The sequence below is a fragment of the Passer montanus genome, unplaced genomic scaffold, assembly GCF_014805655.1.
Source record: "Passer montanus isolate IOZ18808 unplaced genomic scaffold, ASM1480565v1 scaffold8, whole genome shotgun sequence".
Classification (NCBI taxonomy): domain Eukaryota; kingdom Metazoa; phylum Chordata; class Aves; order Passeriformes; family Passeridae; genus Passer; species Passer montanus.
The window spans coordinates 5,335,298-5,407,386 of record NW_024373256.1 but is presented as its reverse complement, the minus strand read 5'-3'; the positions used below and the strand labels follow the sequence as shown (position 1 = coordinate 5,407,386).

At 40.1% G+C, this 72,089-nt stretch overlaps 4 protein-coding genes across 11 annotated transcripts in view; 3 read left to right on the top strand and 1 right to left on the bottom strand.

Moving 5' to 3' along the window:
• Positions 1-22,969, top strand: part of GPR146 (G protein-coupled receptor 146) — a 48,829-nt gene extending 25,860 nt beyond the window's left edge. The window contains exons 1-2 of one of the 3 annotated variants that reach the window (XM_039731932.1): positions 5,636-5,859; positions 18,324-22,969. In XM_039731932.1, coding sequence (XP_039587866.1) covers positions 18,368-19,372 — 1,005 coding nt within the window. In that variant the 5' untranslated portion in view covers positions 5,636-5,859; positions 18,324-18,367 and the 3' untranslated portion in view covers positions 19,373-22,969. Of the gene's footprint in view, positions 1-5,635; positions 5,860-15,356; positions 15,567-18,323 lie in introns of those variants that run through there. The other 2 variants (XM_039731931.1, XM_039731930.1) reach the window with 2 other exon arrangements.
• An 8,607-nt stretch (positions 22,970-31,576) lies between these two features.
• Positions 31,577-41,817, top strand: LOC120513325. Of its 2 annotated transcripts, XM_039732651.1 has the most exons (3): positions 31,577-31,919; positions 32,029-32,158; positions 37,972-41,817. In XM_039732651.1, the coding sequence occupies exon 3, from the start codon at positions 38,023-38,025 to the stop codon at positions 39,037-39,039; it is 1,017 nt and encodes a 338-aa protein (XP_039588585.1). In that variant the 5' UTR covers positions 31,577-31,919; positions 32,029-32,158; positions 37,972-38,022; the 3' UTR covers positions 39,040-41,817. The 2 variants fall into 2 exon arrangements, with proteins under 2 accessions (XP_039588585.1, XP_039588583.1); XM_039732649.1 differs by lacking the exon at positions 32,029-32,158 and having other exon boundaries at positions 37,972-41,816.
• Positions 41,818-45,771: 3,954 nt separating this feature from the next.
• GPER1 (G protein-coupled estrogen receptor 1) lies at positions 45,772-51,664 on the top strand. Its single transcript, XM_039732500.1, has 3 exons — positions 45,772-45,908; positions 46,463-46,598; positions 47,936-51,664. The coding sequence occupies exon 3, from the start codon at positions 48,367-48,369 to the stop codon at positions 49,438-49,440; it is 1,074 nt and encodes a 357-aa protein (XP_039588434.1). The 5' UTR covers positions 45,772-45,908; positions 46,463-46,598; positions 47,936-48,366; the 3' UTR covers positions 49,441-51,664.
• A 16,342-nt stretch (positions 51,665-68,006) lies between these two features.
• ZFAND2A (zinc finger AN1-type containing 2A) lies at positions 68,007-71,107 on the bottom strand. 5 transcript variants are annotated; one of them, XR_005630216.1, is made up of 7 exons: positions 70,852-71,091; positions 70,268-70,362; positions 69,432-69,557; positions 69,170-69,321; positions 68,751-68,785; positions 68,566-68,655; positions 68,007-68,152 (listed from the first exon to the last, which is right to left on the bottom strand). XR_005630216.1 is itself a non-coding variant. In XM_039732386.1 (7 exons), the coding sequence occupies exons 1-7, from the start codon at positions 70,904-70,906 to the stop codon at positions 68,143-68,145; spliced, it is 555 nt and encodes a 184-aa protein (XP_039588320.1). In that variant the 5' UTR covers positions 70,907-71,107; the 3' UTR covers positions 68,007-68,142. The 5 variants fall into 5 exon arrangements, 4 of the variants coding, with proteins under 4 accessions (XP_039588320.1, XP_039588321.1, XP_039588319.1 ...); XM_039732386.1 differs by having other exon boundaries at positions 68,759-68,785; positions 70,852-71,107; XM_039732387.1 differs by lacking the exon at positions 68,751-68,785 and having other exon boundaries at positions 70,852-71,060.
• Between the last annotated feature and the right edge of the window lie 982 nt (positions 71,108-72,089).

Genomic DNA, 72,089 nt, shown 5'->3' with positions numbered 1-72,089 from the left:
TTATTTCTACTTGGTGTCAGACTCTTAAGACGAAAGGACTCTTTGTAGTAGGATTTCAGACACTCTGGGGAAAATTATGAACTTTAAGACTGATCTGATCTGGTTCGTGCAACACAGGAACAATCTAAGGAAACCATTTAGCTGCTGCTTAAAGGAAAATTAATTCTAAAATCCAGAAACAGAGTCAAACTTTGCAGAGTTACTGTGCTGTATTTAACTGATGATTTAACCCTTTGTTTTGACATACTCTTTTTTAATCACTTTTTCTCCATCAAAAGAAGACTCAGCATAAAATATGGAATTAATGCAACGTAGATTTCCTGGCTAGGAAATCTTTGGTAACAGATAAATGAACCACTAACATGCCAAATGGCTCTAGTGCAACCAAAATTGCATCTACTGCTGCTTATAACTGTAGTGGCCAAACACCACATTACTGTTTTCCAAATATTTTCCTGGTGTGAAATGTTTGTAAACCAATCTCTTGCACTGGTGCCAAACTCCAGGAACATTCTCCAGGATGGTTTTAGTCCTTAAATTAAAAAAAAAAAAAATCCCACATTATTAAGAATTACTAGGGAGAAAAGATCTCAGTGAATCCATCTTACCATAATGGCTCACTCCCATTTCCACACACTGTGTATGTTGTTTATTTTCATTCTTTGAGCATGGGATTTTATAGCCATAATTATCTCATTTTCTCATAGTACAAACAGTCCAATTTTCATTCATTAAGGTCAACATTTTCATTGTATTCTTCCTCTGTTTTTTTCTTCCCTTTAAAATTTGCTATGAACAATAAATAGAATAGATTTATGCCTCAAAATACCTCTTGGGGTAGAGATTTATTCATAAATTGTTTTTTCACATGAGTATAGATCAAAAGTGGCAATAGTAAAATGAACAGCTAGAAGAAATTATGTTTTTTAACTCCTCAATCTTCATCCTCATCTTCAAAGATTTTTTGTGCAACAATTTTCTCCAAAATCTGGAAGGCTTCAAGAAGTAATGTGCAGTCAAGCAGATTTTAGAAGCTGGTAGCACTTCATGGTCAGCTGACTGTGAAATCCTACTCACTGCCACAGTCTAGAGCTTGCAAACTTTGTGCTTTACAACTTTTTTAAAGGGTTGAAGGGTGGCGAGACCAGAGCCAAGCATTTATTAAGGAAGACAGTAATACCCTGGACTTTTCCCTTTCCTTGTGCTTTCTCTTGTGCTGCAAAGTGAGCTGTAGTGCCTTCAGCCTGTCCTGTAAGCGTCACAAAACACACCAGAGGGTTAAAGCCCTTCCTCCCTCCCCACCACCTGAGGTCTGCAAAGGAAAGAGCTGCTGCAAGCCTGGTAACAGGAAAAGGTCAGGAGCTGTGTATTATATCCTGTATGTTTGGATTAGCCCACAATAGCTAAATAAACTGATCTGATGTCTAATGACATTTTCAAACAGTAGCTAATAAAATTAGCCAAAGTATGCAGAGACAAAAGATGTGCACAGACACACCAAAGAACATCTCTGATACATCCACACAAGCAGTGGCCTAATGGAATTTCAGCAGTTTGGCCGCACCAATCAGGGTCAAATATAAAGGAATTCAAGTTAAAAACCTGCTGAGAAAAGACAGATACTCCTGCCTTGCCCATTATTACCACTCCTACTGATACGCAGTTATCAGGTTTTTGGCACAGAACCATGTTTTTGAAACAGAATCATGGTCTTTTCGAAATAAAACAAAAGGTATGCTACTGACATGAACCACAAGCTTGGAATACTTTGGGAGAGCTTCTATGAATTAGCAGGGTTAGCAGGTCTGAGGGATTTTCACTAAGAATCACACGAGGATGCTGGGTCCCATCAGCAGAGGAAGGAGCTGTGCTGGAGGAGGTTCCCACTGCTGTCATGATGGAGCTGGCACAAGCAGGGTGACCCTGAGCTGCCTCAGTGCACTGCAGTGCCCCTCAGAATGAGCTCCTCTCTTGTCCCACCTGGACACCAAGCAGGTGCCACTCGCTTTCTGGTGGCCCTCAGCAGAAAAGAGGCTGTGCCAGGGCTGTGACACATCCAGCTTCCACAGGCAGTTTCACCAGAGCTCATCTGGAACAGCCCTCAGGGAGAGCTGGGTGAATTCCTCAAACCAGAGACACTGGTTCTGAGGAATGAATGTATGATTAATGGGGTTGCAGCACTGGTACAGCTGTGGTCGCCTTTTTAAAGCTTTCCATCAAAGTTCTTGCAACCTGAAATACTGTAGCAGATGAAAAATGAAAGAGACTCAAAGCTGTGCCCATATAAAAGGCAGCGCTAAAGCAACTAATCTAAAATGTGCAAATAAGTCTTGCTTACCTCAGCTGATTTGCACATGCACTTTCATTTTTTTATGTAATTACCAAAGCATTTTCAGACTTGTTATGACCAAATATGAACTTGCTGAATATTCACACTAAGATGAAACACAAATAAACAGTCTTGAATGAATCCCATTAATACTACACCTTGCTTTACACTTAAAACAGTAACTGAAAATGAGAAGGAATGTCAGTGGGGATTGGTTTCATTCTGTGCAATGAACCAGATCTTTGCTCAGAGTCACTCTAAAATGAACCACCAATGCTTGCTTCCTTTGAAGGCACCAGCTTAAGATAAAAGTATACTGAGGAATATTTGTGATAATCCTTTAGATGAATAACCACTCTTTATAGACACTCCGCACATGGGTATGAAGGGTTGAAACACACACACTAATTCACTAATATTATAGTGATGCTCCAATGAAACCACTTCAGCTCATAAAAATAATGCTCTGGCAACCACAGTCCTGAACAACTACTTTCACTTTAACCTTGTGATTTGTTTAATCCACCTGAATCACTGGCTCTGCCTAAGTTACTGCACAGAGCACTCCTGGAAGATGAGCTTCTAAAAGTCATTTTCATGTAGAACAAAATTGAACAGAACTTTGGCTTTGGTCTTATTTAACTTCTCTAAGTAAAAAATACTACTATAATTGTCTATCAGTTAGACGTAGCAGCATGTTATAGACATCAGCACCTTAAACATAAAATGACTTAAACATCTGAATCACTACAGATTATCCTGTAAACAAAAACCTGCACTGTTTATATCCCATTTTCATATTAACAAAGTTACCTGTAATTATGAATTTCAGGGCTGTGCATTAACTTTATAGAACCATCAGCCATGAGATACATAACTGGGGTAAGATGGACAGGGAACTGCCATATTTAATTCAGTGCATGAATCAACCCAAAAGCATTCAACAGTACACTGCATCTGAAAATAAATCTTGTGAGGAGACCTCCAAGGCTTCTGTGATCCCTGCTGCTTAGTGGTGACAAAAAAACCCCTGCATTATGTTCTCTCTGTGTGTTTAATGCTCACACCAGACACCTGTCCAGCTGAACCTCTATCATGAGCACAGCAAAAATATCTGGCTTGTGCTTAAAAGTGTTTTAGGTCTGGGCTAATTTACCTGGCAGGTCACAGAAGAGGCTCCACCTTCACTGAGGTTTGTGCTTGCTGACTTCACAATGAGGCAGAGTCAAAAAATAAGTCACTAAAGTAAGCCTCAACATTTCCCTCTGTCTCCTGGCAGATGCGTGGCCAGGACCAAGCCTCAGCACAAAGCCCCATCCATAGATCTGCCCACGGATCCTTCATTCATTTTAGGGTTAATCTCCTTTATGACTGATAAGTAGAACCGTATCTTAAACTTTACTGCTCTGGGGAGGCCATAAAACATAAGAAATATCTGGAGAAGTTCTATAAGTATGGGTATTGTTGATATGTGCTCTATGGTCAAAGCACAGAAATTTCCTCTGTCCCACAAGTTCCCCAAGTAGCTCTAGGTGATCAACTACCACTTGTTACTACAAGCTGTAGTTAACACAGCATCACTGTGTCAGGGATTCCGTATCTCCACACTCAAACAAACCTTGCAGAAAGTGTGCTGGACAAACCCAGCCAGGAAAATGGAAAAAGTATTAGGTTATGGGCACTGCAGCCTGAAAGAAGTGATGGACTGGCAGGGCCTATGAGAGCAAGCAGTTGCCTCTATAAAAGCAGGAGAGCAGCAGACTCGAAGGAGCCACGTTATTACCTCCTGCTCTCCCTGGAGACCAAAGGAGTGCTATTCCATCTCCCAGTCTCTGCATTTTTTCCCTGCAAGAAGCTGATACACTAAAGTTTATGAGGTCTGAATTTCAAAAGGAAAACACACTTCCCCTTCAATTCCATGCCCAACTGTCACTGGTATTATCAAATATAAATCAACAGCACAGCTTGGGTTTTCTTCTCTGTGTTTCAAAATACAAACCATACATAACGGCTTAACCAAATGAGTGATAAGTATGAAATATTACAAACCATAAAAAAAGGAAAAGTAATAATCCTGGGCTGCCCCATACTGTCTCCTCAAAGAAATATTACTTCAGAGATTAAAGAAGTCCTTGTTTATTTAACAATTTGACCAATCTCCAGCAATAGAAAATCTAATGGAAAATACTTAGAAGGGACCTACAAGCAGAGCTGCTGTGTGATAGACATTGTAAATAGAGACTTGGGGGGGTTAACTTTAATATAAACAATAGAAACTTAGCCAAAGGGAATAAAAAATTACTGAACTAAACAAATACTTAAGTCATAAATACCAACACTCAGAAAGTTCTCAGGTGTTAACCTTAGAGCCTATCTCAGAGTCCTGTTGTGAAGTTTTAGCTTCTAAGAAACTGCAAAATTAAAAACAAGCAACTAATGGTATAAAATAACAAAACACATTTATATTACATACACTAAAGAAGATTCACATGCTAACATGACAAACAAGTTCTTCATTCATTTTATGGGCCAACTCCTTTATGGTGTTAAGTAAAATCATGTATTAAACTTCACTTCTTTGGGGAGGAAGGAAAACACATAAATTATTTCTCCATCGCAGTTTAAAAAGGCAAATTATTTAAGGACTATTTGTATTCAAGCTAAATAGACGGAATCATGATGTTACAGGTTTTTTATTCAAATGCAAAGAATTTACATTTACCTTCCACCTCATTAAAGTCAGATGATAGAGCAGCACAATTTTCCTTACATGATTTTTTTCCCCCCAATTAAAACGTTTCTTCTGAATGCTTAAAAGAATTCTGAGGTTTACAGTTTTTTTAAAGCTCACATTGACTTTTTTTCAAGCCTAATGTTGGTTACTGTCTAAATCTCCAGAGGCCAAGTGGATGTTGCAGGGTTTTGGTAACAGCATTGTGTTTCTGAGGTGGGGGGATGTGACTCCGGGCATACCCAGCTGTGATGAGCAGCTCTGAAGAAAATCACATCTCACTAACAGAATATTTTTGTCAGCTCGGCTCATTCTGGCCATGGCTCTGTTAATGTACACAGAGTAGCAGCTCTGATGGTCAGATTCTTTTCTTGTACCAAAGCTGGGTTTGATGCAGCCGCTGTTTGTCTCCCGTTATGTAACAACACCAAAGGCTGAACCGCAGCGTGTCCTTTCCCTTTGTCCTTTCCAAAAAAAGACCTCTCCAAACCCTTTCACAACCAGGGGCAGGGTACACAGCACCGTGCCTAGGGCAGGATCAGGCCCTGGTTCTGCCAGAGCTCCAACGAGAGCGTGTGGTGCAGCTTAGGGGATTATGAGCACGTATGTGCAGGGCAGTCTCATGTGCCCACAGTGTCCAGTGCCACGCCAAGCACTGCGGCCACAGCGGCTCCAGGGGTTCCTGTGCCCCAGAAATGAGACACTGCGCTCTCTGCTGAGCTCACCCACACAAGGGCCTGGCTCGAGGGGCAAAATGTTCCTGCCAGCCATCAAGGGACAGCGAGGCAGTGCCTCCCAGGTGAGATTTTAAGCGGTTCTCCTTTTAGATTGGTTTCGGTTTTTAAGAGCCTAGAAAAAATTTACATAAATGCATCTAAGCCTTGCATCAGTAGAAATTAATAGTGCCGTCATTAGAAAACAATGTTTGGGTTTTAGATAACAGTTCTTTAGGGAAAACATCATTGTTTGAATTTGTCGCACTCCCACTTTTATCTGGTTGGCCAAAACAAAGTTATAGTTGCTTTTCTAGTGCATATCAATTTTCATGCACATTAGGCTAGATTTCTCACTGTTTCTTTAGGCAATAACTATGTGCTTAAATTTTTTTTCTTATTGCTCTGAATATATAAGATCCCTAAGTTTCTGTATATTAAATCTAGAAGTATTATAGAAGAGAAGTATAGCAGAGGAATTGATCAAAAGTTAATCCAATTAGTCTTTAGGAGAGAAAAAAGTTCTCAGTGCAAGTGAGATCCTTATGAGTCTTTTATTCATAGGATAGTAATAAAAATGCAGCAAACCATACTGTGAAATATTACTGCAAAGCAGATACACACAGCGGTAACTAATTAACTAATTAATCACAATTAAGTTGCATTTTCATTTATATTATAAGAGAAGGTGAGCCAAAGGCAAACTTCAAAGCACCAAAAATTTCCTAACTGCTTTCCACAGAAGCTTTGAATAAGCAGAATGACTGCTGTCCTTTTAGCCTCCATAAGCATTTTTAACTACACTAAGCACTGTGATTTTTGCAAATCTGTTTTCTACTGTATGTAGCAAAACACCTACCTTCCCTTAGGGTTCTGTCAGCTGAGCTTAACTTTGTTCTGATAGAAATGCTAAAGCAGCATAAAAGGCAGCACCCTGTTTGTCATGCCAGCATCACAGCTGGCAAGGGTTTGATTGGCTCCATCATTTAAGTCTAAGCAGAATTCCACGGATTTCTACACAAGCCAGACTGATTCTGAAATGATGCAACAAAGTTAATCAAATGTCTGGTCAAAGTGATTCAAGTAAACACAATGTTTGTGATTAGCACATCAGACTGATTAGGCTGAACTCCTGCATGCAGGATCTGATCATCAGATAAGAGAGTATCAGAATATTCTGCATATTTTCCACAACAGCCACAACAAGTAGAGCTCATTTAGGTGAAGACAGACCAGCAGGCTCCAGTGCCCCCACTACAAACTGTGCTTTACTGTTCTCAGCACCCAGTGCCTGTGTGGCCTCTGTCAAAACAACCATTTATCAATCATTAGTAAGAAACTGGCTCTCTGACAAACTAATTACTCCTCAGGCTTCCACCCATTAGCACAGGAGGAAGCAGATTATACATTTATTTTTGTGGTGCGCTGACCTCAGCTGGGCACCAGGTACCCAGCAAAGCCACTCTCTCACTCCCCTCCACGGCTGGACAGGGAGAGGAAACAGAACTCAAGGCTTGTGGGTTGAGAGAAGGAGAGAGAGAGAGCACTCACCCATTACCATCCTGAACAAAACAGACTCAGCTTACTTGGAGTAGGGTAATGAGAAACAAAACTGAACACCCTCCCAAAAGCTTGCCATGCAAACCCAATATATCAGGGCTCCTGCAGTAACAAAGGTGCTACAGAAGTCGTTTTTGCTTCCTGAAGCAGACAAGACTTATTAAAAACAGCATGTTACCTATGAAGGACAACAAGAAATCTCTACAAAAAGTGTGTTCAAATTTTTAGAGAGTTAATTGCTGTAAGTCATGTGAATGGATACACTGCAGTTAGTAAGCACTAGTATTTATTTCCATGCCATTAATGTGGCTGTAGTTCCAGGAATTTGTACAAATCTTAACCATGGCTTTCCAAAATAATGTGGAATGGCTGCAGTGTGAGCAGCAGGTAGTAGACTCCAGGTGTGATTTCACAGATGTTTTTGTAATGGGAGGCTTTAGGTTTAAAGAGTCCAGGTATACAGACAGAGGTCTCAGATTCCTTTACACATTTCTTCCCACAAAATTACTTTTTTTTTTTTGCCCTTGGAAACAGCCTCATGTTGCCCTGGAAAAACAATACCCATTAAGAGTACCTGAGGAAGCATCCCCACCCACAGGTCTGTGGAAGGATGATCAAGGACTCAAATGAAATCATCAAATACTTAAACCTGTCAAACTCTTTGTCAGCATCCCAGAACAGAATGTGCTTAAGGGTTATTTTTAAGTTTGATATATACATACAGCTGCAGTGGGGAGTCTTAGAAGAAATTGAGTTCATTGGTAGAACATTTTGATGACTAAGGGACAAAAATCCCATGTCCCTGATAAAGTGGGAGGGGCACATAGCAAGCAATAGATGGACAAATCAGAACACATTCATGTCACAAAGATGCCTCAAGCCCCTGGTGAATGAAAATTCTTATTCTAAATCTTACCATGTAATAATAACCAATTTTAGATCAGCATTACTATTATACTAGACCACCTAGAATGTAAATTTATAGTACTTTATTCAGACAATAGAAATGGAATAAGATGTAATCAGTAATTATGCAAGTTCATCCAGAAGGCAGCTAGAAAATGCTATTTTCCTTCACCAAGCAGTGAAAATTAAAAACCACAGGAGTGTCAGGAACAAGATGTCTCAGACTTGCCAGAAATTAACAGAAAGATATGTTTATCTCCAGCGGATGTGACAAATTTTGAAGTCATTTCAGCCTTAGTACAACTCTGCTGAGGGCTGATTTTTCCCTTTAAACTCAAACTAGTTTTATAATTCTTCTTTATGCTATCTGATAAAGAACTATGTCAGTATTTCTGCTTTTACTGGAAACCTGGTCCCTGCGGTTAGGTCTGTTCCACAAGAGTTTCCTCCCCAGCCAACGTGATGGTCTGGTTGATTAAGTCACCGAGTCAGCTTTCACCAGTGCTTCTAATAGGAAACAGCATTATGTTATAGTTTCCAGGAAAAGTACCATCTGTGCCTCCTGCCAGTCTCTGCAACTGGCACCAAAAGATCTCTGGGGAATGTTTCTGTGCTGCCAAATTTCAGCAGAGTTGCCTGCCACAAGCCCTGAGCATGGGTGAAGCTGACAAACAGCAGGGGAAGATAAGAGCTGCTGTTTCCACCCTGCCAGCTCACCGGGCCAACTCATTTACACAGTAATTCCAGCACAGTCCATGCACCTTTGACACTCTCTTCCTGGAATAAATTCAGTCAGCAAAGCACAGAATTGGCATAATTTGAATTAATTTTGATTGGCGAGAATCTGCCTTCTTTACTGGAGTGATGCTGATTTACATGAACCAGAAGTACAAACATTCCTTACCTGGAACCTGGGCAATTCCAAAATGCTGGAAATGCAGAGATCCAGGCACCTGCTGTCTTGTAAGGTGCAAATGACTTGTTTGCACTTATTAAAGATATTACCTAAACAAAGAATTTTATCATAAAACTGTCTTTTAGATTATCTCAAATATTAAAAAGGACTCAGCAGAAGTTTCTACAATATGATGATCTTTACACAAAAAACAGGAACAAGTAAGTGTCATGAATTTTTTCCCCCAAACCAGTCTTAACTGACCTGTTGCTCTACAGTTTAAGTGGCTGTAGGTACTGGGGCAAAATTCCTTACATTTAAACATTGATGAAAATGTTTAGGAAAAAGGAAAAAGTTAGGAAAAATTTATTCAAGAAATCACCCACTGAGTCTATTAAGTTCCTGAAGTCAGAATAAATGAATGAAATATTTTCATTAAAAACAGTGGGATAAAGTATCTGCTAAATCCCAGCTGCTCTGAACATCAACATCACAACAGTAAAGGTGCTTTCTGAAGGTGTCTGCAACCCTTGTGAAATCTACTGAGCTGCAGTACTTCATACAAAAAGCATCTGCAACTTACATTCAGTTTTAAACTGAAGGAAATTATTTGCTTGTGTGCTCTCCCAGAAACTGAAATTTTCTGTATTTTTTAATTAATTCTTCTGCTTTCTGTGGCTCACCAGTTACAAGCACACTGAAAATTCTTACAAAGGTTAAATTTTTTTAGAAGTTTGTTTTCAGCAAAGCAGTTAAAATAATTAATACATATACATAACAACTTTCAGTCATCTTGACACTGAATGCTATTTAAGGTTGCTGCTACATAGTTTTAAAGTGGGATAGCTACATCAAAATCAGCTTCCAAGTGCTCTGAAAACCTGGAGCAGAACTGCAGCAGTGCTAATTGGCTGTTCAGCACTCTGAATGGCGCCATCCACTCTGCTGATGCTTAAAAGCTGTCACTTCTTGTATTCCAACTGGTCAACTTTATAAAATCCAGAACTGGAAGTACCTTACGTAAGCTGATTTTCTAATACTACATTCATTCTAATTATTCCTGTTATTTAATACACCATAAGTTCCTGGAAGTTAATATGAATACTAGGAAAATTACTCAGGTTTTGTTTTGCATATAACTTATTCTTTTTAAAAAGCATTATTTAGTGGGTATTAGAGCATCTCCAAATTGTGTCTCATGTCAGGATCCCTGGCAGCAAAGGCCTGTAGGTAGATGAAACAGGTAATCACTGTGTATATTCATTGTGCCTGGTGGAATCCTCACCTTTAGAACTGCCCAAAAGTAAGGTATTTCACTTTTTGCAGTGATGAAATCTTTAAGTATTAAAAGCTGCACTGTTCACTCTATAGTGAATTCTTTCTCGCTGTACAGAAACATTAAAAAAAGAAACAATATGTCATGTTTTCCATATAGAAACTGTCACAGAATTCAGTGATAAAGCTAAGTCAGGAAGGGGTGGAGCAGCACCATCAGTGCCACTCATCCATGCTGGGACAGGGAGAACTTAACAAAACAAGGCTGAGTTTGTGGAGTTAACCCATGCAGAGCCCCTGGTGCAGCTGTTCCCCAGCAGCTGCCAGGAGGGCACAGCCACTGGCACCCAGCTCCCACAGAGGCTGCACTGCAAAGAAATGAACAGCACAGAAAGGCAGGATTTCTCTGGAGTGGCAGATGTGCCTGGCAGATCTCATCTGTGTCTGAACAAGGGACTCCTTCCACACTAATCTCTAGGGGCTGCAGTGCTGGGCTGTCTCCTCTCCACAGAACTTCTGCCCCATGGTAGTTGGTTATTACAACCTTCCAGAGCACCATGGCACTGCCACTCTTCAACAGACCTAAACCATTTAGCAGTTTTGATCCTGGTTTCCAGAGTAGCTGATCTTTTTGTCTTCCTTTATTGCAGTAAATTGTCTGTTCTCATAAGCTTTAAGCTGCTTAGAAATTGAGAGGGAGAAAGAGAAACTAAAGTAAATACAATTATTCATTTCTGATGGATACACACGTTGTTCTGAGCAGCCTTCTAGGAACTCTAAAAACAGAAGAAAGTTCTGCAGTTCTAACCTATTAGAGAATATGCACATCCTAAAAAAATGTTGCCATACCCTAAAATCCAGTTTTCCTTCTTCCAAGCAAAAAGCCCATCTGAACTCATTTCTTGATGCTTAGTGACCTGTGGCAGCAATTTGCAGACTTACTTTTGATATGGCCTTACATGAACTCAGATTCCCAAAGAGCTGAACAATCTAAGCAGAAATCAGTTGTGCAGCTGACATTGCTAATAATACATTAATAATTTTACATATTATTTATACATTTAATAATAACAATGATCAGCTGAACAATCTAAGCAGAAATCAAATGTGCAACTGACATCGCTAATAATAATTTTACATATTATTTATACATTTAATAATAACAATGATAAATAACAACAACAAAAGGTCGGAACAGGAGGGGAAAAGCATCTATTTAGCAGGTTGCCAAGAGGCCAGGGCAGTAAGCAGATTATCATGGCACAAGTGGGATCTGAATCACCAGGTAGCTGCTAAGCAAATGATTCACCACAACTATGGTGCTTACAGAATGAGAGGATAAACAAATGAGACAGGGGTTGCCAGCATCTGTGGAACTATAACAAAGGTCACCCACCCACAGGAAGGAACTCTGAAGACAACATATATTCAGAATTTCTGGAAAAGCAGAGTGAGCAACCTCAAAGGGAGACCAATGCAAAATGCAAATGTACTCGTGCCACATGAAACAGAAATGCACCCTTACAGTTCTTGAGAATGTAATCTTTATTGCTGATTCAAAATACCAAAGAACAGCCTGAGATATCCCACAGGAAAGTCACAAAGTAGAAGTGAAAGTGTGTCATGCTTGGAAGCCCTGTCATCATTTGGATGTGATACTCTGTGTGTGTGTGTGTCATATGAGCAAATAATGATGGGAGGTGCAACGTTAATTGTAAGGGAGTCATCAGGGAGAGATAAAGAGGAAAACACTGGCCAAGCAGATAGGAAACTCAAGGGGTATTTTAAGAAATCAGGAAATGTACATAAGAATTTATGCATGGACAGAAGGAATATAAAAGGAAAAACATTGGTCCAAGGGAAGGCAATTACCTATAGAGCTGGAAATGGGTTCACAGCACTCAAATTGTGCAGAATCAAGTGGGAGTAGGCAGGAGTTGGGCTATGTAAGTGAAAAATCCTGGGTTTATTTTAATTATTAATTATGGTTATGCTCCTACTAAAGCAAGTTATTTAGCAAATGGAAAGGGTTTAGAAAACCAAAACCTGAGCCTAATGAAAGGTGAATACACCACAACCAGAAGGTTGGATGACTGCTCTTCCAGGAGCTGACTTGCCATGAGTGGCAAACCCCTTGTTCCCTCTCTTTCATCTGACCTACTCTTGCTTTTTGATTTGTACTTTTAAAAATATCCAACATAGGCTTATTACATTCAATGCTACTTTGTATCAGTCATCCCTGATGTTTGATCGTGCCTTCTTTCACCTTACATTGCACCGAATTAACCACATTACAAATGGAACCAGTATCAATTATGAACTTCCCCTGCCAAACTGGTCAATGGTTGCACCACAAAGACATAAATGACAGGGTTGGAAGGGGCCTGTTTGTCAGCCCAGCCCCCAGCATCAAGCAGGATTTTCTTCTCCACTCATGTTAAAAGCATTTTATCTGAGCTGTATCATTACATTATGTACAGCAGCAACTCAGCAACTGCATGAGGGGAGTATATCCCAAAACCTACTTGCTTGCACTGCTGCATTTTCCCCCCCTCACATCTAACCTGAGCTATTTAGTTTTACTTTTCTGTATATCCAGCCTAGAAGTCATTTGCTAATCCCTATGGTATGTATATAAGCTAGTAAGCCTAAAGAAATGTCATGTTACCCAGACTGAGAGGGAACAGCAATGTGACACTTCACTCTGCAGCACTTGAGAATTCAGTGTGTTCCCCTTGATATATAACTAATTGTAGGTTTCTAATTTTCCAAAAATATTGATCATCCATTATTTAAAGTTTTAAGAATTAATCCGTGAGTAATATTCAGCAAGTCCCTTTCAAAAAGCACCTTTCAAACCCTGATGAGGAGTTGACAGTCTACCAAGTCATAGTTTATATAGACATACAGCACTTCTGGCCACAATTTTTAGTTTGATCAGTCTAGATGTGAAGCAAATCTGTGCTGCCCAGCAAAGCTCTGTGTAGGGCCCAGCCTTCCCCTAGGCAGCAGCAGGTTTCAGTCTGCAGGATTTGAGATCCTGTGGGAACTCAAGAGGACGTGACAGAGGTACAAGTGTTTGGCATGTTTAGAGACTTACCTTGTTGGCAACAGCTTTATTAGCTATGGATTTTACCAGCTATTAGTTTATAATGATACCACAGCTTGTGAAAACACACTGAGAGAACAGAAAAGTCAGGTAAGAGCTACGTCACAGACAGATGATAATAGAGCAAGTAGACAAACCATGTGCTGTATAAACAGAAAAATCTGCAGAGAAAAGAGACAGTGCTGCAGCTGGATGAAGGGCTGTTTTTTAAGTCAAATAAAATAATCTGAGCGTAGAATGGTCACGCTTCTAACTCTTACCCAACCTGCTCTGCAACTTAGTGCTGCATTATGAATGGAAATGCCTGAAAAAGCCTGACTGCAGCTATGGACTCTATAATACAACTGAGCAGAACTTCATTTTTTCTCATTATTTAGAGTTCATTTTATGGCTCTTTTCTAAATAATCTTTGCCATCAAGTGCTGTCAACTTCTTGTGCTGTGTTGCAAGAAGGTTTTTTTTTTTTAAGTACTTCATGGACATTGTTATCAAAATAAAACTGCCTTCAGCTTTAATGGAGTGTAAGGGCATTGGCTTTTGGCCAAGTATGAGCACTCTAAAAGTGCTTCTACATGAATACCTTTCCTACTTTGCTGTTTCCCTGGTGAATTTAGGATGATTAAAGTCCTTCTAAAGTTCTGAAGCACCAAAAACGTGATGCCAGAGTTTGTAACATGGAGTTATCCACAGCACACACACAATTCTGTCTGTGGACTATCTATCGAACAGGAATGGGGGAATTTTCTGCTTTTGGGAGCTGCAGTGGTTTTACAGTATTGGTAATGAACATTTAAATACAAGCTGTGGTCAGATAGAGTAACTCAAGACAAATGGGATGAGTGTTTTTAGACTTCACAGAACACTCAGAGTTGGAAGGGACCCACAAGGATCTAGTCCAAGTGTTAAGCCCATATGGAGATCAAACCCACAACGTTGGTGTTAGCATCGTGCTCTAAACAACTGAGCTAATCTCAGATTTAGTGTTTTTCCGGTATTTATTTCATCTACAGCTGCTTATTTTTCCAGTAAGGGATGCTACATTGGTGTTTATTTGCTATGGAATAAAGCTTCAGAATTTCTAAATATAAGACAAATTATTTTGAAAAAGGCAGCTCTCTGTTTTGGTTGGTGGTATCAGTTGGAAACATACTTCAAAGGTAGTCCCTTTTCATTAGTCTGAGGAGTTTCCATATAAACAAGAGAACAACCACAGGAAAAAATTCATTATGGGATAAATTATCAATCTGCAGTTCAAAAGCTCTTTCAAGAAGTGATCCATTTTAAAGTTGTGGAAAATATAAACATTCTCATCCATTAACTGCAAGTGACTTGCAAATATCCTTGAGATTAATCAACTTTTTTTAAAAAGGAAGCAGAATGGACTCATAACACCATCACAAAATGAGGATTATGTTGTAGCATCTTTTCACAACATCGAAACAATCTCCAAATTCAAAGCAAATGCTCGGAAACTTTTCTTCCTACCTTGTTTTAAAAGCTGGCTTATGTTTGCCAGCACCACAAGCACCTGTGCACTTTGTAGTACAGGAATTTTTAAATAGTGATTGTTCAGGATAAATGGCCTATGAAAATGAAACCTCAAAGCTACATATTCTCATCCTGAGTTCAAAATAAAACCCACGCTCTTGAGTGAAGGCTGCTGGCTGCACTTGCAGGGAATGGCACGGGCTCTGCAGCACCGATGACAAAACCATAACAAACCTGCACGCCCATGGATTTTAAGCAGTAAATCCGAAACCCAGGGAACTACAAAGCGAGCTGGATCCAACAGCTCCGAGCACAACCTCTCACTTCTTGAAACTGGCTGTAAACAGGGGAAGGGAGGGGCCAGGCGCCTGCCAAGCCAAGCAGAAACTTGTGAGTAACTTAGCGAGGCAAAACAAGTGCAGCGCAGGCAGCGGCTCCCCGCGCGGAGCCGGGGCTCGCCGGGCCAGCACCATGACCCCCGGGAGAGCCACGCCGGGGCCTGCCGGCCGGCTCGGAGCCTGGGCACGGCGGCTCGGGGCAGCGGCACTCGGGAATTAAAGGTGAGAGGCTGCGGAGCGCGGCGGGCGGGACGCGCCGTGCCGTGCCGTGCCGTGCCGTGCCCGGCCGGCGGGGGCTGCGGCCAGCGCCGGGCTGAGCACGGCGGATCCGGGCAGCGCTGGGGCCCACGGAGCCGGGCACTGTAAACAAGAGGCTGCTGCAGGCTGCACTTATGCAACAGAGGCGAGCTGGGGCTGCAGGGCTGCTGTGAGCGCGGGGAAGGGGCCGGGCGAGCCGCGCTGCCGGGCGGTCACTGCGAGAGAGCCGGACACGGCACCGCCGCCCTGGGGACGGCAAAAGGCACGGGAAAGGGAGGGAATGCTGAGCCTCCCACGGCCGGGAGGGAACGCTGAGCCTCCCAGGGCCGGGAGGGAATGCTGAGCCGGGCCTGCACAGCGAACAGGTTCAGTGAAGGCACTGAACTAAGTCAGCGTGCAGCACGGGGGATTTCGGCTTCAGCCGCAGAAATGCCTCCCTCACCTGGGAACTTGGAAGTCATCAAGATTTTTATTTTTTTTCCCGAGGAAATGTTTTAATTTTGGGGTTTGGTTTTGCTCATTTTAGAGGTAAATGTCACTTTCCTAAGATTGCTGTTTAACAGAATGAATCGCCTGGCATTTCTATCATTAAAACAGAATTGTCGTGTTTAACCGCACTTGGAGGATGTAAAGAAAGAATAAGGGTAATGACTAAAACCATTTGTGAAACCAGACATCCCCCTGCTCTGTAAAATACAAAGCCTGGTAGCAAAGACTGTTGATCTTCTGAGACAATATACAGGCAAGTTATTCAGTGGCTGATGTAATTCAGTCTGGAGTAATCAAAGCTACATGCTTAGGGATAAACCTACATAATGGAATTACGTGATTGTACCCATGCCTGTGCTTAGTCACCTCTGCACTCACCAGAATGCATATATTTGCAATATCTAGTTCCAGTCTGCTGCTTGGCTTGAATCGAGTCATAACAGTTCAATGAGATGTAGTTTTGGTTCCCTTCAACTGCGAAAAAAAACAGCTTTTCTTTTTCCTTCTTAAAATCCTAAACCAACAGATGCTTCCTGAAAACAAATGGGTTGTTCTCGGTGCACAAAAATAGAATGAGGATAGAAAGACAACATAAAGATATGATGTGGTCCACTCAACACAACAGTATAGCTGAAGAAGTGATGTGAGAAAATGAACCAAAAAAAGTCAAGTTTTCTCTTAAAGGTGAAAACAGCCTTTGAAAACAACAGAACTCCTGGTGCTGCCACATAAGCCACTTCTCTGAGGAAATCCAACATGGGACAGTGGAATAAAAATTTGCTTGCCCAGCTAAAATTCCTGTATTTTTAGCCTGATTTTTGGCTCAGCTTATGTTATTTAGAAGCAAAATGCACACAAAACAACTGCAGTGGGAAATAAGCCATGCAAGTTGACACAGTTTTGGGATGAATTTTGTACTATGGCTGAAGAGTCAAAGGATTAGCACCAGGGAGATGCAGTCACGTACCCGTATGCTCACAGACCCCACACAGTATAATTTAGCCATCTGGTTCATGGAGTACAGCAGGTTGTCTAGTAGCATTCATTTTCATTGCACAATGTTTATTGTGGATTGATTAAATCTTGCTCTCCCTCTGGAAAGACTCCAGGTATGTGTACTTATACTTTGCTATAGGTGCTGACAGAGGAGCACACAAAACCACAGGAGTATGTGACAGGCAGAGTACGTGACAAGGGAAATCACCTGCTGCACCAGCTCTGCACTGCCATCAGAAACAGCCACGACTTTAAGGCTCTGCCTGTTTCGAGTTGTACTTCAGAGATTATTTCTCGTTCCTGCATTTTGGAAAGCGACTTTACACAACTGCTTTGAAGTTCACTTGGTTTCAGTTGAAATGCTATCTCTACTGACGATAAAGCAAAGATGGCTGGGCCACAACTGCTGATAGTAGCATACTTTTTAAAGAATTCGAGCTATTTTGAGAGGAAATGATAGCCGATTCTTGCCTTTTGGAAAGTCAGGCTGCCCTGATATTAGGTTCCCTGGACTACAGAGGTCCATTGTTTTTTTTTGAAATGAAATGGTTGTAAGGTTGTAAGTCTGAACACAAACTGACCTATTTAAAAAAAACCAAAAAAAAAACCCAACAAAACCCACAACAAAACCAACACCCCCCCTGCACCTCACTTCCCAGTATCCTCTAGTCTTTGTCAGTTTTATCAGTGATCCAATACACATCCACCATACTGCCTTGGATTGTGCCTCCTAAGAAACATTTTTTAAGATAAAGCTTATTTAAGATGTTAGGAGATCTCTATTTCCCATCATACTGTGAAGATTTGTGCTTCAGTTTATATCCTTCCACTCTTCAGTAGTTACTGTTATGTATTTTCAGTATTTTCAGTTACCCTTATGTATCTTCAGTAGTTACCCTTATGTATTTTTAGCTATATACAAGGTACTGTTTGACAATATTCAAAAAATTGCATTAGTATTCATATATACATCAGTACTTAAATGATAGTTTACAATTTACTTCTGTTGAGTGTCCTTTATCAACTAATTTGCCACTAGTTTCATTTAAATCAAAACTGCATAACATGTATTAGTCTAATGAAATTTTGAATAACAGTTTACTTTCTTCTAGACCAACAACATCAGTTATGTGATGTGTGATAATCTTGAAGTTCAAAATGTTTTCTTCACAGTACTTTCCATTTAATTTCCAATGTAATATTTTAACAACACTTTCATTATTTCTCTCTCTACAGAAAAGCTGGTAACCAGCAAAGAAGACACAAAAGCTAAAATCACTATGTGGAGCTGTGAAGCCTTAATCAACAGCACTGAGAACAGTGAGGACCAGCATCTCTGCCATGACTTCGACCTTGTGCTTTCCATCTTTTCCCTTCTCTACCTCATCATATGTTTCCCAATTGGCCTTTGTTACAATGGCCTGCTGGTCCTAGTTAACCTCTACAACAAAGCTACTATGACTATGCCAGATGTTTACTTTGTCAACATTGCCATTGCCGGCCTCATCATCAACACTCTGGCGCCAATGTACCTGCTGGGTCTTGCCAATACAAAATGGGCCATCTGGAATTCCAGCAATGAAGTTTATATTACCTTCCTTATTTTATTCAACGTCTCATCCTTAGTTACCATGTACTCTACCACGCTGCTCAGTCTGGACTACTACATCGAACGTGCCCTGCCCAGGACTTACATGTCCAGTGTGTACAACACCAAACACGTCTGCGGGTTCATCTGGGGCGGGGCCATGCTCACAAGCTTTTCATCTCTCCTGTTCTACGTCTGCAACCACGTGTCCACCAAAATAATCGAGTGTTCCAAGATGCAGAACCAGGAAGCAGCAGATGCCATCATGGTGTTCATCGGGTACGTTGTTCCCGCCGTCGCCGTTCTCTACGCGCTGACGCTGATCCTGCGGATACGCAAGGAGGCCACGCCACTGGATCAGGACACTGGGCGCTTGGATCCATCCGTGCACAGGCTGCTGATTGCCACAGTCTGCACACAGTTCACCCTGTGGACACCCTATTACGTTATTCTCTTGGTAAACACGTTTACTAACCTACGAGGAAGAATTCCAGATGTAAATTCCATTCAAATATTACACTTCGCTACAATTTTGTCAAAATTCCTGGCTTTCTCCAGCAGCTTTGTCATGCCTCTGCTCTACAGATACATTAACAAAAACTTTCCCAACAAATTACGACGTTTGCTTAAAAAGATACACTGTGGGAACCAGGGGTGTTCTCATGAGCGCACAGTGGTCCAGCAGGTCATGACATAGGTGTGACACAGCCCCTGGTGCTCAGTGCTGGGACTGTGATGCTGCTGTGTTGGCACTCAGAGACATGTGAGAGTCCCAACCAAGAGGCTGGAAGGAGCTTCCATTGCAGTTGAATGCAACAGTCTTAATTTTCCAGTAGTTGTTTGCTAAAGTGGTGTGAGCTCTGGCCTGTGTGCTGCATTACCTGTGACATCGGATACCTTCAGTGCACTGAACTGCTGACAGAGGGTAAACTCTGTTTTCATGGCTCTGATCTTCCTGACTGAAGAAATCACTAAGCAGTTTATTGAAGTCTTGACTGAAGAAACAGCACCTTGTATCTTGTATAGGAAAAGGTATTACCTTGTTTTCTGTACAAAGAAGTGATAGTGCTATCCTTGATGAAGTAAATAGTGTTTTTCAATGAAGATTATATAGTTGATCTTTACTCAAGATCATATTATCCAATTATACATGTCCAAATAGTAAATGTTAATTATAAATTAAATTATTTAATTTCTTTCTCCATCATTGATTCCCCTCTAAAAGGAGCCCAATTTACTTTTTTCAGAAATTGTTTTCTCACACAAACTAACTTGTTTTAACATTTATGGCAAACTGATTTTTCTTTTAGCTACAACAAATAACAAAAATGTGTTTTAATTTTCCAGTGCTTTGTTTGTATCCTAAAACATTTCAGGAATTCAGAAATATTTATTAACTAATTCTGATGGAACTCAGAGATGTTTGTTCCACATACTAAAATGAAGGACACAGTGGTTTACAAAGTTAAAACAGAATTTAACTAGCAAAGATTGTCTAGCTAAGTGTTATGGTCCACATATGTTCATGTAACAAGAATAATTATCTTAAAAAATAAATATGTGTATGATTAACATTTTGTATTTTCAAGGGATATGTTTGCAACAAATAAATTAAACTCTCTTTAATCTAGGACATCACTGGAGGTTTGGAAACCATATAAAATTCCTCAATACAGGAATCCCAGACAGCATCAGCTCTTTGCTGACCTCTCAAAAAAGCCTTCCATTGGGATTCTTGGATACACAGTAAAGAATTTTACTGATTATATGAAATACATGAGAAACAGACATGCTGCAGGAAGCACATAAACAGCTACAACCACAAGCTACAAAGCACTGACTCAAAAACTACCTGTTCTTGTGCTACTGTTAATGACAGGAGGGGACAGGAAGGGGGTGCAAGTGGAGCTGATATTCTCCCACTGGTGTGGGGCCCCGAGACATTTTTGTCACATGATACATGCTACAGCACCATTTTATTGCTTAATCTGTCACAGCACAACTCAAATTCCACATGACATCATTACAAAAATGTGACTTTTCAAGCTTCTGGTATAGAAAAAAACATGGAGCAAGACCAGAACTGAACCTTTCCCATTGCTTAGAGCACAATCTAGTCTGATAACTGGTCCTAGTCTGTCAGCAGAGACACATACTGAAGTTCTATGTGAAAAGAACTTTCTGAGGAACAGACCTTTCAAATCTTTTTCCATCAAGCAATTTCTTCCCTTAGTCATCTTTGCTTATCTTCTTTACATGCAACCATCTCTAAGTTATCAACATCCTGGTGTAAGACTTTCCATTAATCTTTACTTTTTTAAGAGCTTTTCATATTTTATTGAATATTTTTAACCCTTAAAGCCTACAGAGTAAATAATCTATTTCTGTGGTGTTTTCAGTTTTAGCCTGTTGATGAAAACCATGTTAAGGACTGAAGCTGTTCCTTATTGCTGTGTCCAACTCACTCATTTAGTTCTCTCTGCTGACATACATGATACTGGCTGCTTTCTTGCTTTTGCCCACCTTGAGAGATTTTCTATGAATTTCTACACATCTTGAGCACTCAAGCTCACTTCCACACAGAAATGCTTAAGAACAAAATCTTTCCTTGCAACTGTCAAGCAAGCACACTCCTTCCCATCTGAGGAAAATTAGGTTTCTTAATGCACCACATGAAATCTCTCATGTAGAATCTGATAAAGAAATTCTGTGCCATTATGCAGGAGGAGTTCCAGCAGGGAGGAACTGGCTTATCTGGTGTGAATAGAGGCTTTCAGAACTGGGACACTGCCAGAACAGTGCAGCTGAGCAGGCAACTCTAAGTGCAATTTCAACTTCCATGTTGCTTCCTTACTTCCATTTCCTCCTTCTCTTAAGACATCTTCTTCTCTGTCTCTAAAAGAACTGCTGCCTTTATTTCTGTTCCTTTCTCTCAGTGCTAAATTCTCAGTTTCAGATCATGGCTGTTGTGTCATTTCTCTTTATAGTTTTTCACTTCTCTGCACAATTTATTTAACTTTCACTTCTCTCCCACCCCTGCTTGTCTTGCACACCTGGTACCATTCATACTCATGTTTACTTCATCACACTGACTCCTTTATGATGATCCAAACCTTACTCAGTGATTCAGCGTTACAAATTTATGTAGTAAAATGGAAGCTGCTATTTAAGAGATAGAGAAAGACAGATTTTTATGGAACTTACCTGTGGGGTATCCAATCTGATTTTTTCCTAATCATTTTTACTGCAACAGAGCTACAGATGTTTGTCTGTATCCTTGATAAACACTAAATGTGATGGCAATCATAGATACAAAAACTTGGATAATTTAATGAACAAGACTGCTATCCACTCAACCTCTTAGAAAAGTTAATTTGATTTATTAGTTGCCTCAAAGAAACTGTGCTGTGGATCTGCCTTGCTGCTGTTCTCCTAAGAGAATTCTGAACTTAATTGGAGCATCCCAAAAAGAGAGAGTATTTATATAAAGAACAGTAGAGGAGCAAATGCAGTAAAATACTTAAGGAAATACAAGGTATCATAAATTAGGAAGTACTTTTATGGACAAATGTTTAATACACAAAGTTCTCAAGAATGGGGCCTTTCTATTTCAAATACCTGAAGGTTTCTGGTGACTGTAAATAGGGGCTTATCTATTACACATTAAAATAGATATGAATAAAAATACTGTATATATGCAAGATAAAAATCAGCCTACTGATGTAAAAAGAATCTGCAAAGAGTTTATTAAATTATTTCTAAAAGTGTATCATTTAAATGTAAACCTCTGAACAGGAAGGTGTACTGTATTCTTCTGTATGTATATAATGTGTACTAGAAAGTAAGCACTAGTTAAGTGCCATTATTAACAGTGTTATTTTCTCACAAAATTAAACTTAATATTTGAATTGATTTATGGCTTACAGCCCTCTTGCTGAACCTCTAATTAAGTCAAATCAATGAACTAAAAAAATGTCATGCTCTGCTTCTATCTGAGTTATTAACACAGCTGGCTCAAGACAGGTCCTTGCTGACCAACTTACTAGAGGTCCTAGTTTCAAAAGTTTACATTTCAGAATCAAATTTTGTTGGTCTCTGAAGATTTAATTTCAGTTAATGAAAGAAGGTGATCAGCCACTAGAAAATTCCTGGTTCCATTACAATGAAGAGATGTGGACTCCAATATCATGTCAAAATACTACAGAAATGGACTGTCTGGAAAGCTTCATAAAGGAAGTATGGACTCATAATACATTCTCAATAAAAAATGTTCAAGTGTACATGGTCAATAAAATGTGTGATTTTTTTTTATTCGCTTTCTTGATAAAAACCTGTTGTAGACAATGTTAAACCTATGTGGCTTCACTGAATCAAAACATAACAAATTGCATGAGTTGCATGTGAAATTTCCAGGCCTTAATTTGACATTATTAAAATCTCATTTTTCATCAGCATGAAGTTGGCTGGGAATGAAAGGTGAAAGGCACATACCCCGCCTGACTTTTTTCAGAATAAAGAATCCTGCAATTAATGAGGCAGAGTAACAGTGCACCTGGAGATCAATGCAAACATTGGCCACATCCTGACAACTTCCTTTCCTTTGTGCTGCCACAATCAGCTTCCTGCAGAAATTCTCTTGGTTCTCAGAACAACATAATAAAACAACCCACACCTCTGGCATCCCAAAGAAAACACAGCTTTTAAGAATCTAAGATACCTTGTAACACATTCATTGCAGTAACCACTGCACGTAGCCAAAAGATTACTCCCCATGGATCAGTTCGTTTACCCTACATATATGACAATATTTTCTTGGCTGTGCTTTCAAAATTATTCACTTGTTCTCTTTTGGTGTTCTATGAAATGTAGGAAGACAGTAGTGATAGCAAACTCTATTTGAAATTACAGAAATGGTAAACTCTTTTCAAAAACTCTCAGTCCACTTCTAAGCCACTTGTTAGTTTTATGTCTCAGTCAGAAATAAATGAAAATGACAACTGTCAGAGTGGAAGTTGCAATATTCCACCATTTAATCAGTCTAGTGTCTGACAGGATCCCCTTACTTCCACACTGTGCTTTAAAGGGTGTTTTCTTGAAGAGGAGAGCCAGCATCTCTAAACAAGTACAGAGCAGTGATTTCTGATCCTTCATTCCACAGAGCTTTTGGACACAACCAACAAAAAGGCTGCTTCTCAGCTGGATTAGTAAAACCCCTCACATACAACACAGACTGAAGCATTTTCAGTGAGAACAGTTAGTTAATAAGCAGCAAGTTCACAAAGGTTTTTTAAGCATGAAAAACTACGTAAATGCAAATAAAAAGAGCTGATCAGGTACAACAAAGTCAAGACGTTTACACCACTACAAACCAGGCTGACGTGGCACCTGAATCTGCCATTACCCGTCAATACAGAGACATCACAGAAGTCAACTACATTTTGGAGCACCCAAAAAAATGCTCAACTACTATATAATAGGATAATATTTTCCCAAGGTTGTGAAGAAAATACAACACTGCTACCACAAACCTCAGAAGGAAGTAACACCTTTTTTTTCCTTGTTTAAAACTAAGATTCAATTAAATTGGTTTTGTGCTGTGGGTAAGTGCATCAGCAATGCCCCATTTATCACTACTTAATAAAAATGAAAGCAGCCCAGTGTCTGGGCTGGAGACACCTCATGAGCTTCACTGCAGCAGCATAGGACTGGTGAGACCCAAGAAAAGCAGAACCTGCCCAAGTGCCACTCTCAGTTCCACTGTTTGCTGAGGACTCAGAGAGGAATTGATTCTTGCCTAAGTTTCTGCAGCTGTGAAGTGCTCAACGCACTGATGAATCCTAAACATCTGCTCCTAAATTAATTTCTGTAGTCTCTTAATTAGCAAAAACTTGTGTATTTCTTGAGTATCTTGTGCAATACTTCTTCCAAGTGAAAGCAATCTAGTGGTACAAACCCAGCTGTGCAGACTGCCATGGCAACAAATCTGAAGAGTGAAGTGTTTCCTCTGTGAATTCCTTAAGTTTTCCATTATATATCAAAACACTTTGACATATGCTGACTACATTCTTTTTCCATCAGGAGAGCAGAGGATCTATTATCTCCTTTGTCATCCCACTTTCTTCCCACCAAGTCTTTCCCTTACCTTGAAATTCCATGTGATTTCCTTATATTCCTTCCTTCTAAAGAACTGGCACTTTTAATTACATCTGCAAGAATTGTCAAAAACATTCACAGTCTGAAGCAGGCAGATTTTCCATATTACTACAAGTATGGTAGTAAAATATGTTAAAACACAGAATTATCATCACAGCATTTATGAATTAAGTATAAAAACATACAAAACCCCCTTTCTATTAAAAGTTCTTTAAAGCAAGATTTATAACCAGAACTGAATCCCTTTTATCCAGTTTCAAAAGTACTTGCACGCTTTCCCCCCTTTTCTTAAATACATTATCCCAGAGGTGCTGCCACTGGCACTGATGGGCTCACCCTTGGCCAGTGGCAGGTCCACCTTGGGGTCTGCTGGAATTAGATCTGTTGGACATGGACAAGTTTCTGGCAGCTTCTCCCAGAGGCCACCCCGGTAGCTCCTCCCTAGCTCTGCTATCCAAACCCAGTACTATTACTGATTACAAACTGAATTGAAAAGCCTAATTTTAGCCGCCCCCTCCCTCCAATTTGCAAATTTAAGCTAAAATTGATCTTGAAATCAGTAGAATTTCTGTACTGTTTCTTATACCAAAATCTCTAAAAGGTCATTTTGAAATGAATTCTGGAATTGGTTTATCAAAGCTGTTTTAGAAACTCCATCTGGTGGTCACTGGCAGAATGTTCTTAGAGTAGTTCCCAAGAGCAGTAATATCAGTAAAATTAGTTAGATTTAAATTAATCTTTAGGGAGAAAAAAAAATCAGTCCCAGTTTCTGGTAGAACACAGATTTGTACAGCTGGTCCTGCCTGCAGGCAGTGAGGGTATTGCAACAAGTATTTAGAGGAAACAAAATTGTCCTCAACTTGGACAACCAACTGTTGCTGAGAAGAAAAGGCAGGTAAGAGATAATTCTGCTGCAAGAAACCAATCTCAACAATGGTTAATTTTGGTTTTGAACCTAATAGAAGGATATTTAACCAGGCTCCTAGGTCTGACTATTTGCAAAGAAGTAATATTTATTAAAAAGCACATGTTCCTTGTATTGTTTCATGAAACATCTGTTAGTAGTCATTGTGGTTGACAAGATGCTCAAAGACCAAAGGAAGTGCCATTCCCATTCAGCTCCAGAGCACTGTAATTCTTTCTAATTAAGTATGGTTTCACTAGTTCACAGTGAAATAGATTTCTAAATTAATTAAGAGAGAAGTCTGATATTTTTCAGGTCCAGCCTATGTGCAATTAAATAACCATTTTAGCACCTGCAGTGCTATGCAGAGACCAGCTCTCTTACTGAAACTTGCTATTAGAAAAGCTTTTTCCCACCCTTTAGTAGAATATTACTGTGAAATACAGGCAATTTTTGAGCTCTTGTAGCTGAGTTACACAGATGATTTACCTGTATTGAGGAATTTATTTTGAGATTGATAGATAGTAATGTTTCTACATTACTGTACAGCAATAATAATAAAACACTGTTTATAAAACAACTTACATTACAAACAGTGCTCAAATAAGCCAATAATAAAACCACTAATAGTGAACCACAGGCAAGGAACCCTGAGATGTGAATGCAGCAATCACACAGCACCAAGCATGGCTGTTCTAGGAAAAAAGGGAGAAATGTTGATTTACAACCAGCCTGTGAGGTGCACATAATCATTAATACCCAGTGCTTATGGATAAACATCAGCAGCCTGGGCTTCTTAACCCCATCCAAGCAGAGAGAGTATGACCATCAAATTTTAAAAATCCACGTAACTCCGCGTACCTTATAAATAAGCATAAGCATCTGAATTCCATTTTAAAAACCACACTTAGAAAAATCCCTTCCTAAACCAAACATGCAGGGAATATAATACAATAAAGCCATGTGAGGTTCTTTTGTTCTAAAATGAACCCATAAACAAGACTCCTTTAACTTTGTTCCAACTAGCAATTCTTGGTTCTCTGTACAACTTCCCTCATGTTTTGGGGTTTGGTGGGTTTGGATTTTTTGGAGGAGGGATGTCCTTTTTAGTGTCAAAGGCCTAATGTTCTACAATGTTTTAATCAAGGACACCAATTTGCTTGCTGTCAAGTAAGACTAAACATATATAAAATTAACAGCAAGGTTTTCCACAAGAACAGTTTTACATTGTGACTGGTAACTGTGCATAGGAAGAAATGTAGATTTACAACCAGCCTCCGAGGTGCAGATAATCATTAATACCCAGTGCTTATGGATAAACATCAGCAGCCTGGGCTTCTTAACCCCATCCAAGCAGAGAGAGTAAGACCATCAAATTTTACAAATCCACGTAACTCCGCGTACCTTATAAATAAGCATAAGCATCTGAATTCCATTTTAAAAACCACACTTAGAAAAATCCCTTCCTAAACCAAACATGCAGGGAATATAATACAATAAAGCCATGTGAGGTTCTTTTGTTCTAAAATGAACCCATAAACAAGACTCCTTTAACTTTGTTCCAACTAGCAATTCTTGGTTCTCTGTACAACTTCCCTCATGTTTTGGGGTTTGGTGGGTTTGGATTTTTTGGAGGAGGGATGTCCTTTTTAGTGTCAAAGGCCTAATGTTCTACAATGTTTTAATCAAGGACACCAATTTGCTTGCTGTCAAGTAAGACTAAACATATATAAAATTAACAGCAAGGTTTTCCACAAGAACAGTTTTACATTGTGACTGGTAACTGTGCATCGATGTAGCAAAAGCCTTCGAACAGATATTCCTCTCAAAAATTAGGGGTTTTTTTTCCCCCAGGAATTTTGAGGTATTGCATTAATATAAGTGATTTTAATGTCTTAAAATACCACAAAGAAAAGCTTCCAATATTTAAGCTCAGACAAACAGAGTCAAAGCAATCTTTGACTAACACAGTGGCTTATACCCCACACTCAAGATATTTTTTTCTTACACAACAACAATAGAGGAAAAATTAAGGTGGAAATACATGACAGTTGATGAAAAACATCTTCGAAACAAAATTGCAGTGTATTGCCTGATTCAAAATTCCAGGAACAAAGCAACTGCTTTTCATCATAATACACTGGGGTATAGGCAATAACAGTCATTTAATATTCCAAAACAATCCTATCATTCTACAAAAGGGATAGTTTTCTTAATAACATTACATCCAAAAGGCAAGAAAAGATACATTAACTGAGAGAAGAAGAAAAGAGTGTGGTCTGACAATAAACTTTGGGCTCCTCATGCAGGATTAGCTCCCAAACAATAATCAGTACCCCAGAGAATCCAGTCCAGTCCTTGGACTAACTGCATGCTGCTGCAGCCTCTGTCCAGGATGGATCTGTGATCACCCTGTGGCTGGCTGATGCAGCACCAAGCAAACAGGAGCTCTAATGCTCGGCTGAGCATTGCAGCTCTTTGCTGAACAGCTGATCAGGACTGCTCAGAAGGAAGATGAGCAAGACAGGATCACCATCTCCACAATACTTGACTGGATGGATCTGCCTGAAGCCAGAGAATAAAAAGACTGAGATCTCCAGGGCTGCAGCATCTCACAAGCCAGAAGCACTGAACAGTGTTTGTCACACAAGATGAAGAAGTTTCTCTCATCTGGCACACATAGAAAGAGCCTTCACTTCAAATTAAGCCTACTGTCAGGATTTGTGTTCTGCTAAACACATCAGTAATATGGGTCAATTAAGAGAAATTATTGGTGTTAGTAAAAAAAAAGTAATTCACATCTGCTTTCTTTATAGCAACATCTGTCACTCAGTAGTGGAGATATTTATTTTACCATATGAACAATTGTGTTCAAAAATAAACCTGAGTTTTGCCCACCACAGCACACTATAGGTAACCACTATATAGTGGCTGTACATGTTTTCAGCCAATCCCTTAATATTGCCAAAGCATCTCACAACTATTTCACTTCTGTAACTTCACCTTTCCTCCCTCCATCCTATCCAGAACATCACACATCAACCTTTTCCACTGACAGCAAGTAAATTAATACATGCTAAGAAATTACACCAAAAAAATAATAAATCCATTAATCACTAATAAAACTGATTATGACATTATGCATCAATCCTAAACACAATCACTTAACCAGTTTTCTGGAGCTTTATGAAACCTTTATACAACTGAGCACTAGTCTGCTTGCCACTATTCTCATATGACTGTACCCTGTGATCATTTAAGCAAATTAAACAAACTGGTTTATTGTTTTTTCTAAGGGAAGATGCAGCTAGTCACACAACAGCAATATTTTGCTTTTCTTTTACTAACACATTAACTGTGACAGTAACAGCACAGCAAGCTGCTGCTGAAACTCCACCTGGGAGCTTTTAACATACCTCAAAATTTCTTTTGTTTCTGTAGATGAGGGAGAATTGCAGCTATCGAGATGGGAATTAGCTAAGTCTAAACAGAATAAAGAATATAGTTGGGAAACTTTTCTAACCTCCTTTCCTCTTCTGGCTTTCCATTTATTCCATCACCTTGGAAGAATAAATTTCCCAGTAGCCAAGATGCTCCACCTGTAAAAAGTGATGCTTTCTGATGTGCGAGTCTCTCATGCTCATATGTGAATCTCTCATAAAATTGTGTTGTGCTATGTGCACCTGATTCCAAGTAGGAAAACATGTTCTTGCCCCTTAAATACCACTGAAAATGATGTTAAATACAGGTTTCAGACAAAGTATGAACTAATGTCTGTAAAGGTGAATCCATTTTAAAGATGGGAGCTTTCTCTTTGATTACATTTCCAAGATGGGAGGTGTAAGAAATAGCTTGTCTCTTTTCCCTTTTCCGGTTCTATTTATACAATTTTGTCTTAGTGGATAAGTTCCCTTGGATCTCTGCTTACCCAGCCCGTGCATTGTCAGAGCCGAGGTTACTGAGTAACAGGAAATGTGGCCCCAGCTCTGCTGTGTCAGGGCTTATCTCCCTGCACGGGAGTGACTCCTTGCTCACCGACTGCTCATTAACTCAGTCACCGAAACCTTTGTCAAGAGTGCTTTGAATATTCCTTACATTCGTGCAGTCATTGATTTGCCTCTTTTACTAATAAACACCAAGGGCACAGCCAGATATGGCTGTGTACACCCACCCAAGGCAAATTCAGAAAGATACAAACCCCCAGCAGTTTGCTCCTGGCCCTCAGCCAAGAAATAATTTTAGTTTCCCCTCCACCCTGCCCTCAGCAGAGCCTAGGGTTATCAATAATGGGCCTATTCAAATCACTTCAGCGGAAAGTACAGCAACAAAAACATGTTGCAACTGTTCAGCATTGCCTTGAGTGCACAAGTGATCCATTCGGGAAGCTAAAAAGTTAAGGTGATGACCAAAACCTTCCTGAATTTTTTCTGTAATTTCCAAAACAATCATTTCACTATACCTACATAGTTTGGTATGCTTTCTGCACAGCCCTCAGTCCTAGAAAGAATAAGGTGACACTTGAAATTTGCATCTTTACTGAAAAAGCAACAGAAAAATAAAAGAATCACCTGATTTGCATGTAATGACAATGCATATTTTTTCTTTACCTTTCTTGACTGTAAGAATTTAATATCAACAGAATGAGCCTGGATTAGGCTACAGCTCACAGGGAAATGCTACATACAAAACACCTGCACTACACTGCCACCCTGCCCAAGGTTGTCTGTAACAGTTTGGAGGAAATACTGTAAATAAGAGGGAAAAAATAAACAACCTACCCAGTCCAACAAACTGCTCCATATGATGATCAAAATCAAAGGCTCTATGTGAATTACAGTATTCTGAATAAAGCTCATTGGAAATCACATTTCACAGAGCCCCTGACCTAGTGAAGAACTGCTCGAGAGGACACTTACCTCACAAAGAATGTGAACCTTCAACCTGAAAACTGAAATGTTTCTGAGCTACTGCTGCAACCCAAGACCCTCCATCCAGTCTACCTCTAATCTCAAGGATGTATTTGGAGCAGTAGTGCTAAACTTCAGATGAAAATGTAGAGTAAGTACTAAAATATGTTCTCCAGGTAACCCACAGGTAACTCTGATTTTGAAATTTAGACTGATACAATTTGTCTCATTTCACTTCTTTGAAGTGTTTTGGCAGTTTCCATGTGTTTTTCAGCGAGCCTTGTTGAAGTGCAACAAGTGGGAAGCTAAGAAAACAGAGTGCTGATACAGTGGCCACAAACTACCCTCTCAACCCACAAAAGCCACTGCAGGTTACTGAAAGGTTACAAGAGAAATGCCCTTCCCCATGAGCTGGTACAGGAAAACGTGATGGTACTGATACATCCCAGCCAGACGGGCTGCACTAAAAAAAAACATGAGCCAACCCTTCCTTGCTTATTTATATCTGAGGTTTTAAGAACACTATTCATCAACACAGTCACTGACTGATGCTGAGCCAGACCCAAAACATCCTTCATACTCCAAGTCTCGTCTTTTAACACCTCATGGTCATTGCAGAGCCTCTGGAAAAATAATTTATTGCATGTACACAGTAACAGGAATATTCCAAAAGCCAGGACCCTTGGAAAAATAGAAATACACCTATTTTTAAGCAGGGATCTTAATGGTTTGACATGCCCTGCTTTGTGTGGTGCTTTTGTTGTATTAAGCAAAGGGCGTGGTGTGGTATTTATTCCACAGGCTTTTCCTTTTCTAGACCTCTAGCACTTCACACAGCGCACTGGGAAAAAATGCAACTGCAAAGGCTGGCCAGTGAGCGTAGGATTACTTCATGAACAGGAAAAAAAAATCCACTGGATGGCCTCGCACACTTAGAAATGGCAGGGACAAACACTACTTTTCTGTTCTAAAATATCTAATTGCAGAGGAGAATCTGAACTTTAAAGTCACATGATGATGAAACCATAGGTTTGCTAAACATGCAACGTGTATGGTTTGAATGACTTCAGCTAAGTTCCTGTTTCCCCTACAGAACTGCATGTTTTTCAGTCAGCAAGCGCCTGGATTCTTCACCGTGATGTACAGCAGCTGAAGAAGTTATTGCAATACACACACAGAAACAGAAAGGGCTATAAGCTCCAAACAATAATTGTATTTCATCTGCCATTTCTCAGTGGAAGGCTCAGCCTGTTGTTTCTGTGGAACAATTCCTTGAAAAGGTAAGTGCATTATATTACTTTGAATATGCAATGTTTTATTCAAGAGGCTCAAACAGCAAAGCTAAGGTTGTTAGCTTTAAATTAAAAGTTTTTAATTTTCCCTTTTTAGCAACATTTGAACTACACAAAGTAAAATACTGTATCTGGGAAAGGTCCTCAGAAAGCAGAAATGTATAATGAAGCTGACATTTGTGATAAAGCTGGGCATTAAGTAGAGAAAATGTGAAGACTGTTTTCCAGTAAGTACTTCACTGCCGTTGAACCAATGGGAGGTGGATGATGAAATACTGTTCAGTGGTGTGGACAAGCGACTCCAACCACTGCCTAAAACCAATCTTCTAAAGGATGGGCATTGTCAGACAATCGTAACCCACTACAGGCATTGCACAGGACAGGAAACAGTTCGAGGATTATGTTTAAGTCACTGTTAGCTCCTTTATATTCTAGAAAAGTAAAAACAAAAGCTTTCGGTTTCTCAGGAACTGCTACTTTTCCACAAGGGTAGGATTTCTTAAGTCTTTACGACTTCAAATACTTGCCCAAGAGCAGGAATTGAGCTCTTACAAGAAAGATGAACACAGTATTTCACATTTTAGTCTCACATACTGTTAGCTGCCCCCCATCTTTTAACTTGGCAGACACAGTGTGAACAGAAAGGACATCTTCTCTCCCCAGATCACGTGCTATCTCAAGTCACTGCAGGACATCCCTACCAACAGCAGAGTTTCACAAGCAATGTTATGTGTATTTCTTTGTGACTGGAGCAGAGAATATTTTTCTTCTAAAGGCTGGTGACAGAGTGCAGAAAGACTGCCCTACCAAACCTTTTACAGAGGAAGAGTTCTGGCTGCCAGGGAGAAACTCCCCTGGTTTAGGAGCTCTGCCTTCTAGACTTTAAATAAACACAAGTCTCCTTGAAACCTCCCCTTCTGCAAAAGTTGAACATTAAAGTGGGGATGGGGAACCCAAACCTAACGGAATCTTAGGGACTAGAGGAAAGCAATGTAAGTCCTTTTACAGCTTGCTATTTTTAAACTGCTTTTTGAACACTGTGCTCACTGTGTTGGAAGTGAAGAGGAATGTATTCACTGAGCTTCAGAAAGTGAAAATCAAACGTATTTACTTTAACTGCTGAATTATAGGGAGGAAACAGGGATAGAAAGAGGGAAAAAAACACAAGAAAAAAGTGAGGCCACATGAAATTAAGGAGGGATGTGTGACGTGACTGATGGCAAATTAAAGTAAGGGGGACCTGAGATAAAGGGACAAAATACTGGAGCATGACAACACAAAGATAAACCAAGCAGCATATTGCAAATTTCCCTCAGTAACTAATCATAAAACAAACAGAAATAGACCCGGCTTCTGCCATAGTTACCGTGACTAAATGGAAATAAAAAAGTCAGTTTATGTCATAGTATGTTGTAAGAGAAAAAAACATAATTCAGGTCTTGAGGTGTTTGCACTGTAAGCTGACAGATTCCACTGAAGGAGTGGAGGACTTGTCTGCTGTTGTCACCCCCTCCACCCACACCACAGCAGAACATAAACATGACGTGCATTTTGGGGAAAAAAAAAAAAAAAAAAGAATGTCCCTGCAGTAAATCCAAGAACCAGACAAGAACTGAGGGAATATGAGATCTTTTCACAGCAGAGGAAAATTACAATAAATTCCCCATATTTTTTTAATTATGAAAACTCTATGTATTTTGAAAAATAAAGATGTGGCCAGACATATGAATATTCTGAAATAAAACATCATGTGAGAAATAAACCACGCTTTGCTGCTCCCATGCAACACATATTTTTATTTAAAATTAAATTAAATTAGTACTACCAATAATCTGAAAAAATTCACAAACATTAATACTACTACAGCAGTAGTGAGCTCCTTCATCCCACTGTTATTCTAAGCATGGATTTTATGCTCTGGGAATGTTTTAAAAGTGGAAAAGTAATTTCTAAGAGCTGCTTTACATGACAGATGAGCACCTCACAGTCACAGGAATCTCTAAAGCTACTCAGAGTGATGTAAACAAACAAACAACCAACCAAAAAAAACCAAAACAAAAAACACCAAAAAAACAGAGAGGTTGTGCCATCAAAACAAAAACCACCAAAAAACCAGAGAGGTTGTGCCATCTGGGACTATTGCAAACCCATCAGCTGCAGGGGCTGCAGGGGAGTCAGGCTGTTCTGGTGGGGCCCAATTTATAACCCCAGCTGGAAAACCCTGATGCAACCACTTCATGAGGTGGTGAACAATGCATCTTGTAAAGTGCTGTGTACCGTCAAATTTCACTGAAATCATTATGAAGAGACAAAATATTAAAAAGAAAAAAAAATCAGGTTGTCAGGAAGTCAGAAATGTACAGGTGGGGGTGACCCTTTCAGAGGGAATGCACGTGTGTTTCAGACTGTAGGAAAACTGGCCATGTGTGCTTGTACCCCCTGCACAGGAGCCTTTCCAACCACAACCTGAGCTCCAAATTGCCATTTGCTCTTTTTAATAGTGAGATACCTGAACCAAATATGAAAAGAGTCCCTGACATTATCACTGTGATTATTTTACGCTTCTAGGAATAATTTAAGGGGAAAGCTAATAACTACGGCATTGACTTTAATCTTATTTGCCAAACTAAAAATATTTCAGAATTGGCTACAAACTGCTAGGAGATATTTCTTCTTCTGTAATAAACACTTTATTGAATTAAAAAAAAAGATTTATACTCACACTGACTAGCCAAAGCAAAGCTGCAAACAGCTTGTTCTTTTAGCAAAATTTTGTTTGTGTGGGAATCCCAAGGTGTTCCCTTTAAAACAGGCCACCTAAAAATTTTTCCTTAGCTCAGAATTCTGATACTTAACACCGATTGTAATTATAAATATTTAGTTGCACTATTTCCCCAAAGTGAGCATGTTAATTCTAGGCTGAAAAGATTCCTTTTGTTCAATTTAAACCCTTCCTCAGATGAGGTAATTTAAAAGACATACACTTATGTGAGGATAATAATATTTAGATGGAGAGGAAGCATCAATTTTAGTTATTTAACAATAATGTGTGTGTCTGTGGTTGCAACTGAAACTGTTTCAGGCATCCATCCTGACACCAAATGAGAGCAAAACATCCTTAGCCTCTGTTTAACACTACTGGGCTGCCAGTAACACACCACAGTGTGCAAGCAGGTGGGGACAGGAAGAGAAACCGAGATGCTGCACTTGCTTGCTCAGTAAGCTGCAGTTACTGGAACATGCTGCATTAAGCCTTACTTTGTTTTAAATGCCCAAAGATTATTTAAATAAAATTAAAAATACATTGCTATGGTCATAATTGAACCCAGCATCAGTACCAAGGCCAGGTCCTGAGCAAATTTATTCAAGTTTTGGTATCTTTTTTTCGCCCCTGTAATTTGATATAAGGCCACATGATTTCCTGTGAAACCCCAAACTATGCCCTTTGTTTCCCTTGCAATGATGTTACCAGAAAAGCTGAATGTTGCTAAATCATGCTGAGGTTCTCTGCAAGGACAGTGAGCACAGCTAGGTGGCCCATAGAAGTTGTTGAGAAGATAATGGAGATGTTCACAGCACCAGAACTGAATTCAGCCCTGCAAAAGGAATTTACAGGTAGCACTGGAGGTTCTGGTGGAACAGCTCTAAACGTAAATATTTCCTAACTTTGAATCTATACTGTGGGGTGAAAACACTTTCTCAGATGCTCAAGTGGTCACAATCCTTCAGCGTAAATATTTCCTAACCTTGAATCTATAGTGTGGGATGATAACAGACTTTCTCAGATGCTCAAGTGGTCACAATCCTTGACCAGATTAAGCTTCAAATCTCCCTCCTAACAAAAGATCAAAATTTGAATTAGAGTTTCCTTCATCCTTGAGACTCCTCCCAAGTATTTAAGAAGAAATGACTTGCAGAAGTTGAAGTTTCACACACAAGAATTGCTCATATCTAATAATCTATTTGTAAGCTTCAAAACTATATTGACTCTTAACTTGCTTCAGAGACTTCTGCCTGTTTTGCCCATCATTTCTTTCCTACAAGGTGCACCCCAGCTCAGAGGCTGGCACAGAGTCTGACCAGCCAACCTTGCCTCTGCAAGACCACCTGTAACACAAAACATCTTCCCTGGGTGTGTTAGTCCTTCCCACAGTGGAATCTCCCAGAAAATAACCTTTTCTACAAAAGAAGAAATTCTGTCTTTAAAAAGGGACAAAGAACACTGCTGAATCAAAACATAACTCCACGCTTTTCTATAAATGAAATTATAATTATATAAGATTACATACACATTTAATCAAAGCCACTTTGATAAGTCAACTTTTCTAATTAAAACCAGTATTAGAATTCCAATTTTGAGGAGAGATTAGAAACATCAGAAATGTGAAGTAGTGTCAGAGGTAACAACCGTAAATTAACTGTCAAACAGTATTAAGACACTGATTTATCTATAATGAGCACTGCTTAAAAACATTAATGCATCTCTATGAATTTTTACCAATTTAACATTACTTTCATTTTAAGAGTTAACATCACTAAAACCCCCTTATGGAAAAGGCATTATGTACAACTAAGTATGCAATTCCTTGCCACTGTGACTTATAAAAACTTCTGTAGGGAGAACTCCATGGTCCTGTCTTTGCCTGCTTGTTCAGAAGAGCTTTAGGTAAAACAGAACAAACTAAAACCACCAAAGTCTAACACAAAATTGCAATCTTTGCGAATAAAAAAAGATTTTTTTCCCCAAAGAACACTCTACACTGTAAAAATGCCTATTTGTTTAACTTTCTCCAGGAGCTGAGGAACATCTTTAATCAGACGTTCCAAATTAATTAGGAATAGTGGGTTCATTATCTCATGTTTAAATATATTTAATCTTTGCAATTAAAGAAGGTATGTTATTTTCTGCATCAATCAGTACAAGGTGCACAGAAATTTCCTCTTAGAAGTTGAGCTAATTATGCTTTTAGGTGGTCTGGAAAATGCATATATCCATATCCATTACAGTTTTTCACAAGTACATACTATGTTCTCATAAAAGCTTTTTGGCTTAAAAGAAAAGGAGCCTCCAAGCATTTATACAGTAACAAAATCATTGTATCAACATATCACAGAGTCATTACAGCTAACAGCCTAACTATATTACTCTCAAAATTCCGTATTTCCACGAATTTATAATGCAGCTGTAATAAATGGTCCTTGCTAAAACTTCATCAACAGGTTTATAATGCACCAGTAATCGTTTTCTCAAAGTTGAGCATGCAGAAAAGCATTATTTTTTGCTGTTTTATGCAACAGCTACATCTAAGAAATGACAGCGTTATTAATGTATTGGTATATTAATGTTTTGGTATAAAAGCAGTTTGTTCATAACAGTTCTTAAACATTCTCATTAATTTTATACGGGCTCCTCAGCACAGACTGCAGCTTTGAAAAGCTTTTTTTCAGAACAGAGAGGAAGCAAAACTAAAACAAAGAAAGGAATGTGGCTCATGCCTCATATTGTGATTATCTTTGCATTTTCCTCAGTGTGTGGTGTAAGACTGCAGCTGGGTTCAAATGATACAAAATTCCCACCCTTGCGACAGCACAGTGGAGCTTTTTGTGGCTGGAGCTGCTGCCCACACACTGGATTGCCCTGCAAAACGCCTTGGCCTTTTTTGGCCAGATGGGGAGGAAAAGCAGCTCCACCTAAACAGAGCCAGCTCCTCCTCACCCGCTGAACAGCCAATATTCCACATATTCCACGGGCAACATGAGCGTGCTGGATCCTGGCTGTCCACAAAGCTGAGCTGCATCAAGTGAGGGAGAGAAAGGAGTGGTAAGAGCAGAAACCACATCAAAAATAAAAAGGCAGATTTCTCTGGTTAAAAATAATTTCAATCTAACTTGGTAATAACACAGCAGTGTAAAATCCACCAAGAGATTGCTGCATTTATTCTGAACAAATGGTTCATATGCCTGACTGCACATAATATATTCAATGCAAAAACAGGCATTAAAGCTGTACTTTAAAACTTGTTTCACCTTCCTTTTCCAGTTCCGTTTCAAACATCATTGAACAGGAAATAAGCAGAGTGTGGAAAGAAGGATGACTTCTCACAACATGACGTGGATCAGCTACCCAAGCAAGAGCCAGCCTTTCGTTTCCCCAGAAGAAATCGAAGCTGTCATAGCTTCTCAAAACATTATATCCAGATTTATGCACTGTTACATTGCCTTTTTTGTACCCACAGGATTAATAGCTGGTATATGTATTTTGATCATTTTCATAAAGAATCGTTTGCAGAACAAAAGTGCAAGCTTGGACTTACTTCTTCTACACTTCACCATCAGCAACATCATAATGATTTTCTTTTCCTTTACTGTCATCACTAGACCTGACTATTTAACAGCAACCCACCTTGCCTGTAGCGTACTGTCATTTTTTTTCAACTTTGGTTATTTCAATTCTCAGTATGTTTTCATTTTGACACTTCTCACGCTATTACTGGAGAGATTTCCACCACGGACTGCTCTCTGCAAAGCCACCCAAAGACCCATCCTGTGTGTTGGGCTTGTACTCACATGCAGCTTCTGCTTGTCCCTGACGGAGGCAGTGCTGGTTGGCACTGATAATTACCACCTGGAAGCACACTGCCAGTTGGACCCATTATTTGCATGGCCCGAATATGAGATTGTTAAATTCACCTTTGGGTTTGGAATCCCGTCATTACTCCAGACCCTCTGTTTTACTGTGCTGTGGGCTAAAGAAGCACCTGCTGGAGCTCCAGCCTTGCAGCAGCACGTGCGCGCCTACGCCGCCGTATACGTGATCAGCGCGACGATGTTCATCTGCCGCCTCTTTTACAACGTCATGATTCTCTTCAGGACAGCACTGAAACTGCAGAGGAGCATTGGAACGGCAAAGAACGAGCTTGTGATGAACACTGCAGAAATAGTGTTGTTCTGTGAGAGCTGTGCTAGCTTGGTTGTTATACTTTGTATTCATAAACCGTGCAAGGATGAAGTACTTCAAGTCATACAGAGGTGCCGAAGGAGAACCAGTGCCAACAATCACCTTGAAATACCAGAAACAGCCCCGACCCATCACAGGGGGTCTCAGTAATACTTGCTCTTCTAAACAACTGTCAATCCACTTTGCTTTTTAGCTTGTGGGTTTTGGTTTGGTTTTTTACTTCTTTAAAAAAGGGCAATTGTTCCTTCTTTAGAACCCACATTTGGCCTATCTTACAGCTAGCAGTACTGGAAGAAAAAAGATGGTCAGTTCTAGTACTTACACTGAAATCTGTAAGAAAACTTCCAGGGTCTAGGCCTGTTTGGGTTTTTTTTTTCACATATACATATATATTTAAATAATCTATTTTTCTGCAAGCCATTGCTTCAAAGTCAGGTAGAAAGATGAGTACCTTTGCCATAGAACTGTGCTTCTGCAATAATATCAATGCCCTAGCAGAGCTGCAAACAAAAATGTGGCAGGAAGCAACTTTGAACAAAGGTCAAAATTTGTAGTCAGAGCATTTTCTCAGGTGTACTTCCTCCTTTGACTTCTTACCCTTCAAACTACTTATTTCTATAACACTGGTATATAACTGGTATATATAATTCTAGTGGCATCAGCAGTGAGGTTTTTGTCTGAATTCCTGTGCCAAAAAAAAAAAGAAAGAAATCAAATTAATGGTAACACAGGTCCATAAAGGAAAGCTTTGGGTCCTTTGTGAGGCACTGAACTGGAAAGATCAATAGGATGGCTAATTAAAACTTTGTGCAAGAATGAAAGCTTTTTGTTAATGTACTCTCAGCTTCTACTTTGCATTTAGACTCACAGCAACAATTGATTTAAGCCATTCCTGATGAGTTCATTCAGAAGCACGAAGGCATTGGAAGAGCCACATTTTCAGTAATACACTAACTGAAAAACAGAGAAAAGCCAGACCAGAACAGTAGAATTGAGGTGTATTTTTAAGAAGGCAAACAAAACCCAAGCCCCAGTTCCTAAATGGAATCAAGGCTCTGCTAGAGACAAGCATTGTACATTTAAATGAGAATTGAAGGGTAAATGGTGCAAAAAGAGCAAAAAATCTGAATTAGAATAAAACAGCTGTGGTGCAGGACTTTGGATGAAGCCCTGCAGGATCAGTAGCTGATGCAGGCTGAGATGTAGGTGCAAAGCTGTAAATGCTTGCTTTGAGCACACTATTACTGCCACCAAATCTGGCCAGGAGCCACCTTAGGCATTTGGCTTTGGCTTCATCTTCTCTTACAAAGGTTGAGAGAATGGAAACAGGAAAAGCAGAGAATTGTACTAAAATTTGGATAATGACGTAGACTCAGATGGCAAAGTTACAAAAACACAGCACTGTAATGAGAAAGTAACTTCAATAGTTCTGAGAGAAAGTTATTTTGATGCTTAAATCTGTGCCTTTGTATGAAACCCAGGTGCTAATGGAACTGAGAGGGGGTTTTTGCAGTTATATCCTTTGAAAGATCTTCCTGATGGGGTCTTCCAGATTTGTGGGGAGCTGGTGTAAATCAGCACGAGCTGCCTAAGAGGGAACAGCAGGAACTGACTGATCAAGATGAACATCTTCCACAAGCCAAGGGCTTCCAAGAAATGGAAGAACAATAATCATGCAGAATACAGATCAAGTATCTAGAGATATGGATCTAGACTTGGACATCCAAATCCTGACAGGCATGGACCATGACTGTATCACATGCAAATAAAGGGCAATATATAATCTCACTATGACTGTAAGGACCAACATTTCCACAAGCTGGTAAGATGTCTGCATTACATTGTGTCAGCTTGTTCCCCTGTTCAATTTTGTTCTGCTGCCAGCACGAACAGATGGATAATTAAAGAACTCTACATATAAACAGATCATTATAGAACATGGTCAGAAAGGAAGTAAGCAGATAAGAATCATCTCTTTGAACACAAGAGCCAATTTCATACTTGTGAAAGGAATTCTCAGATGGCATCAGAGGTTTTGTTTTGCACCTGAGAAGAGGGAGATTAAACAACACAGACCAAAGATCAGTCTTGCAGAAAGAAGTCTGAAGAGACGAGTTGTTGGGAGCTGTACATCAGTGAAAAAGCTGACAGACTGAGTGAAAGAATACGTCAGAAGATGCAAGCTGTTTATCCCAGCTCAGAAAGTCAGAGTTTCAGCTGCACTGTGGATGAGGATGATATTTTGTAGTATAGGAATTATGTGCAAATGATTCTACTTTATTTACAGCTTCCATACATTTTATATTTAAGGATAAAAGAATAAATATTGTGCTGTTTCTGAGTTACTTTGAAAGGTGCCTAAAAGAAAATAGAGTCAGTAAAAGTTAGCTGGGTCCTGGAAAGTGATGTGAGTGAATGCCAGTAACACACCTGTGAGGAGCCACGGGGTTGAGCAGGGCACAAACGTGCTTCATGATACTCTCAGCAGGGTACACAGCTAGAGCAGGGCCATACCCAAGTGTCACACACAAAAAAACCTGTAGGGATCTACTGTCAGCTGTAGGATCAGAGAGTGAGCACACCTTGGCAGAATGAACAACTGCGTGTGAGTCTGCGAGCACTCCTGGGGAAAGCTCCTGGCTGCCATCTGTGAGATGTGAGTGTGTGTACTCTGATCTCCTCCCTGTCCATGTGGAAAAAACCTGAGTATTTTCTGGATGGCTGGTTATATTGCCATGAAGAAATCTCTCTGTACAATTAAAAGACTTTGCAACTGAATATGAGAAAACAAAGGTAAACAGAAGGGAAAAGGTTGAAAAATGCAAAACAGTAACTCAAATAGTTATGAATATAAATGTTAGCCATAGAGAAATGTTTCCATAGAATTATTCTTGATAAAGTCAGAGCTTACATTAAAGTTTAGAGCAATGAACATGTGGTTCTAGAGAAAATCTACTTGCATCCAGCTAGAATATGAAAGCAAACACCCCTATGTGCAACAGGGAAGGAACACAAGCAGTTTCCCAAAATCCTTCTAATACAGTCTGATATGAGGGAGAGAAGAGTAGCTTTAGCTAAGTTTAGAAGCAATATTTTTTAAATAATTAATAATCCAAAGAATATTTTTAAGAACAAAATAAAATCTCCCTGCTCTGAGATTTTTTGCTCTTATGCAAGCAGCAGCTCGGTTGAACCCTCACTTCTCCCAGGCTTCACCCAGTTTTGAACAGAATGTTCCAGAAGAAATACAGCATATATTTTTATAGGCAGGCTGTCAAAATTAACTGAAGGGATATACTAGAAAGTTCAAAGGAGAATAGAGAGAGAGAAGTTCTCAAAATTTTACTTCTGTCTTGGTAATATTTGTATCTTTCCACGACTTTGGTCTTCATTTGAAAAAAAACACTTTGTTCAGTAGACGAAGAGAAATGATCAGGCTGAAATTAAAGCTTGAATTTCTGAGTTGGTAACATGTTTTGGGAAAGAAGTCAGGACTCATCATTACTGAACCAGCTGGCTCAAACTTGATCTGGTCCCATTGCAAACAACATTTGAGCTAGAGACTGGATGTGCACACTTGAATCACAACTCGAGCTGCTACATCCCTACACGTATTTCTAAGCCTGCCCTTAGTTACATTCTAATATTAAACTTACACACACTGAAATAGATGAATACACTGAAAAAACTGAACACACCAGTATTATTTATCTTGATTTTGAGGCAGCCACAGAAGATTTGGGGCATGGTGAAAACTCAAGCAATTCAGCCAAAGTAAGTACTCTGTATAATGTGTCCACCATATATGTTGCACAACAAATAAATTCACTAATGGATAGAATGAAAGAATACATTTCACTTCCATGGTACAAAGTGTCCAGCAAAGGACTGCCAGACTCAGCCACTAAAATAAAAATCATTGATGTTTTGAAAAAATCTTTTAAAATAGCATTTGAATAGAGCCTGAAGTCCTATGATGGGGCTTTGAGCACTCTGGTTTAGTGGAAGGTGCCCCTGCTCATGGCAGAGGGCTTGGATCTAGATCTTTAAGATCCCTTCCAACCCAAACCACTCTAGGATTCTGTGATCTTTCACAGACAACATTTTGTGGCTCCATTTAGTGGAATTTTTAGATTATCCCTTAAGAGTTTTGCAATATATGCTTTAAGAAAAAAATAAAAATATTTTACCAGAATAGTTTGAATGGGTTTGAATGGGTGTTGTCCCTGCAAAAGGAAAAGGCCGAACTTTTAAAAATTATTTTTAGTAAGAAAAATGCATTCTCAGAATTACTGGCAACTGGAAAGCCTAAATACACAAAATACACTCCACCCAAGGTTTTCTGGAGGCACAGAAACAATTAATGCCAGCTCAAACAAAGTTCGATTATTTGCAAGAACAATTATTTGCTACTGAGGCTGGACAGGATAAAGTGTGAGGGTGCTCTAGAGCAGGGTAATGGATGCTGATTTCATTCCATGGTTGAAAAAGGTGCGAGAGGATTTGGACCTCAGTCTATCTGGAAAACCTCATGAACAGTACCACAGCACCTGTATTTCCTCTAGAGATAGTTCCAGAAGAGATTCTCTCCTGGAGAATCACAAATTTTATTTCTTCTGCAAATGGTTATATTACAATGTTAGCATTCCAATACAATTTTAATTTATGCTTCCATCCCCCTCCATGCAATACAGTGCCTTACATTTTTTTTCAGCTTTCTATACCCTTGCCCTGATCTAATTTCTCCAGGACTCAACAGCTTCATACACAAAACACTTCCACACTTCTGACAGAATCCAAGAGTCTCTTACATCTTAGAGGGCTTATCCAGCTGGAGAGGCTGCCACAGAGTGCTGGCACAAGAGCTGTGCTGCATCAGAGCTCTCAACAGTGCTCTCTCCCATACTCACACCTCCCACTTTCTTTCTCCTCAGCTGCCACCTTTTAGCAGCACAATAGCAGGCACATATGTTGAAGTCTGCTAAATTACACAGAATATCCTCTATTATACCCCAGATTCAGCCTCTTGGTACTGAAGTACATCACAACTCTTGCTCTGAAGTACATCACCTCTTGCACTGAAGTACATCACAACTGCACCAGTGCTTCTGAAAGTCTCTCTGGTGTTAGACATTTTACTGAGATATTTACAGAGCTTTACATATTGATTGCTCCCTAAAAACAAACCAGGAATATTCCAAATGCTGAATAACTGAGGTCTGACATTATACAAATGCAACTGCACCAGTTGCCTTCACAGATTTTCTCAGCAACAATCACAGGAAGGTAAAACAGGTGGAGCTTAAGACTCAACACTGTCACAACTGTGACCATGGATCATTAAGGCAGTCACTGTAAAGTCCTGTGGAATACTGACAGGGAAAGAGCAAAAGTACAATGTTCAGCAGATGCTAAAATTACTTTGAAGTATTTTATGGAATATGGAAATGACAAACAAGGAGATTAAGGTAGATTAATCAGTAACAATAATTTGACTGCATAAACAGGGGCCTGAAAATGCTGTGATCTGTTTTAGGAAACAGGATTCAGAGGATTTGCACGACATCTCATAATATATTCAGATAAATACAGAACCCATTAATTAAAATATAATAATATACACAAGTACTATAATACTGAATATGACCTCTTATGCGTCACAGTTCTTCTAGCACAGAAAACAGCTACTTCATGGGTCGTTTAAAAGAGAATTTCCTCACAACTCTGGAAGTATGGCAAAGTGACATATTTCTTACCGTGAATTCAAACAAGAAAATTACCATTCAGAATTATACACTTTAATAGTAAATCAGCTGATATTCACAGCTAGACAAACAAGGACAGACAGACCAGCTGATTATCAAATCCACGCCCCCATAATAACAAACAACTGACACCCAGAAGTGAACGTTACACATGAGGAAAAGTACAAAATCCTTCAGGCCCTTGCAAGATCAGTGGAAGCTCTGAAGGACAGAATTAAGTACAGCAAAACCACATGATCAACAATTAACAATAAAGACTCTTTTTAATCCTGTTCTTTTATGACAGCAAAAAATTAAGTCTTTCAAAGCTGGTATCACAAGATTTTTCTAACATTTACAATATTCCAGTCCTACAATGCAATCATATTTGTACACGTCTCAAAGCAAAACACTTTAGGCTCTGTCCTCATCGCCCTGTATTAAACCACTCCATTCCACACACAGTGCAAATCTTCTGTTCAAAAAAAATTTACCAGCACCAATCTGCGCAAACACTCTTTTGATCTAAATAATAACTGATTCCAAAACTATTTACCAAGAGCCATCATGCAAGAACATCTTTAAAAACTTTTTAAATAACACTGCCAAAATCCTCTATTCCTAGGCACAGTGTGTAGCAGAAAAACCAGCAAATAATGTATTTGCCTCAGTGAAGGCAAAGGGCTTCTGCTTCCAAAGCCACTCACATAAAGAACCTCTGCTTCACAGAGAGACCCTTTGTAACCTAGAGATATTTGACCACTGTAGTTGGTGTCATACATCCATTATAATGATATGTTAATTGCTTACTCCACACTTCTGAAACTGTCACACTGTCTCCCTGAAGTCCTAAATGCTGAGATCCCATTCATCTCGTTCCAGCAGCAGCAGAATGCTGCATCCGTGTACAGCAAAGCCACTCAGGGCACTGAATGTTCAGGTGTCAGATCAACGTAACCACAAAAAGCAACTGCCACAAATAAAATATCGCTCTTTCATGAGGAAAGTTTGACTTTCTTCCCGTTCTAAGAATTCTGGCCACCAGTAGGTGGTGTTACTTGAAATGTCAACTAGGTTTCTTTACCCCCTGCGGATGAAATGCAAAACTCCACCTGCAACACTGGTGTTTCATGCAAAACTGAGGCTCCTCATTCTCTGTAGGGTAAGCTGATTTCCTCCATGTGATTTTGAGCTGAGCAATTCTAAGAAGTAAGAGAATGACAACATATACCTGAAAATTCAAATACAAGCAGGCAAAATGGAATCGACTTGAAGGTAGGAAAACTGAAATTTATCTTCTCCATTTAGCAAATGACCCTTCTCAGATGCTTGATGTCTTCAATCCAATATTTCCCTTTAGACTGCCCAGAGGCTTTTAAAAAACAACACAAATAACAGTAATAATTGCTTTATATCTATGCAAAATATGCTTCGTTGCAATCTGCAAATAAATCTCTTAATTATTGTTCAGCTGAGCTCTAGATTTGAATGAACTATAAAACTTAAAAAAACACCAGAGGCAGAAAGGAGGGTGCAATGAACATCAGGCAAAATAAAACTGACAAATACAGGAGAAAGACGTTTCAGTAGTTCTAGTAAAAAAGAAACCAGCAGAAACAGGGTTAATTCTAGCCTTATAAGGCTGTTCAGCAGCACTTCAACTGCACACAAATTAGAACAACCCTGGGAATCTATAAAGCTTGTTTTATTGCCAAGGACATGCAGCAAGATCTGCATTTTGCTCTTGTAAACTCTCCTTTATTTAATAAGTCCTAAAGCAGAACAAGACTTTTATATGATTTTTGTTTTTACTGCTGAATCATCAACAGGTGGCACCCACTGCAGCTCTGCACACCTAAAAGCAAGTTTTTACCGAGAGGAGAGTGGAAGTTGGCACATCCATTACGTGTGCACCCAGCGAGGAGCAGCCTGCAGGAAAACCAGCTCGGGAGAAATGGAATTAAGGTAAAATAAAATGTTTCACAGTACATAGTTTACCTGCAATGCTTTTAATTGCTTGGCTTTTGGCAGCCTTTCAGATGTAATTAAAATCTGACCACCTACGGACCTTTTAAAATCAATTGCTCAGGCTGTTAACTTATCTTTTATTATATTTAAATCTGTTTTACTGCCTTATTCACAAATAAAAGGCTGTTACATAAAGACAACGGTTTATGTCTGACTTCACAGCTGCTTGAAACAAACACTGAACCTTCTAATAAGTGTAACTTCATATGGACATTTTAGCATGAAGATTTATACTGTTAAAATTATTCAAAACACAGCAACAGGTACTGGCAGCTCATACCTGTTTCATTAAGAAATCGAAGCTCTGGAACCTGTATCTTTATTTAAGTATCTGTAGCTATTTCTGATGACTTGAATACATTTAAGCAAACTAAGAGCTGTATTTCTGACTAAAACTATTCTAACACTCCTATTCCACTGGTGATCCGCTCTTTTCTCCCCCCGACTGCACACTGGCAGGATTTCAGTCATTAAAATGTGGAAATATGCATTCATTTTACTAGCAAACAATTTAAAAAATATATTTTCATGTAAATAAAAATCAGTGGTTGATAGTAAGATGAAGATTAAAGCAGTTAAAAATATTTCATATTTAGCACCAAAATATCCTGGTTTATAATTTTCTTGCTGCTTTATTTGTTTGGGGTGTCTTTGTTTGGCTCTTTCTTTTTTGAAATAAACTTCTAGCAATGCTTCAAGTGCATAACATTCAACATTTAGAAGTAAACAAATCTGATAACTGGTTGTTTTCCATTGCTACCCGGAAGTCAGTGAAACATAATAAATCACAACAGAAAACAAGTTGAGTATAATAATGTTGGTGTAAATCAATATGCAACTTGTATTACCTTAATTTCTAAAATTTGCTTTTCCTTCCCACTGAAAGCAGCAGGAACCAACTGCTTTTCATCTCTGTTGCCTTCTCAGCCACAGACTCTGCTATTTATTAGTCTTACAAGCTGACAAAATAAATATGTATATATATTTAAAAATACAGTTTTCCCTTATTAGGTTAAAGTCACTCATTTGATTTCTCTGTATTTCTTCATTTTTTAATACACAACCCCTGAGGGGCACACACAATTTTAACAGACCTGCCCTCATAATGTATTTTGATCTAGAACAAATTTAAATTCTTTTTAGTGAACCTTTGCATTTATATTAGAACATGATGTTTCCCACAACCTCAGCTGTGATTTCAGTTAGCAGAAGCTAATGGCACATGGAGCAGTGCTGGAATATGAGATTAATTGTTTTCCATTTGCAAATTGCAGGTCCAAGGATGTTCATTGATTATTAAAAGAAAACAAATGGAGCTAAAATCCCACTGCCTTCCAACTTGCATGAAGGAACACTGCTGCTGAAAAGCTTTTATTAAAGAGACCCAAGTACCACCATGGTAAAAAGATTCCTACACGATCTTAAGGCATACAGGAACTGCAAATTCTCTCATTTAAAATGTATATAGTATCCTGTAAAACAAATTAAGACATTCACTATTTGTAGTATTATATTTCAGTCAGTTTTAAGTCTTATTAATCTGACTTTTAAAGCATTTTAATTTCCTATACAAAAGTCTGTGTCTTTTTCAATTCCAATCAAAAATGCTTACTAGGAATTCAGTTGAAAGCAACCAAAAATCTGATTTTTTTGGTATTGCCACCAAACTGTGAGTACTAATATATTTTCTGCAGATATTTTAACCATGGAAACTTATTCTGCCTCAGTATCACCTGTTCTATGTAACAGCACAACTTTTAACCTGAGTGGATCCCATTTGTGTAACGAAAGCATATCCTCTAGACTAGCTGATAAATCAGAACACCAACAATATGTTATTGGCCTTTTCTTATCATGTCTTTACACAATATTCCTTTTTCCTATCGGTTTTGTGGGAAACATTCTGATCCTGGTTGTCAACATTAGCTTTCGGGAAAAAATGACAATCCCAGACCTTTACTTCATAAACCTGGCAGTGGCTGATCTCATTCTAGTGGCCGATTCTCTCATTGAGGTGTTTAATCTAGACGAGAAATATTACGATATCACCATCATCTGTACCTTTATGTCTTTGTTCCTTCAGATCAACATGTATAGCAGCATTTTCTTTCTGACATGGATGAGTTTTGACAGATACCTAGCCCTGGCCAAAGTAATGAGGTCCAACCTCTTTCGCACTATGCAGCACGCTAGACTGAGCTGTGGGCTCATATGGATGGCATCCATTTCGGCAGCTCTAGTCCCATTTACAGCCGTGCACTTACAGCACACTGGAGAGGTCTATTTCTGTTTTGCAGATGTAAAAGAAATCCAGTGGCTAGAGATAACCCTGGGGTTTATTATCCCCTTTGTGATCATCGGTCTTTGTTACTCATTAATTGTTCGAGTCCTTATAAAAGCGCACAAGCACAGGAGTCTCCGGCTGCGGCGACAGAAGGCTCTGCGCATGATTTTTGTTGTTGTCCTGGTTTTCTTTATCTGCTGGCTCCCTGAAAACGTCTTCATTAGCGTCCAACTTCTCCAGAGGAAAAGCGAGCCCGTCTCTTCCAACAGCCCATCCTTCAGGCACGATTATCCTTTAACAGGACACATTGTGAACCTAGCAGCTTTTTCTAATAGCTGCTTGAACCCCTTAATTTACAGCTTTCTGGGGGAAACCTTCAGAGACAAACTGCGACTGTACATTGAACAGAAAACAAAAATGTCAACATTGCATCGCTTCTGTCAGGCTGCCTTAACGTCTGTCATTCCTGACAGTAATGAGCAATCAGAAGTCTGATTTAGTGTCATTGTATAAGACATATGACTGTGAAGTTGTGCAAATAGTGAACAAAATGCTTGCTACTAACAGAAAAAAAGTGCATTTGTGTGTGTGTATATATATATTGTATCACTCTATTGAGTATTGAAGGTTTATATTCGAAATGTTTTTATGACAAGACTTTAATGTAGAAGAATATGTTTTAGTCAGATTTATATTTAATTATGAACAAGATTATTAAAAGCTGAGCACTGAAGAAGCCTTATTTTGTATTATACATATATGACAATATAAGAGAAAATTTTATCAACTTAGGAAGACTGTAGATGTAATCTGATTATCAGAGATGATACTTTGCTGGTGTATATAAGGTACTTCCACTGAAATAATGAAGCTGCTGTAACAGTGAGGAAAAATCATTACAACATATTGATGTGGTGATGCAGAAAAAAAATTGATTTTTTTTCACCCAAACATGTTAAGATGAATGACTTTGCTTACAAGAAATACATGGTACTATCGTCACTGTATTCTAGCATGTCTTCCATGATTAAGTTTTTAATCTTAATATAATCAAGCACAGTGATGAGTTTTTGTCTCCTAAATGTAATCTACTGTTTACATCAGTACTTGATCAAAACCAAAATCATCTGTAACTATGGTGCTCATCTGAAAGAACTTCACAGAAGCAAAATGTAGTGCTTCATTCTGTCTTTTAAGGACTGACCCTGATGCTCTCTCAGAACAAACATAATTGGCCTTTTTGTCAAAAATGCCAGTGCACCAACATCGTGTACATTCACACCTGCCTTCAGATTTGAGTGCACATTGCACAAAATCTCTTCACATTCCAGAACACAATGCTGTGATTTTAAGGAAGTGTCACTTTCTGCAAAAGATATTGCGTAGATATTGCTTATGAAAGTGACAGAAACCTCCAATTTCAGGAAGGAAGACCATATGTAATGGAGAGCGTGATTAGTGATCATCAGATCTGAACTTCACGCACACCCATCCCACCTCCAGAAACCCCCAGCATTTCAAGACCGTAAGACGCATTTTAGATGCTTTGATCATTTGAAGATTAATTAGACTAAGCAAGCAAATGATAGCACCACTTACTGGAAAACAGTGTTTCTTTTCTTCTAGCAAATAATTGGGTTGTAAATCTGATTGATGTCTAGCACAGGTTACTCCTGGACTTGTTCAGAGGAAGCTATAAAGTTCCTGGAGATTAGCGTGCAAGATCATTAAAACATCACTTGCTGCATCTCTCAAGTGAATAAACTCATTTCACTTCTGTGCTTATTGACTGAAGCACCAGAACTCAGCAGAATAAGATGTTCTGTCCTATTTTCAAATGTGATATTTTAATTAATTAGCTCAATAACAGATTTTAAAGGATTTTTAAATGTAGACCTTTAAAACAATGACTAAAGCTACTAAAGCAATAAAGAAAACAGTGAAAATTATGATTCCACGCATATTTCTCATGACATATCTGGAGTTTCTTAGTGGAAGGTTTGGCCACAAAAGACTTGACCTATAAACAGAAAGGCCACAAGATGCCGATGGCTGAATTTGAAATAGATAGCTGGATATTCCTGCAGCTCCAAGAGGAAAGGCACTGTGGAGTCTGAGGCAACTGCAGATTATTTGTGAGTGATTGCTAATCACAGGCTAATGAAAAATGTGTTTAGCTCCATCCTCTCTGCAGAACGCCAAGCAGATCTTTCAAGAAAGATGCAAGCATAGCATGAGTTGCTAACAAACACTCAGTAAGTAATCTCCCACCATTGTGCTGCATCTCACACACCCCTTTTTCCTCAGTATTTTCAGCCACAATTACTCAGGTCCTGTGGACTGCCAATAAACATTAATCACACCATTAAAGATGGCTATTTCAGACAACACCCAGCTGAAGGAAGGGATAATTGTTTTAGTTCTGAGAAGACAGACCCATCATGAGCTTACAGATTTATTAGGTTTGTGCAATCCTGACGCCTGCCATCAATAAAGAATTTATTTGGGGTTGCAGGAATACACTTTCCTACTCGTAGTTGTTGCTTATTTTGTTTTTTTAGGAATAAGATCCTTTCCCCTCCTCCCAATACAGGGATCATATTTGTGATCAAGTCTATGGTAGAAGCCTCTCTGCTACCCCTGCAGAACACAAATCAACAAAGTCTTTGTGCAGAAGCTTATAATAATAAACAAACAGTAATAGCAAATGCCTGCTCATGCATCCTCCAAAGTAGTTTGTTTCTAAGTGATCTTATTCTGTAAAATACAGTGAAATCTAGGAAAGACCAGATTACTATAGCATTAAGAAAACAATATTTACGCAACCTGAAACAACCTATTGCATGTTTAAAACCAAATTACAAACCTAAAATACCTGATGAGTTCCCTACTGCTGGTATTTTGGGACAGGCTTACGAACTGTGCCTGAAATTACTAAATTTAAACATACTTCTTACTTTAAATGCAAAGCATTCTCCCAGCTGAAAAAACTGCACACTTATTCCCAAAGCTTTTTTTAAGCACTAACTCTGTACAAAGTAATATTTAGAGAAATGTCATACAACTTCCATGTGTTTATGTACACAACATGTTTTCTGCAAGCCACCATCTTGCAATAACCCTCTACTATGGCTTATTCATGGACCAAAAGGATCTCAGCTCGATGTGTCATTATTTTTTAGTTTCAAAGGACATAATCACCAGTAAATAAAACCTTTTCTAGAGTGTAAAGGAAAAAGGGAATAGGAACAAGAATTTTTATACAACTCCTTCACTTTTTATCTCTGGTCTCTCATAAATTGTTTCGTTTGTGATTTGAAGGAAAATATTCCATATGCCTTTCTAAAACACTGGACTGATGACAACTATGAGATTTAAAAACCTGTTTATCACAGTTGCTTACAATCTTTGCTGTAACAGTCTATATAAAGTTTCCAGACATGAAAAGTCTAGTATTAGGAAAAGCTCACAGAAAAGAGGAGAGCGGGAATAATCAAAAAATCCCTGAAACCATTAACTGCTTTTGAAAATAATACTTTAGCACAAGACTGCCTTGAATGCACAGGGTATAACTGAACATCTAGAAACAAAATAAATGCAAACAGCACAAACTAGCACCAATCTGGACCTAATGCAACTGAAAGCTTCCCTTAGCTGTGTAAAAAGAGATGAGAAAAAGAATTGTGTGTGACCTCTTTAAAATTTTAAGGAGATGCTGTAACTTTGCATTCTTTTGACAGTTTTGGGAGATACACTAAATACCAACTGTGCAGACACAACATCCACCCTCAAAAATGCAAAGTCTGTCAGTCTACAGATAAAGCTTGATTCATTTATGAAGAGCATTACAGGATGGGAGGGCATGTGACAGAGAATTTGAATCAATGAGTCAGGTGATCCCAGATTCTGTGCAAGGCTTTGACATAATATGGATAAGATGCAAGAAAAGTCACCTCTCCCATCAAAAACTTGAAAAAAATTAAGCACAAAGTTTTACAAGAAAATGCCTGTAAAATTTCAGACTAAGTATCTGTGTTTCAAAATTCACTGCCTGTACAGTGCAGGCTCTAATCTTTTTTCCAGCCATCAAGTTGTGTTAGAGTATTACTGAATTTTTTCCCGTGTAAGGATTTTGCTGTATTCTCTCAGCTGTTTATTAAGACTGCAAAAGGGAAAAGGTTGTCTGGACAATTTTAAATGGTTAGGATTGTCACATAAAAAATGTGTTAAAGAGTGGTTTACCGTAAGTAAAAGCATGTCAAGTTCAACCCTGATTATCATTAATTCCATTGGAACTTGTTTCTGCATAACTAAAAACAAGTGAGTGTATGAAGAAATAGATTTGAATTTTAATAGCTACTTATGAAGGTGAAGCAATGAATTAATTTGATTTTGATTTAAAACAACAAAGATAAGGTCTTGATTTGAATTTAAGGGACAGTATCTATCCTTCCCTTTCACCCTAAGTCTTACCTTACCCATTCAGATCGTCAGACAAACATTTAAAGTTTTCATCACAGAAGAGCACAGGGCCAAATCAATTGTTTATTTGTTCTTTTTTTTATGGTAAAACAGGAACAACATATGATGGGGAACAAGTCACTTTTAAGACATGCACACAGAACACCTTTCCCCTATACCCCTAAGCTCTTCTGTCAGGGAGGTTGTGGTACATGCCCTGTGCTGTGTTCCAAAGAGAGACACCAGATATGAAAATCTGAACACCCTCCAGTGATATTTATAATTTAGATGTCCTTTCTTCAACAGTGTTGTCCAAACTATTTATTCCACAGTGACTTTTATTACAATAAACTTTTAACCCTTGGGTTTGGGCTTCTTTTTGGACTGACATCACACAGCAGCATGACACAGGCAGGAGCTGTGAATAAACAGCTGCATATTGAGCCACCCAAGGTGCCAACACAGGAGCAATGCCCCCTCAGGACTGCAGACTGTGCAGATCAGCTCTACTTTCAACTCACTTTCTTACATGCTGCTTAATTTCTTTTACAGAAGTCTACTAAGTGCTACTACAAAATATAAAGATGATTGTCTGAGCCTCACACAGTCACCTATGGGTTTAGGATGGTTTGGAAACCATTCAACCCCCATGATAAAAACCATTTTCAAGTTTCCAACCTGTTTTCTCACATTGTTCAGTCTGCCACAGGTATATACAGCTATTTCAAAGTTCCAAATTAAACTACTGAGCTGTTCATTACCAAAAAGCAAAACCCTATCTCCTCAAAATAAATATTTAATGCAGCAGGGTAAGCTTTCCCAAAGCAGCAGCTTTGCTTACAAGTCCCAGTTCACTTGAACTGCAAGCAAAATCTCTGAAGAGGTTTAAGACCTTTTCAAATTGCATTCAGTGTGTTTTCTAGAAGGACTTAAAAAAAACTGGGAAGAAAAAAAGACATAGTAGAGAAACAGGAAAATTATTAGGATATTGTTAAATTATCCTTAGAATTGGAGTTAAGGCGATTTTTACAGAAAAAGCTCAGTGGCAGAATTGCCTAATAGTGCTAGAGATAGATTTGTTTTCTGCCTCAGCAGCAGAAATATTTCCTTTCCCAGGCATTCCCTCAATAGAAACAGTAATATAATGGCAAATAAGATTTTCTTCCTTTCATTCTCTCTCCATTCAGAACTACAAAAGAGAAATAGCCTGTACCTGACTACAGAAACCTTTTAACTCTTGTGCTCCAGAGTGAAGTGCACACAGCAAACTGAGAAAGAAACCAAGGAAACAGCTCACTTAAACAACTGATAATATCCCAAATATCCACCTGACAACTGAGTGTCAAGGTGGGAAGAAGACACAGACAGTGATGTGTGGGGGAACTTAATTTATAAACTAACTTGGCTTCCAAAGTCACAATAATTACTTCTGATATTACAAACTCATTCTCTAGTAGAGTGAGAAACATGACATGTTATTTCCTTATGCTAATTACAGCTGCCTGATGATGGGTGACACTGTTGGAGTGTTGTGGAATTAGAAGCCCAGCCTTGCAGGCAGAGGTGCTGATGGAGCTGACACAGAGCCCAAACATCCTTTGAGCATCCTCAGCCCAAAACAAGGGGTCCGTGAGGACCCCTGGAAAACTGCCCCGACCCTGATCTGTGCTCTTCTTGACTCCCACTGAGTGAGACTTTCTGGATCTTGGCCAGAGATTTTATTCCAAAACCCATCAGATCAGGACAGTTGGCTGCTCCTACTACAAGCTCAAACTAGATCATGACTTAATCTAGACAAATGTAAAGCAGCCAACCATAGTTTAAGCAAAGAATGGTAAATTTTATCATTTAAAAACCCCAAATTTTACAAGTTTATTAAAAAATATCTTTGGAGTACAGGCTTGAAAACCACAAAAGATAGGACTTTTGTAATAAAATAGGAAAAGCTTACCTATTACAAAGATAACTTGAAAAAAGAATTGGCCAGTAAGGAGCATAAAGGCTCCTAAATTCACAAAAAGCCAATTTCAATGACCTCTGTCTAACAGTTCTGTAACCAATTTCTTAGTTTACAAGTGGGTAAGGATGAATAACTCCCCTTTAGGATTCAGTCCATAGTGTAAAGGTGGGATGGAATGACAGTTACTAAAAGCATGTTATTTTCCACAGATACTTTAGATTTTCTCTTCTCTTTACATAACCCCTCTGCTCCTTTTTAAGCAATGCAGCTCTAAGCCCTCTGAACAGCTTTGACATCTTTCAAACTCTGAGATGGTAGGAAGAGCTGTCTGCCCGTATGTGCTATTTGCAATAGCCTGGTTTACAGATGCAAATTATTAAGATAATGCTGAGAAATTTAATAAAACACTGGTTGATGATCTTCCGTTTGATGTCCTACAGAACTCCTGTGGGATTCAATTAGAAATAGGTAAATGCATTCAAAGACAGAGTCTGGTTCCCCTGTCAAATACCTTCATGCTTGTACCCTCGATATTTCAGGCAGGTTCTAAAAGTCAAAAGATTAATTTTCTGTTCTAATTACTTGTTGGATGTAACAGACAAGCATTTTCCAAGTATTTATTAATCTGTATGGCTTTGATCTAATACCCAAGAGCCATTTTATCTATGCTGTAATTTATTACCATACATAAATATACACTGATCTTCCATGTGGTTCACAATACTGCATCTAAACACAGAAGGCATTTTGAATGAGAAAACTTCTCATTTCTCATTCATACTACAGATCATCACCCCCCCCCCTTTTATCTGCACCAAAACATTGGGTTTTTTAAATGGTTTTTATCTATTTCATCAACACGAAGTAATATTTTATAAAAAATCTTTATACCAGACTCCCACATTGTTTAAACAAGCAACAGCATTTCATCAAGGACAGAGCTGCTTTTTAGAATAAGCATAATTTAAATAGCCAAATCTGTGCCATTTTAGGTTTTTTGAGCCAATTAACATTAACAAAACAGCAGCAAGAGCAATAAAGAGGAAGCAACAAACCCACAAGAATCAGGCCTACATTAATACATTATGCTATACACACTTCCAAGTTTCAAGCCCTGTCAAGAATAATTGCCTTTGAATGCCCATTTCTCTGTTCTTTATCCTGTATCAGAACACAGCAAACATCCTGTCAAGCTTACAAGTTAATTTCTTGCCAAGTGAATGCATTTTGCAAATTCACACATGTTAACAGGACTTCTTTTTAACTAAAGTTACATGTATTTTGAGGTTTTGTGTCAAGTTTTCTACATTCAACAATCTGGGCCTTTTCCAGCAATTTTCATTGATGATGCCTCTTTCTATGAGGAGTTAGAAGTCATCAATACAGAACCAGAATAAAATTACCATGGGAAAAGGGTAGAAAACAGTGTTCCCACTGGACTGGAGCTGGGTGACACAGTCAAGCAGATCTTGTCTTTGCTTCTTCAACAACTGAACACTCAACAAATTCAACCCACAAGTGGGACTGCTGTCCTGAATTTCAATTTTGTCAAGGTATTTGCAGTTAAGGCAGGAAAGCAAGGGTTTATGCTGGAAATCCAACAGGAGCCATCAAGGAAGGTCTCATCAGCCAGCAGAGAATGAGCGCTGAGAGGAAACAGCAAGTACGTGCTCCCAGCAGAGAAAGAAGAATTTCCCCTCTTAACAGTAAAGAAGGGACAGTTCTGTTTCACCACCAAACTCCCCATCAATTTAATACCCTGGCTTTATTAATAAAAGTAGGGAATTAACTTTGAATGGATACAGATTAAAGCAAATACCCAGAATTAGCATGAAACTCTTGTTGGCTAATATGTAATGAAGAATGCACAATTCCTTTAAACACAAGTAAGAAATACACCACATATTGTTTATACCAAACACAGTTGGGGACGTGAGCCTTTTGCCTGGGAAAACCATCTTCAAAGTAGCAACTGTTTTCCCAGCTGTGAATACTCTTTCCTGGGAAATCTATTCGTACCATTACAAAAATAATTTTCAAAGGAATGTAAAATTATTCAGCCTAATCTATGCATATTCATATTTCAGACACAATTCTGTACCTTCTTAGACATGTTTGTTTACAGAAGGCCTACTATTCTCTATAAACACTACATGGGTGTCACAATTAAATTTACCCCCTTTTTTAAATAAATAAATGTATGGTTAATTTAATAAAACAATTTGAAGCAACTCTATCAATATTCTGATGAAGAAGTGTTAGCAGGAAACAAATGTTTCAGTCCCATAACCAGCTGCCCTCAAAGTTTGTTGTTTTGTGGTTGGTTGGTTTTTTTTAAATTTTCCCAATTTGAGAAATATTGCATAGATAAGAAAGCAGATAAACCAAGCAAGATGTCACACAGTAAGCCATAACAGCCACATGAATTTAGAGCTTTGTAATTATTTCCTATAACTATCAGAAGGCCACCATACAGGGAGGCACTGAGAGCCAGTGGGCCAGCAAACTTGTCTCTTTGTGCAAGTAAAAAAACCCCAAACAAATAACCCAAAAATAAACATTCAATTGAAAGGTAGCCCAAAGCAAAGAGAAACAGGCCCAAGATTTTAATTATAGACTGACAAAACCCAGCACAATAACATCCATCCTGACATTTAACTTGGCCATTTTGAGCCACAGCTCCCATTCCCCCTTTATCTCTGGGAAACTGCTTTCTGCTGATGTGTCCTTCCATCAAGGCACAGGGGGAGATGGAGGGATGGGGGAAGATGAAAGATTATGTCATCTTCTCTTCATAACACGGACAAAACTCTATTTGCATATTAAAGATACTTTAAAATTGGTCCAAAAAACCCAGTATGAGACAAGTTACTTATTTTAGGATGCTATGCTAAATAAAATTAACTTTTTGGAATTTGTTTCTTTTTTTCTTTTAAGATTTTTACATATTCCATGAGCAAAAATCAATAACCTCAGGTAACACGAATGCTTACAACAGGGGATTAAGCAAGTTATGCTAAATTAACTTTTTGGAATTTGTTTCCTTTTTTCTTTTAAGATTTAAGATTTTTACATATTCCTTGAACAAAAATCAATAACCTCAGGTAACACGAATGCTTACAACAGGGGATTAAGCAAGTACAGTAAAACCAAACAAGTGCAGGAAGAGTGGACAACAGAATTGCAATGCAAACATTTTCCAAAATATACTTTTAATGTATATAAAATACAGTTAATATTGGTAGCCTGGTGATCAGAAGCAAATCCTGCAACATCACACTAAGTTGTTAAGTTCATGGCATTTTTTCAGGATGGGAAAATATAAACCAAGTTATTTTGATGGCTACAAGATAAGCTTCCCATTAATTAGAAAAATAAATTAAGGGAACAATAAAGGATTACTGAGTTTGTTTGCAAATCATCCACAACTCATTATTTCAAGAACAGGCTTTGGGATGAATTAGTGGGTTGTCAAACAAATAAATACACTGTTTGATGATAGCTTTACAGTATCTGCTGGATCAGTTTGCACCAATGCCTGGTTTGCATTCATTAAACATTCAAATTATTACCCCAGTTACCTGATTACAAGCAGCATTAGAGATCATATCAAAGTAACATTCCCAGTTATTCCACCGAGCTCATACCCAAAATGTTTATCTCCACAGCTTAAACATAATTTTACAGGCTTTTCTAACCAAACAGTGATTTTAAATAATTTTTTTTTTTTGCTTTGCAGCTTAAGAATTCTATTTGCTCTTTATGATAACCTCCAAAAAGCCAAACAAAAAACCCCTTTCTTTACAAATTTTGCCTTTTTCCATTTAGTAAACAGATCTTACTGTTTGGGCACCTGCACACTTTGATGAAAGAAACATTATGAGCTACTTGTTTATTTGCCATTGTTTGTAGTATCTGTATGGAATCTCAGCAATTAAATTCCTTTCCCACTGATCCTGCCCTTATCTGAGGAAAATGTTGATTCCTCCTCCTCCAACCACTTGCAATGCTGGAGATAACAAGGAAGTACATGGAAACACCCACTGGCACTATGAGCATTACCTAAAGTACCCCGCCACCATGAACAAGGGGATTTGATTTATAAAGATTGATCTTCCCTTAGTCATTGTAATTTTCCTTGAAATTACAACGTTCACTAGACTAAATTGGGAAAGAACAGGAAATTAATATTGTTTTCTATGGATTATGAATTTTGAATCTTGCCTAATAGATGTTCTGTTCTGAAAGGATTTCCTACAGTTCTGCAGAAAGGCAGCAGCTCTGCAAAGAGCACTGCAGCAAGGAGAGCTGCCCGTAAATGACAAGATCCTTTGACACAGGAAGGTCGTTCTGGGCAGAACCCAAACAGCCCTGGGAAACAAAGCAGCCACACGTTGTTCCTCACCGACAGAGCTGCAGCTGGCAGGAGTGCTGCTCCAGAAAGCTTGGTGCCACTGAGGCAGCTGAAAGTTTGGAGGCTGGAGAAATCAAAAATCAGAAGTAGAACAGGGGTAATTGCAAAGAAATACTTCTAAGGGTTCAGCTATTTCAAGATGACACATTAACAATACTGCACATATTTTTTTTTTTTCAGAGAACTGAAATAAATTTTTTCAGAAAAGATCCATCAGGCAGTTGTTACCCAAGAAGCCAATAGTCAGCTTCAAACCACCAGCCTAGATGGCACATTTTGCTATTTCAAGGTGACACATTAACAATACTGCACATTTTTTTTTTTTCAGAGAACTGAAATAAATTTTTTCAGAAAAGATCCATCAGGCAGTTGTTACCCAAGAAGCCAATAGTCAGCTTCAAACCACCAGCCTAGATGGCACATTTTAAATCTCTTTTATTCATACCCATGTTAGTTTGAAAGGAAAAATTTAAACATTCTGATAGTTCAACATATAAGTATGTTAGAAAACTATAAAAGTCATTATAAAAAGTGTAAAACTAATGTCTAGTGATTAAAAAAATCCGTTTAATAAGTGTGATTATTTTAAGCAGGCAAAGAGAACAGTAACATTAGGAGAATCAGTCAGAAAAACCTGAAAGGCTAATTATATTTTTAAACTTATTTAAACTTCAAAACTCAGCTCCCCTAGAGATGTCTTATTTACAGGCTGTGTGGTTCTAAGATCACTCACGAAAATATTCATATTGGTCTTGAATTGCTTATTACTATTTAGTGTAAACAGAAATTGAGTAGATGAAAATCAATAAAACATCAAGATTACTCTGAAAGGTCAAGCTGTTCCAAGGAAAAATGCCTTAGTCTAAGGCTGGTAAGAATTTTTGAAATAAATTTCTTGAAGGTATGATCAGTGTACACTAAATCCAGCCACTGAAAACACACCTCAGCCTCCAGCTCTGTAACAAAATCAATTAGACATTTGTATTTCCCACTTTGGACATTAAATTTGCTGTACTAGAATTGAAAAAAAAAAAAAGAGTAAATAAATCACAGGAACATGACTCAATGAACCAGTGAAACCTCTGTCCCACCAAAAACTCTGACTTCTTTCTACCACACATGAGACTCCTTAGGAAAAACGAGAGCCTGCCCATCCTTACTTTCAGAATACCAGGAAGAGTCTCCTTTAATTCAGTTGCTGCATTAAAAACCAATCACAGCTCATCAGAATCCAGGCACCACGAGTCAGGAACTCCTGTAGATCTAGCAAAATTTCAGCTCATTTTAAAATAACAGAAATCAAATTAAGGAAAGTAAAGATGCAGAATAAACCTCAGCAGTTGCTTAATATTTGTTACAAATTTCTTACTTGGAACTGAGCACAGCCCCAGAGGTCCTCCTGATCTTCCTGTTCACACAGAGCAGTTTTACCTTGTTCTCTGTTACACTTTCCATGCTGACAGGTTTCGATGACCAGAAGCACTTTACAGCATAAATGCCAGTGTGCCTTAACCAAGCATTTCACACAAAGCTGGGAGTACTTACTCTGAGTATCAACCAAACTGCCAAGCAATTAACTTTTTTAAGCACTTCTGAAGTAAAATTGTTTAAGATCTGCCTCACATTTTTCATTCTCAACAGTTATTTCAAAAATAAATTTAAAAAAAAGAAGTGGTCTATTAACTTAAGACTTTCCTCCATCAACAGTTACAGTTTATAAGGCTGATGCCAAGAAGTGGCTTGTCATAGACCTTTTATGGCATTCCCTAAAACTCACTATATACATATTCAAGCCACCCACTGGCATCAACTTTTATGATTCCAAGAACTGTTGTGCTTAGTGGTGCTCCCTAACAGTATTAAGGATTCTTCTTTCCATTGCTCTTTGCTCCTTCTTTCACAGTCCTGCAGTCTGCACAGCCCTCAAAACTCATCTGGGTGTTCTAAGAACTGAACACTGGACACCAGATGCTCCAAAAAGGCCCCACTTGCCAGGAGCTTGAAGCTCACCTTGACTGTTTGGCAGTTTGACATGAAATTATAGGTAGTCACAGGCAGTAACATTTTCATTTTGACATTTCAATTTCACACTGTTTAGTCCTGGAAAATTATTTTCACTCAATTATAGCATGGCAAAACCACAGTCTGTAATGGAAAGGAAAAGAGAAACATTCCCTCTTATGAGGCTGTAAGGACAAAATTTCCTATTTTTGCTTTGACAAAGATGCAGTCTTTTCTTACTTAGGAACATTTCTGCTGAGTTCAAAACTGTACAGTCCTCTGAATAGCTTCTGCCAATAGGTTGGCTTTTTTATATTAAGCTTCCCAAACTCTAAATGCAATACTTAGAGACACTTATGAATGCAAGAGTTCCTCAAATATGTTCTTGCCAATGAGCTTAAATAAAATAACAATCTAACAACAAAATAAGTAGTAATTTTTAGTTATATGAGCTCCATTGAACTACACATGTCATGATAAAGGAAGTAACAAGCAGCTTTCACATATATTTTATGTTAGGCCAGGAAACATAAGAGAATTGAGACCATGGCTAATTGAGGAGATCTTCAAGAATTCCTGAGGGAAAAAAACCTGCTTTCTCTCTACTTCTTGAATTGCTTTACAGTTCTTTGATCCTCAGTCCACAGTAACACTAAAAATACCAGAACTGAATTGTCCTTGAATTATGCATCATTTCCACCACAAAATTAAAACCCAAAAAATCCTGCCAGCTCCAAGTTCCTGCTTAAGTAACATATTGAGATTGTAAATTTTATTCTCATAAAATAATTCATAAAACGTTCAGGAACACAAAGAGACTGCTGACACCTCCTGGCCACTTGACATTCTGTCCAAAAACCAGGAGAACTTCCAAGAAAACATCTTTCATGTTTTCCCAGGCACTCAGGATCACATGAAGACTGAAGCTGCACCGGGATTACCATATGACAGCTCCTCACTTGGTTCACCTTTCACCCACATCCATCTCTGTTTTTCACAGAAACATCCAAAACAAACAGAGATCACCTCTCTGCCTGCTATAACTGCGCCCAGATCTGGTTTAATGCATCACTAAATACACTGCATCCAAGTAATCAATGCAACTGAATCCAATTCATGTTCAAAACAGAATCTACAGCAACAACAAATCCATTTTGTATTGAATTCAAGAGCCAAACCTGAAGCTTTTGCTTCTTCTTCTTCTTGGGTTTGGTTTCCAATTCCAGCTCATCCTTTTGGGCCACATCTTCCTTCAGCTTTTTTCTTTTTTCTGCCTTCTTTTCTTTTTTTTCCACAACCATTTTTGGCATTCTAAAACGCTGTTCTGTAACAGAAACCACCAAACTGCAGCTAGAACCATTTTCAATATTAAATATCAGTCTCATATACAGACAGTTATACTATAATTACACTGGTATGGTAATTATTTGTGGCTACCTAAGTATGAAATGTATGTTTGCACTGAAATTTGATTCGTTTTGGAGAATTTCTGTGTTTCTTTTAGGAATACACTGTAGTTAGGGTAAAACTCAAATACCAATCCCTTGTAGGAATCTCCACACCTTTTGTCCTCTGAGGAATGCCTCAGTGATATTCCTGGTAGGAATTCCCCATAACTTAGGCTGTGCTTTCTGCAGGTTAGAACACACCACAGTGAATTGTTTGATCAACTGCCACCCTCAGATAACACCCCATCATCTCAGGACACGTTCACATGACTGTTGGCCATCTCATTAATATGCACATGTGCAATCACAAGCAAAATGTGAGGCCATTTGATTACTAAGCAGTTTGAAACCACTTTTGGTTAAACTGCAAGTTCTTCTATTTTCATAAAGGTTAACATAGTAAAGCTATGGTTGATAATTGTCTCGCTAGCTTTATCTTTTAGACTGAAATGAGGGTGAACGTGAACAGGAGCTGCAGACAACACTGCAGCTGGGTGTGAAAGCAAATCAAGTTGTAATTCTGCACTATTTCTCTGCAAGAACGCCTGATTTAGGCGGCTTCCCGCAGTTACAGCACACTGTCACTTTCAGCGTCACTTGGCTAGCTTTATCTTTAATTTTAGACTGAAATGAGGGTGAACATGAACAGGAGCTGCAGACAACACTGCAGCTGGGTGTGAAAGCAAATCAAGTTGTAATTCTGCACTATTTCTCTGCAAGAACGCCTGATTTAGGCGGCTTCCCGCAGTTACAGCACACTGTCACTTTCAGCGTCACTTTCCCCACACAGGCAAACCTCGGCTCAGTCACAACCATTCACCTTGAAACACACACAGAAACACAACCCACCCACGCGGGGAGGCTCCCGTGGAACAGGAGCTGCCGCAGGAGGGGCTCGGCACCTCCGGCACAGCGCAGCCAGGCCCGGCACCTGTGGGGCACCCAGAACCCGCACAGGGCCCCGAACCCGCTGCCCAGCCCGCATTCACCTCCCAGCATAAACCCCGCTTCACGTCCCCACAAAACCCCACACCCCACCGCCGCGCCCCGGGCACGCCGCAGCCCCTCAGCCACCCCGCCGCGCATGTGGCCGGGCCGGGCCGAGCCTCCCCGCCCCTCCCGCAGCTCCGTGCGGGCAGGGGGACCCCCGGAGGAGCCGCTGCCGTCCGGGGGGAGCCGGGGCTGCGGCCCCCGCCCGCCCCACACGCACCTCCCGCAGCCGCCGCCCCGGCACATTCAACTGAGCCCCACGCTTGGCGCCGCCGCCCGCCCCCTGCCGCTCATTGGCTACGCGGGGAGAACGGCGGCGTCTGGTTGGCTGCCTATCTGTCAATCAGCGCGGCGACCAATAGAAAGCCCCGCTCGGAGTTAAAGCGCCCATGGGGAACACGTGTGCCGCGGAGCGATCCGCCGGCTTCTGGCGGCGCTGGTGACGTCACCTTCCCGCGCCGAGCTCCGCCTATGGCTCCGCCTGGGAGGTTCCCGAAATCGGGACCGTGACGGGCCTGGCCGGGATCCGCCCGCATCCGGGCAGGGACCCATCCGCACCCTGCTGGGACCCATCCCGCACCCTGCTGGGACCCCCCAGGGCCTGGCAGGGGACCCCCCGAATGCTGACAGGGATGGCCGGGCCTGGCAGCCCCTCCCCGCCCGGCCGGTGACAGCAGGCCGGCAGCTGCGGACTCTGAGCTGTGGCTCTCTGCAGGACGGTTCCAGTCCCTTTGAGCCCGCAGATCCTAAAGGCTCCAGATCCTCAAAGATCCTCAATTGTGAGACAGCGGTACCCGTGTCCCGCTGGGGTCTGGTGGGATGCGTGGGAAGAGGCCGAGGGTGTGGTTTGGCAGATGGAGAAAACACCTCCGAGGACAATTTCCAGGAGACAAATCGGTTTCCGTGTTTTCATTCTTCTATAAATACCCCATGCACAAACTTTTCCAGGTCCCCTTGGTAATTTAAATGCCAGAATTCTTACCACATACACACACGTGGATGACACATTCTTTTCCAGGACAGCCTGAGACAGGGCTGTTGTTTCCCTTTGCTCGGAGCCCCGCATCCCTGAGATGCTGGATGTGGGAGCAGACACTGCTGGCAAACACATCCATCAGGCACTGATGGGAAGGGACAACCTCTGCTTTCCTCCTCCCCATGCCGAGGTGCCCTCCTGCCCCCGGGCATCCCTGCTGGGCTGGGAGAGCCTCTGTCCCCTGAGCCCTGTCCTCACACCACGGTCAGAACCTGGAATCCCCTTCCCAAAGCACGCTGTGGTGCCTGCCATCGTTTGGCAATGAGTTGCTGGTTAGAAATTACACACAAAAAATATAAAATGTATATAAAATATAGCAGTGTGCTCAGGCCGAGTGAGGGTGTTGGCACACGGGATAATCAAAGGGTGGTGGCACCTAAAACTAAAGCTGTAATTCGAGTTTTTGCTCCAATATGGATAGGCAAAAAATATTTTCTATGTTTAGAGTTCCTAAAATAGATTGTGTTATTGCATATCCTATTGTGACATCCTGTGGTTAAACACAGTATTACAGATACTGTCAAATCACAATCTTCACTTTGAGCCCGCAGATCCTAAAGGCTCCAGATCCTCAAAGATCCTCAATTGTGAGACAGCGGTACCCGTGTCCCGCTGGGGTCTGGTGGGATGCGTGGGAAGAAGCCGAGGGTGTGGTTTGACAGATGGAGAAAACACCTCCGAGGACAATTTCCAGGAGACAAATCGGTTTCCGTGTTTTCATTCTTCTATAAATACCCCATGCACAAACTTTTCCAGGTCCCCTTGGTAATTTAAATGCCAGAATTCTTACCACATACACACACGTGGATGACACATTCTTTTCCAGGACAGCCTGAGACGGGGCTGTTGTTTGCCTTTGCTCGGAGCCCCGCATCCCTGAGATGCTGGATGTGGGAGCAGACGCTGCTGGCAAACACATCCCTGTCCCATTTCAGGCTCTGATGGGAAGGGACAACCTCTGCTTTCCTCCCCATGCCGAGGTGCCCTCCTGCCCCCGGGCATCCCTGCTGGGCTGGGAGAGCCTCTGTCCCCTGAGCCCTGTCCTCACACCACGGTCAGAACCTGGAATCCCCTTCCCAAAGCACGCTGTGGTGCCTGCCATCGTTTGGCAATGAGTTGCTGGTTAGAAATTACACACAAAAAATATAAAATGTATATAAAATATAGCAGTGTGCTCAGGCCGAGTGAGGGTGTTGGCACACGGGATAATCAGAGGGTGGTGGCACCTAAAACTAAAGCTGTAATTCGAGTTTTTGCTCCAATATGGATAGGCAAAAAATATTTTCTATGTTTAGAGTTCCTAAAATAGATTGTGTTATTGCATATCCTATTGTGACATCCTGTGGTTAAACACAGTATTACAGATACTGTCAAATCACAATCTTCACTGCAGGATTGCAAAAAAATTAGATTATGTGGAGTGATGAGTGTAACTTATATCTATTTTACATGTTCAGTTTGGCCAGCTAGCTGTGAACTTCTCCAGGATGAGAAATCGCACTGGGCCAAACCTCAGTGTGGGACAGCACAGATACTTGTTCTGTGCTGCACAGAAATGCCATCTGTCCTCTCTTAGGAAAGGCCTGTGACTCGAGGGGTTGATTGTTTACGTGCTGTCCCTGTGAAGGACCCTAACTCCACATTTCCTCCTCAGGCAGCATTCCCACACCGAGGATTAAACTGCTCAAAAGGAGACACAAGAGTCTTTGCACACCTGCAGCACCCCCAAGGATTTACGAGGCACATGCACTAACTGCACTCCCATCTCTCAGAGTGTCAGCAAAGATGGTTTTCCCCAGGTCAGGGAACTCAGCACTGCTCTGCACAGTGCTTCTCCCCCCCACCCTCAGCAGCACTGCAGGAGCTGCAATTTCCCTCCAGGTAGTCCTAAGCCAACCCTGCAGCCCAGAAGCCCCAGCATGCAGAGGAATGGCTCCAATGACACATGAAATTGAGGTCTTGACCCCCTGACACCATCAGAAAGCCCTGGCATTTTTCTCACAATTAGCTGGATGAGAGGTCTACTTAGATCCCATCTGGGGAATTAGCATTGTTCATTAACAGCACATTTCCATTTCATCAACCTATAATATTTCAGGCCTCAAGCTAAGCAGCTGGATACTCATGCAGTTTTAAAGAGCCAGGAGAGCTGGTCAGGATAATAGATGGAGCATTATCTGCCATGACTTCACTTGTTTAAGCTTTTCAGGAAGACAGCAAGAGCAGCCTCCCTAAACAACACTCTGTTTTGGCCTTATTCTCCTTACACAAGACACAGTTAATGCTACTTTCTCTGGCTTCCTTTTCACCCTGAAACCACAAAATATATTCCTGCAAATCTAGATTTCTGTCTAAGGGACAATAAATGATGAAGAATTATACTGCACGTGCCTCTGTGAGCACCAGCCTTCAGACAGGACCTGAAAAAGCACCTGTAAAAAAGATGGTTTGGCTTTATAAATAAAGGTCTTCCAATGACATTCAGAAACCAAGAGGAAGCTCCACGTGGATGTTGTTTGTCATTCAGAGCCAGAACACTTCCAAAAGGATTGAGACATATGACAGTAGCTTGTATTTCACATTTTCATTTTGGGAGATTCTTAGTTCAGGCTTGGCATGACCTAAGCAAATCTACCTGTATTTCATACCAACTGTAATCTTCTACCTACCACCATCATCTCACTTCCTACATCAAGTATTTTTCATAGTATTAAAGTTCTTATTTAAAATATAGGAACAAATAACACTGGCTTGGAAAGGGTAACCATTTATTGAATACATACAAAATTATGACACAAAAATAAGTTAATTGCATAGAAATTTAAAGATGGAGAGAAAAAATATTAACTCAATTTTAAAGGTTTGATCCAGATGTGAAGAGCCTCTACTATCTGCACCTGTAAGACATAAGAATGCACTGTAAGGGTTGCACAACTGGAACTTTCAGTCACATGAGCTACAACATGCCAGGGAAGGGCTTGGCCCATTTATTTTAATTCAGGTGCTTGCTGTGCTTTCCTCACTCTGATGACACACCATTTTCCCAGACCTTGGCCAAACCTCCCACTGAACAGGTGGGAGACCAGCCTGCAGATACAATTTGTGTCCTAATGCTCATGTCTGTGAGGCCACTTTAATCACTGCACTACAGAGCAGCAGGGATTCACCTGTGCTGTCAGAGCCCCTCTGCTGCACTCCCAACACCATTTACAGGTCAGCCACCAGCTCTAGAGCACTCAGAGGTGTGACAGTGGCACTGCCACACCGTGTGGACACCAGCCTGGGTTTAGTTTGTCTTTTCTCCTGATACCTGTTGTGCTGACGATTCCCATTAGATGGCACTCCAATTGCTCCCGGGGAGTTGAAGGTGGGATGAGATGCTCTCATTAGAGCTGCATATCTACAAACAAACACAACCAGGCTCAGCATCTATGCACTCTGTACTTTCACTCTTCCATCCAGTTTAATCATCTGCATCTGTCACACAAATCTCACAGTCCTACTGCACGGAACAGGCAAGGTATGTCTGCCTGCAAAAGACAGATTTTTTTATTAAGTTCAAACTTGGCTTGTCAGGGTATTGATTATTCTTGGTTACTTCAAGGTGCTGGACAGAGCTTTAGGATTCCAGTATGTGGACCTAGACCCCAAAGGGTGCCTGAGTTGGCCAGTGCCTCTTCTCAGTTAGGAGAGACAGACACAGGTAAGCTTGAAAATCCAGGAAAACATTTGACAAGCTTTTTCTCTTGGCTCAGAAATTAAGCCTGACATGTCAGAAATTCAGCCTGATGCAAGAGGAAATCATGGCTATTTTATTGACATGACCAGTAGCTTCCAGAATTCCCTGTCTGTCCAAGCTCCCCACCAAGCCTTGAGCTCTCATCTTGAGCTGAAGTATCCCAAGTCCAGCTCACCCTGCCTTGGAGATGGGCTGGCTGCTCCCTCTGCAGTCATGATCCAGAGGATGCCGATGCTTTATGCAGAAGCTGCCACCACACTGTTCACAAACCACCTTCATCATCTCTTTCCTTCTGCAGCCTGGCTTTGTGCATTTGTTTGTGAAGATCTGAGTAAGAGAGGGCAGGAAGTTGGCAATGTTTGCTTTCTGTGAGCCATGACCAAGCTGAAGGTGCAGGAAGGCAGCTTAGACTTGAGCAGCAGTTTTCATTTTCTTACCTTCTGCTGTGCTGGGTTGTATTTGCAGTCCTTATCTATGTGAGCTCCAACCACAATATCTGGGATTTCTCCCTTCTGCACTGGGATAGGTGTGTTACAGAGGGGACACACTGGCACCTGCACATTCTGAGAACACACAGCACAGATCAGCATCACAAAATTAAAGAATTGTTTAGATTGAAATAGACCTTTGAGATAATCAAGTCCAACCATTACAAGTCCAACACTATTTTTATGTTCTTCCCCTTCTCTTACCTGTAGATAATAGAAATATATTCCTAAATGTTTCATGTTCCCATTTGCTAATGCTTTTAAAGATACACTTCACAACAGCAACTGCAAATCCCCATCCAAATACCACACAGAAATGCTTTGCCAAACTAATTGTAGAAATGTATTTGGTAAGATGACTTTAAATATCCTTTTGGCTTTTCTGGAATTACAGCCTTTGAATACTTCAAAGCCCAAGTACAGGCCAGAGATCAAAGTTTGGACCCACTTGTTCTACTTATTTCTTCTGTAGTTTCATGTTTGTTGTTCTTCAAATTACAGGACTTGGACCCCAGAAAATTTTAGACCACAATACATTACTTGAAATATAAAGCACTCCTCTCTGGGAAGATGCACTGTAAGTGAAAAAAAACTAGAATCTAGCAGTTCTGACCTGTGAAATGTCATGTTTCTATATATTAGAAATCCAGATGTATCATTAACTTGCATCTTGAGGTTCTCCCATGCACTTTTATTGAAAGCACAGGTGAAGTTTTAGAGCAGCCCTTATAAATGACTTGGCAGTTCTGTAGGGAGAATTATGACTCACGCCATACAGAACTCACTTTCTTGTAGGCACAGCTGCACTTGTGGTCATCGTAACGGATGTGATCTTTACAGAAGACTTCCCCACATGCGTCACATTTCAGAGGAAGGAAATCTGGGAGAAGAATAAAAAAGAAAACGTTTCTATGGAACAAAGCTAACAACTCTAAGAGTACTCACAGAAGTCTACAGATAAATTCTAAGGCAGTTTTTGTCGAGCCACAATCCAATTATCTCTATAGAGATTAGATCATTTTTCACAAATATTAAAACTAAAAGTGGTAAGTTTTCCTCTTTTTACCTGCGGCATAAGACAAACACAAGCCATAAGCACCTCAGGAGCTCCTCGAATGCAGAAACCTCAGTGAGCAACTGGTCAAGAGCTAAGAGCTGAAGTACAAACGCAAAGCCCAATTCCAGAAATTACATTACTCTTGAAGCCCCATTCCTTAAAATTTAAAACGTACAGGAACAACAGCTGTCACTCCTTCCCAAGCCCTACTGCGGGGAGACCCCAGCAGCAGCACTGGTGTCTGCCACCACCCCAGCAGCCCCGGGGGACAGCCCCGGTCCCCAGCACGCTCCGTGACGGCTCCGCACTCACCCAGCTGTTTGCAGGTGCGCTCGGAGCAGTGCTCGCCCAGCCACGGCAGCTCCATGGCACACGGGGACGGCGACACGGACACGGAGCCCGGCCGGGACGGGCGCGGCCGCCGCGCCTTTAAGGGCTCGGGGCGCTGAGTCAGCGCAGCCACCTGCTGAGTCACGCTCCGCCGCCCCGCCCCCTCGTGACGTCACTGCCGCCACTGCCAATGGCGTGCCCCGCCGCCCCCGCCGCCCGCCGCGCGTGCGCGGGCAGCGGCCAATGGGAGGCCGGGGGCGGCTGAGTCACCGTAGGGGGCGGGGCCTGGGAATGGGAATAATGGGGGGGAATGGGGAATAAGAATAAAGAATAAGGGGAAGAATAAGAATAAGAATAAAGAATAAGAATAAGAATAAGAATAAGAATAAGAATAAGAATAGAGATAGGGTAATAAGAATAAAGAATAAGAATAAAGAAAATAATAAGAGTAAGGATAGAGATAGGCACTGGGGTGGGAGAAGACTTGGGGCAATAAAAGGCAAGACTTGGGGTAATGAGATGAGGTCAAGGTGGAGGTGGCAGGGGCTGGTAATGGACACCAGAAACTTCCCCAGCTGCTCTCTGTTTAAACACTTCTCTCACTTTGACAAGGTGCCTTGAGATCAAGGTGTATTTTAGAAATGTGGGTCTTTGGAGGTGCGTGACAATGCTGGCTTCACGCAGAGCAGAGGAGGAGTGTTGATTTCATGGTGTTTGCGACAGGATTGAGAAATGACACAGTGTTGTTCCGCCCCGCTCTCCCGGAAAACACCTGACTGTGCTGTGGTGCGTGACTCAGACGCAGAGTGGAGCCGTGGGGTCAAAGGGGAGCCTTGGGACTGCATGTGCTGCTGGCTGCCTGCACAGAGCACTGTGTGCCGTTGAACGCCAGGAGTGGCATGTGCCACTGCTCCCCCTTCCACGTCACTCACCGGCGTGGCACTCGTGTGACTCCTGCTGTGGGTGCCAGCTTGGAGCACTTCCCAGCAGCACAGTCCTGCTGGATTAAATGATACCATGTCATCAGCCACTGTCCACTCTTCAATTAATTTTCTCTCACAAACCCATAAAATTACCAAATCTCACATAAACCCTTACTGCACAGAACAGCTGAGCTGACAGAGCATTCTGCCACAGGTTTATGAAGGATAAACTCTGATTTCACCTCATCCACTGTGGTGTTTGCTGCCTGGGGTCTTCTGGGTCAGCTGTGCCACATC

Coding starts and splice junctions, on each gene's coding strand:
- LOC120513325 (XM_039732651.1), top strand. CDS start 38,023: ATGACTTCTCACAACATGACGTGGATCAGCTACCCAAGCAAGAGCCAG.
- GPER1 (XM_039732500.1), top strand. CDS start 48,367: ATGGAAACTTATTCTGCCTCAGTATCACCTGTTCTATGTAACAGCACA.
- ZFAND2A (XM_039732385.1), bottom strand. CDS start 70,906: ATGGAGCTGCCGTGGCTGGGCGAGCACTGCTCCGAGCGCACCTGCAAA. Junction 69,558..70,267: donor GCAGCTGTGCCTACAAGAAA/GTGAGTTCTGTA, acceptor GTGTGTTCTCAG/AATGTGCAGGTGCCAGTGTG. Junction 69,322..69,431: donor ACAACCCAGCACAGCAGAAG/GTAAGAAAATGA, acceptor TCTCTTACTCAG/ATCTTCACAAACAAATGCAC.